Raw genomic sequence first — 72089 nt, forward strand, 5'->3', positions numbered from 1 at the left:
AATTAGTCTCGAGAGATTATTATCAAAAAAAAAAAAAAAGTGGGTCCTAATTTAACATCACATTAAAAAAAAAAAGTATTATTTTCTCATTAAGTATTATTTTCGCCTCAGAATTATTCTTTATATGAATACTAGTGTTTCGCGCGCATTACGCGAATGTGATAATGCACAATGCCCAATGATTATTTTTAAATAAGTACTCAAAAGTATATCAATGCAAGATTATATAGGGGATGTCCATGCATACGTAATTGAATGTCGATTAAATTAGTAATTCAAAGTATATAGATGCAAGATAATATATAAGAGATTGATTATAATTGTCACTAAAATAAATGTTTGAAACTTTGTAATAACGCTAGTCTAAAAACGATAGTATAAATAAATACTACTTTTTAATAGAAGGGGATTCATACTCAATGTAAATACCTAACCGACTCTGCAGACCCATCGAAGTACGATGTAGAGGTGGTATAGGTACGTACAAGTTGTAGAGGTGGTATAGGTACGTACAAGTTGTAGAGGGGAATAATCGTGATATGCATTTGACCGGAGTTGTGTTAGATTGCAGCATGAAACACTGCGTGTCCCCAACTAGGGGTGAGCAAACAAACCGAACCGACCAAAAAACCGACAGCCGAAAACTGAACCGACATAATATTTCGGTTTCGGGTATTAAGGTTAAAAAAATTGGTTATTTCGATTTTTCGGTCGGTTATAGTTTCATAATCTCAGTTTTTTTAAGAATATTATATTGAATCTTATAGTTGTTATAAATCCTAATATGTATATGATACACACAATATTTTTATAATCATATATATATATATACACACACACACACACACACACACACACACATATGTATGTATGTATGTATGTATGTATGTATGTATGTATGTACATGCATACATACATATATGTACACACACACACATATATACATACATACATATATATATATATGTATGTATGTATATATAACATATTGTACATATTTTCATATATCAGTACACTAATCCTAACCATTGGTATATTAATTTATGTAAGCTACACGGAGATTGCCCTGCATTTGTTAACCATATAATGTATATAGTTTATTTATATCTCACTATACTACTATTGTACTTGAGAACATTAATTTTAATTGATTATAAATACTTAGATATTTTTTTCCTTAATAATGTAGTCTTTTAGCATTAATCAAATAAATAAAATAAATTTAGCTATTTTACTTTTAAAAAAAATTAGTTATATTTAACCGACCGAAATCGTCGATTTCGGTTGTATCGGTTATGAATGTTGGTCAGTCGGTTTTCGATCGGTTATGAAGGTTCGATTAAAATTTCGGTTAACACCCAATTACTCTCAATAATGGGCATTAAGTGTGTAAAGGCGTGACTAGTGTACAAGCCCTACTCCCATAGTAACAAATACACTCCAAGTTCAAGTATATAATCAAAGATCAAACAATTATACACAATATCAATACAAAATTCAATTCACGCTACAAACCCTAGAACATCCAATCAATTATGCCCCCTTATGCAATACAAATCAAATAGGCATTAATAGCAAGAAATCAAACCAAATATAAGCCCTAAAACACTTTCACTCATAATATCACCATAAATACACAATATTAAGGAAGTAATTGAAGTCATAAGTGAAAAGTAATGAAATAGATAAAATAATAAAACTTATCTATTGAAAGCTTCGGAATCAATAATTACAATGTTCTTGGGCTTGGAATTGAAGAGGAACAAGAAACTACCCTCACTTAAGCGACAATTTATATCGTGGACTAGGATGCACAATGTATTGTGTATCCCGTACCAAAACGACCTCGTTTTGGTCATTTTAATTAACGATTTATTTTTTTTAGAAATTGTGTTTCTCGTTTCGGTCGGTCTATGTATTTGTGTTAATATTCTGTGTATTCTTTGAAGGCATTATGTGTATTCATGTTAGGGGTAGTTAAACATAGGTTGTGACGTGTTTTGTGTATTCGAATGTTAGGATGATGATTTCTGTGTAGTTGTGTCAATATTCTGTGTATTCCCTAAAGTCATTCTGTGTATTCTAGACAAGGATTCTGTATATTCATGTTAGTGGTACTTAAACACAAGGGTATTTGGTGTTTTCATTTTCTGTGTACTCTTTGAAGGCATTTTGTGTATTGTAGACTACAATTATGTGTATTCATGTTAGGGGTACTTAAATATAGGTTGTGACGTGTTTTGTGTATTCGAATGTTAGGAGGATGATTTCTGTGTAGTTGTGTCAATATTCTGTGTATTCCATGAAGTCATTCTGTGTATTCTAAACAAGGATTCTATGTATTCCCTGAAGTCATTCTGTGCATTCTAGACAAGGATTCTGTGTATTCCTTGAAGTCATTACGTCCAGTCACCCGTCCACTAACATAAACAATACGGCGTCGTTGTGGACCCTGGTCCACGATATATCGATTGAACTTAAGCTAAACTAATGCTAAAACTAAGTAGGAAATCACGAAAGAAAAATAAAATGGAATAAAATTATTAAAAGAAAAAAAAAAAAGTGGAGAGTTACGCCGTTCTTTTCAAAATTAGGTCAAATAGAGCTTAAATTATTAAGTCTAACTCAAGAAATGCCATATTTTTGAATACTAGAAGCGAAACAATTATGACCCCATATTATCTAAACAAATTTCTAACCCTCACCATTTTTATAGTTAAAAAGTTAAATTCAAGAATAACTTCATAACTGCCAAGAACCAGTCTTATTGCCTTTGAATTTTCCAAAGATTATAGGCCATGTTTGGTAAAATAGTTAATATATCAATCAATTTTGACTTACTTGATCACTATTAGTTGTTTGACTTGATTAAAAAATCAATATAAGTGTTTGGTTAATCAGTTTTTTGTAACTCCAAAATGCTAAAATTCAAAAAGCTGCCCAAAACAACTTTTTCAATTAACTTTTTGAGAAAATAAATTGTACAAAACAGTAGTTATGAACAGATACTGCATTGTAATAGAGTTAGTAGTATTCAAAAAAAAATTGTACAAAACAGTTATCAGCTAACAGCTATTTTACCAAACACATTTCTACAATTAGCTAATGTTATCAACTAGTTATACTCTCTAATCCAATCAGTTAACATCTATCAGCTAACAATCATTTACCAAACAGGATCTATATGACCACACAAAGTTGGAAAAAACATACATAAGAATTCATAGAACATTTAATTAAGACTGATGGATACTCCGGTTATGGTACCCGACCTGAGAAGACCGGTAATTGGAGCTCGCTAGCTGGCCGAGTAGTGTACGGATATGTAGCCCGAATTGTATAAATCTACGTGGCTCAGTCCGATCAGGCGGTCGGAAGGCGGTGTCCGATCAGTTGTGCACCGAAAGGCGGTTATCTTGCACAGAATTGCAAATTTGATGCGAGATTTGGGTTTGTTGCCTTAATTGGAATTTGTCAAACTCCTTGTTTAGACCCTAAATTGCTTTCCTAAATCATATTTGTAAAGAATTTACTTATTTAGGCTTATTATTCTTGTATAAATACCCCAATGGGGTCACATTGTAAGAATCATTTTTTTTTTCTCTCAAGAGAGAATACAAGAACCATTACTTTCTTAAAAGTTCAAATATTATTCTCTAAAGTTCTACAGTGGTGTTGGCCAACCGGAACGATTGTCTAGCCGCCGTAAAACCAACCAAGACTTTCAATAGGTTCAAATTTAATTGTTTAGTTGAAGTATTAGATGAGAAAACGGGTAGGAAAGACAATTTGAAAGCATATATAAGGATTGAGAATGAATCATAAATCCCGAGTTTGACCACTCCCCAAGAATAGTCAAATTCAATACCAAATGCGGTTTAAAATTATATTTTTGTTATGGTCCGTGTAAATGAAAGTCTACAGAGGTGAGTTGGATAGATTTGATACGACTTTTAAAACTTTGAAAAATAAGTAAATTAAACTTGTGTGTTTGGTTAAGAGAGTTAATCTCCCAACAACACCTGAGAAGTTTATGTTGAAATTTTAATTAAATAGTCAAAGAAAATTTTTATCAAAGTTTTGTGTTCACATCGAAAATAATTTATATAGCACACTAGTTAGTTTTGTTAGTAGTAAAAATGATTCAGTAGTATAAGAATATGTTTGAAGTTAATTGTGTAAAGTAAATAAGAGATCAAGCAATTTATAATGATTCGATTATGGTGTAAATCATGTTACTCTATCCGGATCATTTTTCACTTAGGGTGTGTTTGGAAGCCTAAAAAATAATTTTCAAAAGTTATTTTCCGGACTTTTAGTGTTTGGCTATCGCTGGAAAATCAGTCAACCGAAAATAATTTCCGTTGACTGAGGAAAATAAGCCTCAAATGGCGGAAAATGACTTTCGCCAAATTTTGGCGGAAGTCATTTTCCGCCTTCACCGCCCAAAGGTTTCTGGCAGAGACTATGGTATGGTTTCCGCCGGAAACCAGAGCACTGTGCTCTGGTTTAGAGACCATGGTATGGTTTCCGCATGGTTTCCGGCAGAAACCAAATCTGGTTTCCGCCGGAAACGCGGGGGTGTTTTTTTTAAAATGAAACCAAACACTGAAAAATGAACTCATTTTCTGGAAAATGATTCATTTTTCAGAAAACATTTTTTAGAAGTCATTTTCCTACTTTCCAAACACACCCATACTATAAAACTCACTAGTAATCTAGTCCACCATAAAAATTACAAGTGAAATCAAATTTGTACTTTAATTTTATCACAAACCAGCACCCAGTTTGACAAGATTCTCACAACATGCACTCCAATAGTTTGTTATTCTCCCAAAACATCATAGCGAGAGAATTTTACCTTCTATGGCAAGAAAATTAAGGGGTGTTTGGTTCGCACATGAGAATCGGAATCGGAATGGGCATCAAATACTTGGTAATGGTGATAGATTTTGGTGAAAGTATTTTGAATGTTTGGCAGTAGGGTGTAATGGAAATGATTACCAAATTTTGCATGTTTGGTAGTTGGGGAAGCCGCTAAGGAGGATTAATAGAATGAAAACCTTATTTTATTAGGAAATGAGTTTTTCAATTAAGGGATAAACATTAAGGGATAAACAAAACTCATAGTAGTGTTCTAAAAACATGTCAACCAAACAATAACAATGGCTTTGATACCCATTCCTGATAGATAAATCTGTCAACTAAACAGACCATAATACCAATACAAAATCAAACATCAATATAATCATTCCAATTTCACTCAACTACCAAACATGCAAAATACTTTTACCTAAACTCATTATTATTATTATGTATTTAATTCCGATTTTGATTTCAATTTCCTTGTACGAACCAAATGCACCCTAAATAAAAGAATATGGATATGGAGGTACAGGAACTTGAACAATTATATTCCTTCAAGCATTTGGTTGAGTTTTCTCATGGTTGGCCACAGAGAAGGGTCTTCCTAAATACACCAAATAGTTGGCATTACAAATGGACTCACAAAAAATACTTGGTGTACTCCCACTTTATACTCTCAATTTGTACTCTCTCACATGCTTTTAATGTAGACGCTTTCCTGTGGGCTCACATGATAAAAATAACTAATCTCTATTTGTCACCTCAGAGGGTAAAAGTAAGGGAGTAGAATTTTGGAGTATGTATAGTAGAACTCCCGACTCACCATCTCTATATCATTCAAGGCCTCTGCATCATTTTCAACTAATAATAAATCCAATCTCTTCTCTTGGAAGCAGTCAATGACCCAATCAGCAAGAATGACTTTATCTAATCCACATATTTCTATATCTCCCACCATTCTCATACCAATTATGATCTCCGTCAACAATATACCAAAGTTGTACACATCTACTTTCATCGTGATTTTATTGTTTCTGAACCATTCAAGAGCAACGTAACCTTTTGTCCCCCTAATATTAGTATGAGTTCGACTCTCGTTCACCCTCAAAAATTTTGCCAAGCCGAAATCTAAAATTTGATCATTTTAGTCCTCGTCAAGAATTATATTCTGAGATTTTATACAATCATTCAAACAAGAAGTTTTATTGCACTCATCTTCACCACAAGGATTAATGGGCTCAATGTCATTAAATGGCCAATTCGTATTATTTACCTCAACAATTTCGTAGAGCTCGGGGGGTTCATCACAAGTCTGAAGAAAATTTGTTCCGCAGCTCCCATACTCATCACTTGGATCTAGAAGTGAATAACCTTGAGGGCACTTACATGGTGGTCTCATTATCATCATCAAGTGAGCACACGTTATACCCACAAGTTCTACTGCCATACTTTCCATGAATTTCAGTACAAATGTCATCGGGTTGAGAACAAGTAGAGACCCATGTTGGGTTAACAGTAGAAATCTTTGGAGTACTATACAGACTGAGCACTCCATCAAAGTTGAGACTTAGTTTATGAGCATCTGTAACAGTGGAGTTTTTTTTTTTTTTTTTTGTAGTTTTTGAGGTGAGACTTAGGGGGGTGTATTCAATTTGTAGATTTTTAAAAACTTTTAAAATGATAGATTTTAATAAATTTTTATTGACTTTCATAAAGTCGTTTAAAACTTTTTAAAACTTTGTAAGACTCTATAAAAGTCGGTATAAAAAAATTGCATAAAATTTTATCAACTTTTTTATTTTAAAAAGTCTACAAAAGCCATTAAAATTCTAAACTGAATACATCCTTACAAACTTTCATAAGTAATTCATAACAATATTAAACACTAAAATTTATAGTTATAGAATTGTTCAAATAAAATATTTAAAAATATAATTACTTTTTCTTGAGAAATTAATATTTAAAAAAAATATAATTACTAGTTGCATAAAATAAAAAAATTAATAATATATATAAAAATTATATTTGATATACTGCTAGGTATCAAGCAAAGAGCTATTATTTGCAATAACAATATGTGACTGCTAACAACAATAAGGTGCTTCTCTTTGTAGCCTCAAATTGCTATTGCGTACAATAGTTCAAAAATATATTACGAATAAACATATGAATATTATGAAACATATAGTAAAAGTTGACGGTGATAGATAAAAAATATTTACTCTGTTCATGTATTTAGGAGAAAAAGTTTAGAAGTTATGGATAAAAAGTTCATAGAAAAAAATCAAAATATACAAGCAACAATGAAATAAAAATAATATTATTTTGAATTTTTAGAGGAAGATTGTAAAGTTTAGGAGAGAGAAAAAAAATTGGTAGAGTTTAGGTATGTAGAAAATATAGGATAATGAAGAAAAAATAATTTATTGAATTTAGGTATAAGGTTTATAAAGTTTAAAATTTTAAATAAGGAGAAAAAAATAGAGTTTAGAGAGAGAGAGAGAGAGAGAGAGAGAGAGAGAGAACCTTCAGTGTGTTGGTAGAAAGAAAATTTTGAAATCTTGGGGTTGGGGGTTGGATTTCAACTATTTATATTTGAGAATGGACAACGACCCAATTGCCCTTCCTACAAATTATATTTAACAAACAAATGCAATATTTAAAGAAAAAAGTACGAAAAAAATTGGACAGAATTTCCTTTATAAATATGACAATCTCCGTGTTCAATATATAATACAATTCAACACCCAACACCAAAACCCTCTAACATCAATTTAATAAACACAATAAAACACAATTACAATGATATGATTTTTATTCACACCTTAATAAAATTTTAAACCAACTTCTTCACAAACAACCAACAAAATAAGCCTCATAATACAAATCCAAAATCCTTTATTAATCCAAATTCTCAAACTATGCAGACCAACCACAACATTCAGTGTGCAAGAATTACAAAAACCATTAACAATGAACTTCAATCAACAAAAACTCAAAAGGAAGAGAGGAAAAGAATGAACTTACAAGTTGAGCTGCAACTTTAACGTGAGGTGTTGACCCTGTGGTATGGGTAGATTGCCCTCAATATAGTCATCGACTATAGTGGTTTTACTCAATTTAGTTCTAAATGATTTTTTGTAGTCAATTTAGTCATCGACTTTGATGAGTTTATACAATTTAGTCATTTAATTTGTTAATTTGTTAAAATTTTTATTAGTTGGTTGTTTGAAATAGGGTTCTAATAGTAATTAATTTATCATTCTTATCCCATTTGGAATGATTCCTTCTTCTTTCCCTTATTAAGTTCCACGCAGAAATGAAGATCTTCATCCCCAAATCAACTTTAACCCTAAATAAATAAATATAGTGCTATATATGGTTTTCTTACATATATTAATTGATATACACTTTGTAAAAATTGTTTGCTGCCTTTGTGTCCCTCTTAGACAAATGTGACCAATAGTGGGCTTCGGATTTGTTGTTAAGTGTGGAGTCTAATTATATTCTATAATATATATTAGGTAAAAACTTATTATATGAGAAATGTTTTCCATCTTTTATTAATAATAGGTAGCTTACCAAATGTAATTTGTAAAAATTTGTGTAAAACCGTTTCACGGGTATCAATTTGTGAGACAAGTCGGATCTTTTATTGTCACGTGATTTGTTCTCCACATCCGTGAGACGCGTTGATCTTTTATTGCCACATGATTTGTTCTCCACGCTCACACTCACCGCCTCCTCCGACCTTCACCACAGAGCTATTTAACAATGGAAGACGAAAAAACCTAGGCATCCAAATGCTACAAATTAAAGTAACCGTACATAACCTCCATCGTCTGCCTCCATTTTTGCCGCTGCCTCTGACTCTAATGATCATCGCAACTCGCAACGACTAGTCTTAGATGCATCTAATGAGAATTTCTGTCATTCAAATCCCTAATTCTCTATCTATAAATTCTTTCTTCAATGTAAAAACATCATCTCTACCCAAATCAAAATTCTTTTGGTGATCATATGTAAGTTTAAAATTTTAGGGAATAATACTTTAATCTAGTACAAAAGTATTATCAATTTTTAATAAAATCTAGGATTTCTAAGTTCCTATTTTATTATTATATTTTTTAAAAAATATTATTAATATGGAGTGTGAAAACCTGTGTTGTGATGGAAAGCTGATGAAGCTATTATTGTTGAGCATCTCACGTATCTTGCATTTGTATACAACGAAGGTAAACTTTTCAATTGAAAAGTACTAATTTATAATTGAAAAGTAATATGTATATGGATAAAAGTAACACTTTGGCTGTGTTTGGCAGAGCTTATTTAGGTGCTTATAACTTATTTTAAGCTACTAATAAGCTATAAGCTTTGTTTGGTAATGTTCTCAAAATAAGCTAGTAGCTTAAAATAAGAGCTTATTTTAAAACGCTACTTCAAGTAGCTTTTCAAAAATAAGCTAGTAGCTTCTTAAATTTTTTCTATCTTTATCCTTATTATTTTATATAAATGACATCATTTATCCCTCTCAATTAAAACTCTTTTGGCCTTTTTTCTTCAATATGTTTCATTGTAATTTTAATTTGATATTTGTGTTTGAACAATAATTTTTATATGAACTAATTTTATGAATTATAATTGTTTTTCTTTATATATTTTCAAATATATGTTCTTACTTTATATTTTATTAAATTATATTGATTTCATTATTTTATATTTTAATAGGTAAACAAACCTATTTAAATTTAAAACTATTTAACTTTTATGAAGATGTCTTTTTTAGTCTTTTTACATTTAACAACTTATCAAAAAACTAATTTTACCAAACACTTTTGAGCATAACAGCGAGCTTAACAGCTCTTCAGATTTCAGCTTCGAGCTTATAGCTTTTCAACTTTCAGCTACTTTTCAGCTTTCAGCTACCGTTTCAGCTAGATTTGCCAAACATAGCCTTTGATTTTTCTCAATATCCTGTGCAATACATGTTACTTCGAAAAAGTATTGCATTTCGAGGCTAAAGTATTATATTTTCAATGATAATAAAAAAAGTAACAATTTAGTTGAAAATAGCAATATTGTGTAATATTATGTTATTCTGTGTAACATACTTTCAATGAAAACAAGATACTTTTTAGTGTATTATTATAACATTCTTGCTTTTTTGACAAAACAAAAGTTATGAATTGAATATGGAGAATAAGGGTGACCTTTATCTGACCACGCACATTGAAAAAAATATTAAATGTAATACTTCAAAGTACAAATATAATACACAGTTTATAGGTCAGATCATTCTTTCTTTCCCTTATTTGCCCTTCAATATTGATATTAATGGACACAAATATCACATCTGTTTACCAGACACAATCTTTCAAAAAAAAAAAAAAACTCCAATAAATGTGTAACAAAAATGTTATATACATGTGTGCAGTCTATGATTTTACAGAAATGGCTGCTACTCCAACTCTTTGGCAACAATGGCGGGTCACTTCAAATCTTTGGCAACAATAGCAACTTAAGCTCCCTCCCAATCATTGATGCATGCACCATGGAAACTGGACAGAGACAAAGCAAAAATATATATTTAATACTTTAAGCAAAAATATATATTTAATACTTTAAGGCTCATATATAATACATGTAATATAATATTTCAAAACACAAATTTAAATCAATACTTTAAGAATTAAATATAATATTTTATATCATAAATGTAATAAATTAAAGTACAAATCTAATACACAGTTTACAGGTAAATATATTTAATATTTTAAGCATTAAATATAATGCTTTATAGTATAAAACTAATACTTCAAAGCAAAAATGTAATAATCAATACTTAAAACATTAAATATAATACTTTATAGCATGCATAAATTTAATACTTCATAGCACAAATATATAATCAAAACTTTAAGCTTTATATATAATATACTTTATAGCATAAATGTAATACTTCATAGCAGAAATCTAATGCACAACAGGTAGATATATTTAATACTTTAAGTATTAAATATATATAATACTTTATAGCATAAATGTAATACTTCAAAGCACAAATATAATAATTAATAATTTAAACATTAAATATAGTATTTTATAGCATAGATGTAATAATTCATAGTACAAATCTAATGCAGAGTTTATAGGTAGATATATTTAAAACTTTAAGCATTAAATATAATACTCCATACTTTATAGCATAAATGTAATACCTCAGCTCAAAGCACAATGCAAATATAATAATATCAATACTTTAAACATTAAATATAATACTTTATAGCATAAATGTAATACTTAATCGCACAAATATACAATCTTTAAGACTCATATATAATATTTTATAGCATAATTGTAATACTTCATAGCATAGGTTTTATTTCTATCCATATACATAATACTTTATAGCATAAATGTAATACTTCATAGCACAAATCTAATGCACAATTTACAAGTAGATATATTTAATACTTTAAGCATTAAATATAATACTTTATAGCATAAATTTAATACTTCAAAATAAAAATATATAATAATCAATACTTTAAACATTAAATATAATACTTTTGTAGGGATCAAAAACTTTTCCAAAGGGAGTGAGACTCTAGATGCTATACTTGGGTCTCAAAGACTTTGTTTTGACAATATTGGTTTGGGTTATAACCCCACAAAGAAAACAAAACAATTTTCAAGCTATTTTGTCAGGGGCTCTACATCCCAAGCATCTTCATCAAAGGCATCTATCAAATCTTGCCACTATTGTCAAAGGGAAGGACACATAGTTACAAAATGTTCCCTAAGAAGGTTAGTTGAAATGGAAAATCGACTTCCATCATGGAAGAGACCAAGGTGGGTGGTCAAAGGTTCTCTTGCTAACACATATGGACCCAAAAGAACTTGGGTACCAACTTCAAATGTTGAAATATGTTTGTAGGGTCAAATCGTGAGGGGCAAACATATTACTTGGTATGTGGATAGTGGGTGCTCAAGACATGCATGACTGGAGAAGCTTCATGGTTCTTGAAAACCAAGCCCAAAGATGAAGGTACGTGAAGTTACACTTAGAGACAAAACCAAAAAGAAGATAATTGGTAAAGGAAAAATAGGTATAAAAAATTCAATTGCTATTATAACTGTGCTCCTTGTTGATGGTTTGCATTACAATTTGCTTAGTATTAGTCAAATGTGTAATGAGGACCACAAGGTCATTTTTACTTCTAACTCTTGCACATTTTATGAAAACGATAGTGAAAAAGTTCTATTTGTTGCCCATAGAGAAGGAAATTAAATTCATACAAGTTTGATTTTGTTGGTCTTATATGCTTCAAAGTGAAATGTCTTTCTATGATATATGATGATTCATTTCTTTGGCATATACGATTAGGGCATGCTAGCTTTGATCTTATTTCAAAATTTTCACTAAAATATCTTATTTTTGGTTTGCCAAATCTTAAATTTGCTAAAATTCAATTATGTGATTCTTGTCAACATGGTAAACAATCATGCAGTCTTGGTGGTGCAAAGTATGGGTTTGTAATTGTTGATGATTATTCTAGGTATACTTGGGCTATCTTACTTGCGTTAAAAAATGATGTTTTTAATGCATTTGTTAAGTTGTGCAAGAAAATTCAAAATACGAAAGGCCATAGCATTACATCCATAAGAAGTGATCATGGGAAAAAAAAAAAATGAGAACAGACTTTGAAAAATATTGTGAAAAGCATGGGATTGATAACAACTTCTCGGCTCCTAGAACTCCTCAACAAAATGGTGCACTGGAGAAGAAAAATAGAACACTCCAAGAGATGGCATTTACTAATTACTATTTTCCCTTTACTATTGTTAGATTTGCTTATTGCCTATGCGTCTAACTGCTTTCTTCCCTTTACTAGTGTTCATGCTTATTGTGATAACAACTTACTGTTAAGTTTGATCTCTTTCTTAATTAGCTTTGCTATATTGTAGAGATTATATTTCTTTTGCCTTGTTGCCTTTGGAAGCATAATTTGGAAGCATTTTGGATGTATGGCTTACTGCCTTAGCCTCTTACTATTTATTGCATGAAGTCATAGCTTACTACCTTCATCCTCTAATGCTTCTGTTAGGAATAAGTGTAATAATATATTTTGATAATGCAGTGTAAAATAAGATTAGAAATTAAAACCCCTCAAAATTTTCTTTGTAAATTTACATAAGTCATAAACAATCAACATTACTCATCATTGTATGAGTTTAAAGATGACTTAAAATTGACATCATCAAGTAGCAAGAAATGCTATAGCAGCAAATTAAAGGTTACTCAACACAGGAAGACTTTTGGAGTAATGCAATCAATTACATCAAAAACAATCTAAGTTGAGTAGCAACATAAGTTTTTAGCAATAAGACCTGAGAGCAACATGCATTTTGTAATAAGAAGTTTACTCATAGCAAGAGTTGGAGGTGACAGTTCTTTACATTTTGAAAGCATTGTAACCTTCTTGGGTTCATGGTAATTCTCCACCCTTACTTTAACAACATAACTAGATTGAAAGCTTTTTAAATTTTTAAAACCATTTAAAAAAAAAATCTTTAAAACCCATTAACCTATCTTCCAATGGATACTAGTTCCCTCCCTTCTATTTCCGATCCCACCAAAATCACACACACGCGCGCACGAACACACACACACACACACACATATATATATATATACATATATATTCCACTTTCAAAAAAAAAAAAAATAACTATTCCACTTGTTAACTTGCACCCAAACTTTATCGAATCTCTCTCTAATTCCCTTAAAGATGATCTCTCTATTGGACCTCCTTATAATTGTTGACAATCAAATTTAAACTAAAATGAATTAAGTCAGCTCGATATGTAATAGTGGTATCGCATATGAAAATTAAATAAAGACATTAAAGTGTTTTACTTTTTTATCCAAGATTAAAAAATATTCACATGGCAAAAGGGTAAATGATTCGAAAGAGTATTGTATTGATACAACCAAGCTAGCTCATTAAACTATATATCCATAATCCATCCCTGGGTGACAAAGTCATATCCTATTATCAATATAATGGAACCCTAGCCTGCAGAGTATATAACGACCCAAAACCAGCCTTGTAATACAATAAAGACAATCTTGGGCAGAAAGGGAAAAGACGAAGATTAGTAAGTACACTACAACATCCACCCAAGGTAGTTGTGGTTCATCATCTTGCAGCCAATTCAATGTAGCATATTTCATTGGTGTAGAATGAATGAATGATGATATCAATCCTCATATTCATACATTACACCTAAACTACTTTTTCTCTCCAGAACTGTACAGACTGGTCAATTCCACATGAAACAAACGCTGCCTCAGTTGGAGAATGCTCAATCCAACGCGGAACGTCAATATGGTTGGAGGGCAATCTACCTACATTCTTTGTCGTCAGAGCATCCCACACAACAATCTGAGACAGACCAATATAATGTTAAGCAAGCTGTAAAATACCACCCACCCTTTGAGTTGGTGGGTGGATCGGATTAAAGAATTGAATTGAAGAATGAAAACTGACCTCATTGCTTGATTCATCTATGGATAGTACAAATTCTTCGGTATCATTGAAAACAGCCTGCATCAACCAATTACAGATAACACAATAATCACCGACATTTATTGAACCAAGCAAGTTTCCCCAACTCCAATTTCATGTTCTTCATCTGTATTTTTATTAATCGTAGAAATAAATATAACCTATATATAGATAGATAGATTATGAAAGAATTTTCTACCCTTTAATGCTCAAGATAAGTTCATGAAGGCAGAACACCCAACCCAACCCAGCATTCAAGGACAATCTATAAACTTAAGAACTGCAGCTCTATATCTATCTCTCAGTACGTTTGGAAAATTCTCACATTCAAGCCACCAAAAAGTTTTAATAGAATGCATGCAAAAGGGGAGAAGCTTATGTCTATTCCAATAAGGGATTCAATTCATACAAAAGCAGACATGGGTGGGTTCCGAGTCTCTATAAAATGTGTCATGTATGTTAAGCTGCTGGCTTTTACCTGGAACTGCAACTTCGTATGTACAGCTCCAAGATACTGTTTGACCAATTTTCCTGTCCCAACTTCCCAAAGCTTCACAGAAGAGTCTTTTCCACATGAGAGGATATACCTAAAAAACTTGCAACCTTAATCTGTGTTCTGCTTCTGCCCAATAACATATATAAAACGGTAACCTCTGTAGTGTACCAAACATATATAACACTATGCTATACTGTTGCAGTGCACTCAGGAATACATTACTCAATAAAAGAGGAACTATTACTAATGCAGGATGTAGTTAAGTTAGCAGGAACAGCTTATGACAAAGAAGCAAAAGCTGTTAAACTCTGCTCCACTTTAGATTAGGGAAAAGAAGTATTGTAGCAACTGTAGTAAGCAGGAAACTTTTCTCCTCTCTGCTGTCACATTATTACTTTATTTGTTATTGTATTTGTTCTTTAATTTTCAAGAGAATGTTACGTTCCTCCTTAAGTGTATTCAAGAACCACTAGCGCTTGAGATGAAATTTGTTTTTTATCTTTCACCTTTGATCCTTTGTAAAGTTTGCACTTGTGGCTTCCTCTGTTCCATGTGCACCATCTATGGATCGGACACAATTGGCAGTTACGCCATCCCACAACCGAATAGCACCATCTTTGGATGCTGTTACAAACATGCCACCGTTTCGTGAATATCTAACCTGATAAACAGAGAAACTGATCAAGTAATCAACTTTTATGATGTAAAGCCTATCAAAATGCAGACTCGATCTACCTGATTTATGGCTCCATTAACAATAATGTCTTGGAAATGTAATGGCACGTAACATTGAAAAGTATTGATGTCATATAAATGAGGGATGGAGTGATCAGTTCCTGTAAGTACCCTTGTCAGTTGCCAATTTAAGAAAAATCAGTAATTTAATGCAGCAATTTAGCAATTAAGAGTGAGTCTAAGACTCAGTATTCTGTACTTAACGTCTATGAGGGAGGGGAAACACTACAGATCTTTTAGCCACAGTAAATTAGTTTGGAACAATTTTAGTCCGACTCTAACACCACATCTGAAACATAATAAGAAAACAGTATATTTTTACTCTAATTTACTTTTTCTGCAGAAGGCATCTAAAGACCAGTTATTCAGCTTGATGATCTTTAAAGTTCCTAGCATCAGTAAAAGTCACAGTTCACTTTGAGTTTCTTCTATTTATTAAAACTTTAAGCACACACAACCCATTTTTCAATGCATCTTATAAAATTTCTTAGTCGTCTAGAGCAAAGAGTTAAAAAGAAAAAGTCAAGTACAACATACCATATTTCCTAAGGAAAATGTGGTTCTCTAAGAGTAATTTATGAGTTGAAAGCAAACACCAAGTGTAACACACCGTATTTTAACAGATCGAATCGAAGATTAAAGAATATGTGATTTTCTAAGAGTAATTGATGGCGATTTTGATTTCAAAGATAGACAGAGGTCAGCTTGAAAATTATGGGAGCAGCATCACTATTCACTAGCTCTAGAAAAACCTAAGAATTGTTCATAATTTAATGCCAAGAGAACTTTACTTGCCTGCCAGAAGATGATCTCCACAAGGGTGAATTGACACAGACATTACATTATGAGTATCCTGACAAAATATGAAATCTGAACCTTTATGAAAAGGACTGTAATACTACAAATAAAAATCTATTTCCTAAGAAGTTTCTTTAAAATTGAAGATTGAATTGGACAAGGAGCCAGCCGAAGAGACCTCAAAAACTCTAAATGCTCTCTCTGCTACTGGTTTTGAAAAATCAAAGAATCTGCAAGAAAGAAAGCACTTTACTGCATAAGCAATGGGAGATTCATTTTAATGATAGCAAGAAGTCTGATTATTTCACTTATAATTGAAGAAGTCTCCAGGTATCATTACAATTAAATTAATACTTCCTCTATTCCACCTTAATTGCCCCATGTAGTTTCATATTCTTATGTTTAAATTTTGAAATAAAAAATAGATATTAAGAAACTATAGTACATATTAAGTACTACTAGTATTTGTCTCATGAATTATAACTCAAGATTTTTAAGAAATATTCTTTAAAAAATTGGTTAATTCAGACACTTGAAGCTTGAAAAGTGAAACTGGACAGCCTTATTGGGACAGTGGGAATCAATAATTGGAAAATAAAACAGTCCAGAACTCTAGAAGGATATACTGAAAAACAAACTCATACTTGATGGTGTGATCTTTTGCCCCAGATATCACAACAGCATTTTTAGGATGAAAATCTAAATCATTAATTGACTGCAGATGTATCAAAAAAACGTAGGTAAGCAGGGGATTCCAGACTCCACAATCACTGGGAGATATGATTATTTAAACACAAGAAAATTATAATGGGAAAAGCAAATTATTTTATCCACCACAAATATTCACTTGTATAAAACCCAGTTCCGCGCATATCAAATTGTTATTAGAAAAGTTCAACCACTCAGAGTCTCAAAGCATTCAGCATACCACTCCTGCATCATGCAGCAGGGAAGAACACTCTTCATCACACCAATCACATGTCAATTTAATGATTGATTATAGCCAACCAAAATGTCAAACACTGAAACTAAATATAATTTTCTGATTCAAACTCAGAGAGCATAAATAAGGATAATTTGGGGAAATACAAAAAGAAAATCATAGGGAAACTAGCAATCATTACTCCATGACAGTGAACATCATCTAAATTGCAATAAAAATATGACTTGCGTATGATCATAGAATGTTCGTATAACTGGCCCCACTGAGCTGTCTCTTGAGTCTGACCGCAACATTTGTTTTACTTTTGAAACCTTCACAAGAAGATTGCAGCCGCAGCTCATAAGCACCAAATAAATAAATAAATAATAAAGGACAAAAACAAGATGATAAAAAGAACAAAAGGGAAGAATACTTCAAAGAGTTTGATTGACACTTCTGCACTTTCGGTAGAAAGAAACCTTCCATCAGAACTAAATCTTGCACATCTAGCAATACTCTGCAATAAATTATTTTGTTAGATATAATTGCATTAAGCAAGTTTTCAATTAATTAAGAAGTAAAAACAAAGGCGAATCCAATTTTACAAAGCAAAATTTGCTGAAGGTACAACCTTGTGCTCAGAAATATGTCGAGTTTCTTGTTTTGGAAAATTTTTTGATGAGCCTTTGGTGTCATGTGCAGTACTGTTTAGGAAGTTGAACACATTATCAGCTATCTTAATCATACTCAGATATTTAGCAATAATGCATACTACTTTTATAGATCAAATTATCATCACCAAAAAAAAAAAAAAAAAAANCCAAAAAAAAAAAAAAAAAAACAACAACAGCAACAAAAAGAGTTAATTGCATTTTTTATCCTAGATTTATACGTGTCAGTCCACTTTTAGTCCTTTTTTTCAAAACATCCCACTTTGGTCCTAGTATTATTGTGGCATGAACATGTTTGGTCCTCCGTCAACAAAATTGTTTAAATGGCATTAAATACCAGGGCATTGCAGTCTATTCAATTCTAAGTGTTAATTCTTTTTCCGTTTTTGGTCCTAGATTTATATATTTCATTCCACTTTTAGTTCTTTTTTTTTTTTTTTTCCAGAGCATCCCTATTAGTCCTAGCATTATTGTATCATAACCATTTTTTGTCCTCCGTCAACAAATGTGTTTAAATGGCATTATTAACCACTCAAAATCTTCCTTTTTTTCTTCTTGGTAATAGAACAATACAAAGGTTCTACATCTTCAAAAAACAATATACACTCATTATACATTCATTGATAGCATAAATAATCCATAATTCATTTATAGCATAATAGAGCAAAAATTGTTACCAATACATAAGTTTACTACAAAACCCCCCAAAAAAATGCAATTGAAATAACCACAAGTCTACTTCATGACAAACCTTAAACCTAGTGCATGAGTTTACTTCATAAAAATTCACAAGACCTCCAAAGCCCTCCTAACAATAGACTGGTTTAAAATGTTTTTGAAGTAGACTTGTGAATTATTGTGAAGTAATCTTGTGAATTTTTATGAAGTAGACTTATGCACTTTTGTTCAACCAAAAAAACAAAAATAAATTTAAAAAAATAAAATAAAATTCATGGCCAGTCCAAAAGATTGTAAGATACTACAGTTTGGTGGAAATTATTACCTAAAATCAACAGAAATTGCCAGAGGAGCTGGTATGGAGCCATATCCAGCAGCTAGAGTTGGATCAATAGCTGCAGCTGAAGAAACTCTTCTCAACAATTCATCCTTCTCAGCTGCAAGTCCCTGTTAACCACTTAGAACTTCAAGATGTCAATTTTATTATCTATTTTCCATACTCTGAAGTAGGATAAAAAAGCCATGAGATGTAACAATGGCAACCATTAATAAACAATATATATACCTTTGCAACCAATTCAAGTAACCTAATAGGGGGAGTTTCAACAGTCAATGGTATCATTGTAGCTGATGCAACGACTCTTGCAGCCTGAAAACAAGTATTTTAGATCTCAACCTTCAACCAACAGCTTTAGTTGAGAAAACATAGAAACAAGACTTAACTCTCTTCCCAGAATATGTTGGGAACAAATGTGTCCACTCCTAAGGCAAATCTAGATTTTATCCTAAAGTAAAAATAAATTTTACCATGTAGAAACGGAAAGTTTATAATTTACTTTAAACAGTTCTCTGGTGCTATGGTATTATATCTCTTTTAGCTTCCTAATTTATAACAGGAATTTGTTCCCTACTTTACATGTAGGAATAAATTTTAATAGAGAAATTAGTCACTTATTCCCATTTTTCAATTGTTAGGTAATTTTACCCTATAGGCAGCCTCCTTTGTCAATAAATTGTTGTATCCCTCTCCATTGAAGTAGTATGAATAAGAATATTTTCCAGCAGCAAGTTTACAGGTTAATTAAATGGTGACAATTTCTTAGGGTTGTTGTGGTATGTCCAAATGTACATCAAGGGGCACAGAAGATTTGGAACCTCATGGGTGATAAGAAGAAGCCAAATGAAGATGATCAGTCCTTCACAACTTGATACGTCAAGAACTCTATGGTAATGATTTGGCTTCTGAATTCAACAGTCGAAGACATCAGTTCTTATCATATATGGTATTCAATGGCAATGGAACTCTGGGGCAATGGGAACCTGATGAATTCAGACCTTGAAAAGCAATCCTAAGCATATGAACTAACTTGTAAACATTGACCAAGGTGAGAGTAGTCTCACAAACTACTTCAATTCTCTTATTAGAACTGTGCAAGACCTTAAATTTTTAACCAATTATGAGTGGAAGTCAGTAGATGAAAAGAATCACTACAAAAAGACGGTAGAAGTTGATCAAGTTTAAGTTTATTGTGATACTTAGAGGCTGTTTGGTGGCCAGGAAAGTTTTCCTAGCAATTTGAAAGGTGAGTAAGTTATCACCATGTTTGGTGGCACTTTGACTTGGAAAAGTTTGAGTCGACTAAGAATCTGATTCCTTGAAAGGTGGGAAAGTTATTTCAAAGTTGGAGTGGCTGGATTCTTTTTCCCAAAATGTGTAAAATTTATCTAATTACTTTTGTTGTTTGCATGTGGCAAGCGTATGTTGGAGATTTTTTTTTTAAAATCCTTGGGAAGTTTAGACAAACTAAATGCTTGAAATAATTTTCAGGAATTTAATTGTTATGTTTCCTAGTAACACCAAACATGTTAACTAATTTTCCCAGCAAAGTTGCCCCCAACAAACACATTCCCTAGGAATTTAATTGGTGGGAATTGAAAGCACCAAAAAGCCTCCTAATGTTGAGTTTAATGAGATGTGTGGACACATTATTGGCTTAAAGCCTTTTCTTGCAATTGAGAAGTGTTCTCTCAAGACATACTTGTAGGGTAAGGCTGTTCTGACTGCAGCCTATTTAATGAATAGAATGTCTTTTAGTGTTTTGAAGTATAACACTCCTGTAAACTGTCTGAAAATAATTGTTTTCTACATCCTATCTAAATCCGTAACATGTCCTCATAAGCATTTGGCTGCACATGTTTTTGTGTGTATACAGTATACCTATCAATTTTCTATGCAATTAGTAATATTCAAAAGCTTTAAGATGTGTTTTCATTCACTCTGCTCCAAATGAAAACGGGTTGAACTTAGAAGCTCCAACTTATTGTTCTTCAAACACTCAAAGTAATTCAACTCTTCTCCCTAGTCCTTATCTCATCTTCACAAACTGAAATATGGTTATACTGATTTTTCTGATTAAAATCTCCCTAAGCGGCTTCTAAAGAACTCCATTCATTTCAAAATGCCCTATTTCTAAATAGGTATCGAATCAGAAACCGTTGAACAACCATAGGGCTTTTACTTATAGGGTTTCTAACCTGTTTTTTTGAAGAACTATTCAGGAAGCATGTGTATTGTGTGATCCAAATTGGAGATTAGCAGTGTCAGAAGAGTTGAATGATCAAAGAAAAGTGTTGCACATAGGATGTGGCTGGCCTACTAGCAAACTAAAAACAGTTAGCTGCAAATATGTGTACGCAATAAGGTGCAGAATCAGGGTAAGGTAGTTCATTTGGATGGTGGTGACTATAATACAGGAGCATATGGTATATAAGGACTTAAATTTGTTTGGGAAAGAGGTTAGAATAATAGAAAAATCACTACAAATCACAACTAGATTACATAAGTCTCAAACTGTTTACATGATCACATTCTAAAATTCTTCAAATTATTTTATCTTCTCCACTAAAATAACAATATTTGCAAAAATTTCCACTGTATCACAAATACCAAGCATCACTAAAGATACAATATCAAATATACCAAACAACACTGAAGGTACAAAAGAAATTAAACTTTCTCAAGAACCACAAAGAAAGAACCTGATTGAGATTGTTGTCACGAAGATGAGCAACAATAAGAGCATTGACTTGACGATGCAACTTTGCATCCAACAGCATTTGATCCAAGCTACTGCCATTGCTAATGTTGCTACTATCCATTTTCTTTAGTTAATTCTTGGCTTTGCTCCAAGGAGCAAAACCCCCTGATCTTGATTTTCACAAATATGTGCTCTTGATTATATTGTGATGAAAAACTTTTCCCCTCTTTGGGAAAAACTGAGATAGAGAACAATCTGTAAAGGACAGAAATCCAGAGGAAAATAGAGAAAGAAAGAAAGAAGCAGAAGTTAGGATTTAGGGAGAAGAAAGAAATGTATATTTGAATTATTTTTCAACATATATAAAATCCAGTCCTTACAATCTACTTACCTAACTGATTCCCCAAAACTCCAATTTTATTCAGCCAAACAGAATATCGAAAACAACCGTTTGCCTCGGAATGACGTCGTCGTCTGAATCTATGATCAACGCCCTCCAACTGCTGTTTCATGCGACGTCGTTTCTGTTGAGCTCGTTCCTTTGGCAGTTCAGCCTTCTTCTTCATTCCTTCCTTTTGCTTTCTTAAGCTTCCTCCTCTCCTTCTTCTTCTTCTCATTTGGCTCACCTTCTAGGGCTGTTACATAAACTAAGACTGTACTCAAATCCCAGAAAATTGATTTATTTTATATCTACCATAGAAATCTGGATTTCCATGTGTTTGGACTTTGGATCATTGTCCTGAAGCAATGTAAGCTTGTACACTGAAACCGCCATTCTTTCTTGTGGACTACTGGACTGAGGACTCTAAAGCGCGCGTCTCGAAATTACGTAAAAACCTATGTACGTGGATCACTCTGAAACGATTAATTAAAAATTGCATAGTCAGATTCTATGAGAAAAAATTGAAAAAAGAGTATTATGGTCCATTTGGAAAGTAAGAAAAATAACTTCCGAAAAATATTTTTGAGAAAATGAGTTAATTTTTGAAAAATATTTTTCTTTTCAGTGTTTAGTTGCCTTATAGAAAGTTGTCTTGGTGTGTTTGGTTCATTTTTTGGAAAATTAGTAGAATTGTATAATTATAACGAAATAGTATGAACGGTTCTAGTTACGATTAAGAATCAAAAAAATAAAATAAAATTATTGTTGAACTGTGAATCGAAACTGAACCGTAATCATATATAGTGAAAATGATCAAACACTTATTTTGGTAAATCGGTTCGATTCGGTTTCAATTTTTATTTTTAACCGCCAATTCAAAATTTATTTATTTATTTTTGTAAATTCTATTTTTTATTTTTAAAATAGTCTAAATATTCAATAATTATTTTATTTTATTTTTCCAGTTCTGAATTGTAACTATAACCGTCCATACTATTTAGGTTTAATTGTTACAGTGTCCGATTAGGTTCGAATCGAACCTTGGTCTTCAATATAAGTAATAATTTGTTAGAGAAGAAAAATAAATGAAATAGTTATTTTTAAGGGCAAAAATATCAATTTAACATGACATGGGGAAAATCACCACTTTTAAAATAATTGAGGAAAAAAATCGTCATTTTAATAATTCAGAGAAAAAAATGCTATATGCACATAACTCAGGGCGGAAAGTGTCATTTTCTCTTGCATATATTTTACTTGTTAATGATTAATTACGTACTTTTAAAGTTCAATGACTCAATTGACAAAAGTTATAAATTTAGTGTCCTATTTGACACTTTTTAAATTTAAATTTAAAAAAAAATTATAAGAATGAACCAATGATATTACCCATGATTTATCTCACCAAAAAAAAAAAAAAAAAATTACCCATGATTTTTGTATGGTTTTCTATACTTGTTGAATGGTACATTACGCTACAAATCGGGACCGAATCCACCATAAATGGAATATACTAGACCCAAAGTATATGTACACGGTTGTTATACCGTGGACCATGGTCCGAAAATGGCATCGTTTGACTTGTTTCTTTTAGTAAAGAAACGGCAACCGTTACATTTTAACAAATTCCGTATTTTTTGTGTGTTCATAACAAAATGAAACTATAGTGTATCTAAAATGAAATTGTGTTCCATATTGTGTTTATATTATCAAACGAAACTGTATTTGAAGTGAAATGATATTTTAGTTTTGCTGAAATAAAACTACAGTATGTATGAAAAGAAACTGAATAACATGTCTCACATATTGGGTGTATATTGTCAAATGAAATTGTAGTTATATCGAAATGATACTATAGTTGTAATGAAACTACCGTGTATATAAAAAGAAACTAAATAACAGTTTCACATATTTGAGTGTATATTGTCTAATGAAATCGTAGTTAAATTAGAATTTACTCCGTATAATTTTGTGGTGTTGTAATAAGACTATAGTATGTATAAAATGAAATTCAATAACATTGATAGGGAATATTTCATGAGTTTGACCTCCCCAAAGTCAAAGCGTCAATGTTTGGGCCTATATAAAGGCACAAATCCTTCAAGCAAATAGTACATTATACAGTAAAATCTACATTCAGTAAACAAATAATGTACAACCCCTAAATATAATGTACATTTTTAATATACTAAAAGTATATTATTTTTATACTGAATGTACATTATTTGATAGTATGATCCATACAGCTATATGGACCATAGTCCACACAATAATGATTGCTTCAAGCAAGGGGAATTTTTTTCCTCTCCTCTTACTCTCTCTCTCTCTCCAACTCACTATAACCCTGGCCTTATATAGTGTCTAGGCCAATTTTGTAATGCATGATGGAACTCTTTCCTTTTATATACTTACATGCACACACGCTAATAATAATTTTAATTTTTTTTTCAATATTTAAAAGAATAAGAATACGATTGTTATAAAGTAGGAACTCATGCGCCTAAATGCCTAATGTTTCGAAGGAGGTATCAAGAAATTAAGAAGTAAGAATTATGAAATTACAAGACTATCCATTGGCTCAAAATTAGTGTTGTCCAAAATTATTGGTAAAAATATTATTCAAATTTTATGTTTACAACACGGCCATCATCAATATTCATCCTAGGTCCATAAGTGAAGAATTATTAAAATACATATCAATTATTCATCAGCGTTGTGTATATTCAAATTCTATGAGGATACAAATAATATAAAGACTAGTGAAAACAAAGAGAAAATTTCAGACAGAGAATGAATCATATTTCCAACATTCCAAATTTCCAATGATCAGCATATTACCAGAGGCTATAAAAGGATCAGTCTCCAAAAGGTTAGCAATGGGCCAAGCACGCACAAATCCTCTGATCAAATTTTAAAGTGCATGGTCGACTTGACCCATTCGTAATATATCCATCATCAGGATGCACTTCGAGTGCATGTTGTTATCTTTATCTGCAGTTTGGCTTCACATGTACTAATTCTCTACTTTCTTAAGCTGACAAATACTTGCGGGGGGACTCATGATAAAATAAAATAATATGCCTTATTATTATTATTAGTTATAATAGTAATAATAATATTGGTCAAAGAAGAAGTCCAACAAGAAAATAGGGAAGGCTAAGGGGAAATTATCGTTATATATATCCATATATTTATATATAAAAGCCTTGTCTTTTGAAATCTTTGGCGCTCAAGAATTAGATTTTTCTATTTTTTCTTTCATTGAATCATGTAAATAAGCTGAAACTTTCGATTGTGATGTTTTGTTTTCTGTAAAAAAACTCGAGGGTGTTCTAGAAATTCTGATCATCCACATCTTACATTCTCAAAATTGTCGGAACTTGGGCATCTGTGTCTTGAGTTTTGATTTTGGTGGTTTGATCCGAAACCCTAATTCAGTCTGAACAGAAATTGATCGAGTCGGTTAAGGTTTTGGAACATAGATTTGGAAAATAATTGAATTGATTTGTTAAGAATTGGGTGATTTGGAGTATACATAAGGGGGGAAGAATGCATATCAGCAGCCAGGAATGGAGGGGAGCCAGCCGGTGGATCTTTCCAAACACCCGTTTGGAATTGTGCCCACCCTCCAGTAAGTCTCTTCTCCCTTGTCATCAACGGATTTTACTGTTAAAGAATGAACAATGCGTGAACCATAACCAGAACCAAAATGAACAATCTTTCTCGGTGACTGGCCACCATTCGCCGGTCACTTTTTACCTAAAATTTTGCCGACGGGTTATTGGAATCCTAATTATCTGTGATAGCATGTCATTAATCGATTTTTTGGCTTCATTGCATCAAAATTAATTGTTAATGGGTGCAAGTGCACCTTTATAAAGTTTAGGGGCTAATTGATTTGCAGCTAAAGTTCGATTTGACCATGTTCCCTATAAAAAAAAAGAAGATCAAAATGTTAATTACATTTTAATGATTTTGTTGACGAAGGACAAAAAATATCATACCACAATAATACTAGTACCAAAGAAGATTTTCGTTCTAAAAGAAGAACGAAAAGTGGATTGCTACCTATAAATCTATTTAACTCTTTTTAAAATACATAATTTTGTTCCTAGATTTATCAACATCTTCTTGATATACTATAAGGAGAATACATGATGAAGCTTATGTATTGTTGCATTTATATATATTCATTTTTCAAGTGTGTTTTATTTGATTTTTGTTTTGTAATGCATGATGAGACTCTTTCCTTTTGGTTATATATATACATACATGCACACACGCCAATAAGAATTTCAATTTCTTTTTCAATATTTGAAAGAATAAGAATACAATTGTTATAAATTAAAGTAAGAACTCATGCGCCTAATGTTTTGAAGGAGGTATCCAGAAATTAAGAAGTGAGAATTGTGAAATTACAAGACTATCTGTTGGCACAAAATTAGTGTTGCCCAAAATCTATAGGGTGTAATTGTCCTAAAAATAGGATAATTTTTCCTTTACTAACTGCGCATGCACAAATAGCCTCTCATTTTGAGAGTTTGCACCTATATTTATTTTTTTTGAAATACAGAAGGGAGGGGGGAACCCAGGCTATGGTATAACACACAACACAGCCTACTCTGTCTCCAACATGAGACGTTCGCTCACAGCTCCTATTTGATCATTACTTACAAGTTTGTCACAGCCAAGGGGAGGGGAAACAAAGATAATGCATGGCTCCCTCCTGTTAGCAGCTAACCTAGCCAAAAAATCAGCTACGAAATTCTGTTCGCGGAACACATGAACAACCGGAGTGCACCTATATTTATTTGTGTCGTTGTACCTTGATAGATGACAAAATTATTAAGTCTGTCAATAAATCCAATATTATTACACTAGCAAAAACTTGAACTTTTAGATTAGAAGGGCCAAAATCATTCATTTCAAAAATGCAAGGAAGTCATAAAGTGAGACTTCAACTTCAACTTCAACTCTTAACTTGGAAGGAAGGGATTGGAGATATGTCAAAAATTCTAATCAGAGAGACAAATTGAGATCGCAATCTAGGAATGGAAGAGGCAAGTCGATGGAAAAAATGTTTGTGTTGAAATTGTAGAAAAATAGACCATTTGAGAATGAAATGCAAGGCATGAAAAAGAAAGATGAAAATAAAGGTGATAATGCAAATAATAATAACTAATACAAGATTTTTCTCAAATCTGCGAACCACTTCCACTAAAGTCACTAGATGAATTTTTATTGATCTTAGGAGTTGAGAGAGATTCAAAATTGAAAGTCCAAAGGGTAAACTAAATTGGTCATTATATAGGGATACCTTCAAGTTATATACCCTATTACATTTGGTAAGCTAGCTACTTAATTAATATTAAAACAAGACGAAAAACACTTATCATATAATAAGTTACCTAATATTATACTATAGAATATAATTAAACTCCACGCTTAACAACAAATGCGGAGGCGACCATTGATCACATTCGTCGTCTAAGAGGGACACAGAGGCAGCAAACAATATTTACAAAGTGCATATAAATTCATACATGTAAGAAAACCATATTATAACAACAACAACAACAATAACCTTTCATACCCTATTAATTAATGCATGCATGCATGCGATAGGAACAGAAAATTAATACCAACCCTCTACTATCTAGTCAGGCTAGGATGTGAGATCGATCCCTAAGAATGGAAAATTTTGCCTTTGCCAGAAAAACACTAATACCAATTAAACATATCTAACTAACAATACTAAGTAAAAGAGTATGGATATGGAGGTACAAGAACTTGAACAACACCTTCAAGCATTTGGTTGACTTTTCTCATTGTTGGCCTCAGAGAAGGGTCTTCCTGAATGCACCAAATAGCTGTCTTTACAAATCGACCCACCATCTCCATATCATTCAAGGCCTCTGCATCATTTTCAACTAATAAATCCAATCTCTTCTCTTGGAAGCAGTCAATGACCCAATCAGCCAGAATGACTTTATCTGATCCATCTATTTCTATATCACCCACGCTTCTCCGACCAGTTATGATCTCCATCAACAATATGCCAAAGCTGTACACATCTACTTTCACCGTGACTTTATTGTTTCTGAACCATTCAGGAGCAACGTAACCTTTTGTCCCCCTAATATTAGTGTGAGTTCGACTCTCATTCACCCTCAGAAGTTTTGCCAACCCAAAATCTGAGATTCGAGCATTGTAATCCTCGTCAAGGAGTATATTCTGAGGCTTTATGTCACAGTGGATGATTTGAGTGTTGCATTCTTCATGTAAGTAAGTGAGGCCATGAGCAATCCCGAAGGCAATTTTGGTCCTCTCACTCCAACTCGGTGTCAAATCGCTGAAAAGGAAACTTGCTACACTTCCATTTCTCATGTACTCATAAATCAATAGTTGATGTTGACCCTCATTGCAATATCCGAGCAGGCGGACTAAATGCTTGTGATGCGTTTGCCCAATAACATTTACCTCGACTTTGAACTCCTTCTCTGAGTCATGAGCTACTCGATCCAACTTCTTGACGGCCACAATGTTTTCAGAACCCAATGGGATTTCCCCTTTATAGACAATTGCGGAAGCACCTCTGCCTATTTCTTCCCTAAACCCATTTGTGGCTTTTGCAAGCTCATTATACGAGAAACAATGCAGATTTGATTGCACTGAAGGGTTAGGTTTCTTGATTTTCCTCTTGTAAATAAAAGAGAATCCCAAACAGGTTGTGGTAATGAATAGAAAATTGATGAACACAGAGCTACCCAAGAGCACGGAACCCACAACGATCAAGGTTCCATGATCCTTTTTCTTGTCTGGAAAACCATTATTTTGCTTCTCTAGAAAACCATTTTTCCTTAGTTTGAGGAAAGCTTTGGCGTCGATATTGGGACCGTGGATACCATTAGACAGCGGCAATCTCTTCTTCCAACAACCCGAGCCTCCATAAATGGCAACATCACATAAACAATCATTCAAACAAGAAGCTTTGCACTCATCGTCACCACAAGGATTAATGTGCGCAATGTCATTAAATGGCCAATTCGTATTATTTACCTCAATAATTTCGTAGAGATCTTCAGATGAACCTTTCTCATCACAAGTCTGAAGAAAATTTGTTCCACAGCTCCCATACTCATCACTTGGATCAATGAGTGAATAACCTTGAGGACACTTACAAGATGGTCTCTTGGTAGTAAGATCAAGTGAGCACACATTGTTATACCCACAAGCTCCACTGCCATAATCTCCATGAATTGCAGTACAGATGTTTTCGGGTTGAGACCAAGTAGAGACCCAGGTTGGGTTAACGGTAGAAATCTTTGGAGTACTATACAGACTGAGCACTCCATCAAAGTTGAGACTCACTCTTAGATAACTTTCAGAGTAGGTAGAAAGTGGTGGTGTAATCTCTACCGTTTGGTTGCTTCCTTTCAATATATATAGTGAACCCATTTCAGTAAATCTGAGTTTATAGTCAGAAATTGTTGGATCAGAAGTCGTGCTGTTATAGTAATTGACATCGAAATCCAAATTTGTGGAAACGCTTTTGGTTGAAAGAATCATATTCCCATCACCAAGCATCCGAAGATAGAATCTACCTTGAGAAAAATTGGTTTCAGAGCGTCGAGAGATGAGTATGCCTCCAATCTCCATCTCCTGGGTGGGCAACAAAGTATCAGTTGGATGGGAAAAGGTATCCCACACCACTCTAGAATCCCTTCCCACAAGGACAAGATTTCCAGTATCATTCAGAAACCCATGATCAATTACTTGACTTAAGCCATCACCGGGTGACCATAATTTGTTGCCTTGAGGATCACTGAGAATTAGCCCCGAACCAGAATCCACCCGCACAGTTGATCCTTGCGGAGCAGCAGAAGTATTAGCATGCCAAACTATGGTACGTTGGGGTATATTGGCATACCATATGCATAGCATGAACTGGTCTTCTGTGGCTTGAATTTTCTGGAACCCAAATGCAAAAACTCCAGATGGTGATGAGACCCATGGTTCGCTGGCGGTATTAAGGGTTTGGTTAACAGCAATAGTGGCGTTGTTTTGAGCAAAAGTGTGCAACGGGAACACAAAGAAGAGAAGATAAAGAAGAGGGTACCCCATTATTGCAAGATTGAGAAAATAATTAAGGTTTGATTTGGAAATACAACAGAGAACAAATTAAACACGAGCACCATTTGTAGCAACACAGTTCTTGACTTTTGTTGTAAATGCATGGGGCCACACCTTAGGCAAATTATACCGTGAACCACGATGCACATAACATTGTGCACCACGTACGTAAACGACGTCGTTTTGAGTACTGTAAACTAACCGTCCGTTTTTTTGGAAATCATGTTTCCCGTTTCGGTTGATCTCTGTATTTATGTTAATATTCTGTATATTCCAGGTAATCATTCTGTGTATTCTAGGCAACCGTTCTGTGTATTCATGTTAGTAACACTATGTTGTGATGTGTTTGTGCATTCGAATGTTTATTAGGAGGATGAGTTTTGTGTATTTTGTGTCAATATTCTGTGTCTTCATGTTATTAACACAGGTTATGATGTGTTTATGCATTCGAATGTTAGGAGGATGAGTTCTGTGTATTTTGTGTCAATATTCTGTGTATTCTGGGCAAACATTCCGTGTATTCTAGGCAAACGTTTTGTGTATTCTAGATAATGATTATGTGTATTATAGATAATGAATTCACTGGAGTCATTCGCGTCCGCGTCCCCGTTCACTAACATCGGTGTATTTTGTGTCAATATTTTGTGTATTCTGGTCAAACGTTCTGTGTATTATAGACAAACGTTCTATGTATTCTAGATAATGATTATGTGTATTATAGATAATGAATTCCCTGGAGTCATTCGCGTCCGCGTCCACTAACATCGAAACGACGTCGTTTACGTACGTGGTACACATTGCTATGTGCACCGTGGTGCAGGCTATAACGATTGCACACCTTAGCAACTAGCCACAATCTTAGGCAAAGGGCATTTGAAGTTTTGACTAATTCAAGAGAGGTGACTGTTTACAATGGCTGGTTCCCTTCCCACCTGCACCTGCCTACATGAATTTTCTTAGACGATGCGTTACAGGTGAAAATTTTATACATTGCACCAGTTTTGCGGTTTTTTCATTTTCGATCCCCTGAGCATATTTTTAATTCAACCATGGTGTTAATACCTTTGACAAAATGACAAGATATACTATTCTTTTCCTAGAGTTGAAAATGTCAATGTTGAATTGGAGAATAGACTCAATATTAACCTGCTTTAAAAAGTTACGAGAATGAGATATTTCAAAGCAGCTAGCTACAGGACTCCGTTGTTATTTGAAGATTTCAAATGTATGCATTTCACCCATACTAAATGAAATAATTAAAAAGCTTTATAAAGTCTAAACTAATATGGATAGTCTTGCAATTATGCAATCTCCACTTCCTAATTTCTTAATCTTTCAAACAAGAAGCACGAACATCTTTTCAAATTAGTTAAGACACATAATTAAAGTCAATAGTCAGGTTTGATTTGTAAAAGGTTATCAGGAGTGATTTAATTTATTTTATTTTGGTGTTATTGGCTATGAAATTCAAGTAGGTATTTTGTCTAAGTTTGAATTTTTTTTGGTAAAATTGTCAAATAGACCCTCAAACTTTAAACAAGTATAATTAAATCTCTGAACTTTTTGGAAGTGCAATTAAACAGTTTAGCATATTAAAATTGATCATATAAACTCAATTTACCAATAACCAACTGGTTACTAGTGTTCAGATGGTTGAGACTGACATTAGCAATCGTAAATTACTATTGACTGTCATAAACTATCGTTGTACCGCATCAGAAGAGAAAAAATTGACGATCAATGAATGGTCTTCAGTCGCCTCCTATGAAGAAGGAGACCACTGGTCACCCTCTCTGGCGGAAAAGGCAACTAGTTGGTCACCTTCTCTAGGAAACCATATGATTGCCTAGAGAGGGTAATCAACTGGTCACATTTTCCAGGCGATCATTCGATTGTCTGAGAAAGTGACCAACTAGTTGCCTTCTCCAGATGACCATTCGGAAGCAATCAATTGGTCGCTCTATCCGTCGGAGAGGGCGACAATCACCTGTCGTCGGTGCCAAGTTACTTGCCATTGTAGGTTAATTATCGATTTTGGAATTTTAATGCACAAAAATGACTTGTTCATGAGCTTAATTGCACTTTTAAAAAGTTCAGGGTCCTAATTGTATTTTAGTGTAAATTTAGAAAGCCTATTTGACCATTTTCTCTATTTTTTTTTTTTTGGTCAGTTGTGGGGGATCTATAAGCAGTTAAAGCACAATTCTGGTTATGTTAGACATGTCCATGTTCTATTTTAGAAAGTAGTCAATCACTACACATAATTAATTATAATTTATCATTCTATGGTTTATTTGTATTTTTTCTTTTTACACAGTTGATTTCATTTTTGGTCGTAGATTTATAGATTACCACTTTTAGTTCTTCTTTTTTTTTTTTTTTTTTCCAAAACATCTTTATTTGGTCCTAGTATTATTATGATATGATCATTTTTGGTCCTCCATCAATAAAACTGTTTAAATTTCATAAATTACAAGGGCATTTAGGTATTCAATTATGAAAATTTTTTAAAATAAAAATAAAAAATATAGCAGGTCAACCCACTTTGTAAAAAAAAATCAAAATGTCATTGTATTCATGAAATTTTAATAATTTTGTTGACAGAGGACAAAAATGGTCATGCCACAATAATATTGAGACCAAAGAGGATGTTCTAAAAAAAAGAAAGACTAAAAATATACTGTCACTTATAAATTTAGAACAAAAAATGAAATTAACACTTTTTAAAATCATTCTATGACATATTTTTGTTCCTAGATTTATCAACAGCTTCTTGATATATATGCTATAAGGAGAATACATGATGAAGCTTATTATTATGCATTTATATTCATTTTTCAAGTGTATTTTATAATTTTATTTGACTTTTGTTTTGTAATGCATGATGGAACTCTTTCCTTTTGGTTATATATATATATATATATACTTACATGCACACACGCTAATAATTTTTTTTTTCAATATTTAGAAGAATAAGAATACGATTGTTATAAAGTAGGAACTCATGCGCCTAATGTTTCGAAGGGAGGTATCAAGAAATTAAGAAGTGAGAATTGTGAAATTACAAGACTATCCGTTGGCTCAAAATTAGTGTTGTCCAAAATTATTGATAAAAATATTATTCAAATTCTATGAGGATACAAATAATATAAAGACTAGTGGAAACAAAGAGAAAATTTCAGACATGGAATGAATCATATTCCCAACATTACAAGAGGCTATAAAATGATCATTCTCCAAAACCCAAAAGGTTAGCAATGGGCCAAGCACGCACAAATCCTCTGATCTTGGTATTTCAGAAGAATGAGAAAAGTAGAAGGAGAATTTATACCATTCTAGTTCACTTAGGACTTTAGGAGTCAATCATTATTGTGTGGACCATGGTCCACACAGCTGTGTGGACCATACTATTAAATAATGTACATTTAGTATAAAAATAATGTACATTATATTCAGGGAATGTATATTATTTGTGTACTGAATGTACATTATTTTTATAGTATAAAAATAATGTACATTCAGTACAAAAATAATGTACATTTAGTACATTAAAAATATACATTTGATTATGGTCCACATAGCCACACAATAATTTGCCCTTAGGGAGTAGTACGAAAGGTAAGTTACATGAATATAGGAAGATGAAGTCCATGTAAAAGTATCGTCAATCTTTGTACTGTAAATAGTGTTCATAGTAAATAGTTAATTAGGCTTTTCACTAGGAAACGTCCAAACTGCATTAAAATCCTTTATGTAACAACTGCTTTTCTAATATCATTGAAGCAGGATAACCAACTTAGTTGGCGTGGTGATTTAGCACCCTGTTCCTTAAGCATGAGTTTGGGAGTTCAATACCACTTATGTGAGTCGATTCCCACTCATGTGAATGGATATCTATAAAAAGAGTCGCAGTTATAATCATTGAAATATGAAAAGTGCCTATGCGTGTGAATTAAAAAAAAAATTAATTTATAGGTGAGAAAGTGGTAGTGTAATTCCCATGGCAATTAGAGGGTTCATTTCAGTGGAAGTGTGGAACTTGAGGCTTAGTTCCCAAAATGATTCCTTTATATGAAAGGATGGAATTACTTTTATAAGCGCAACTTCCGGTGCTTCTAATTGGTAACAAGGAAATGGAGAAGTATTATTAGCAGTGTGTAGGCGTGTAGCTATCATCATCTCGTGAATTCCGAATGCACTCAAGGTATTTGATGTATAGCCTCAGAGACCTGGAAATCTGACATTATTCAACACTTTGCTGGAGTTCAATTTCAATGAGTTTTTCAGTGTATCTGTATGCTTCTATTATTAATTTTATTTTATACTTTTTGATATCGAACTGAAATTGATTGAAGAACTGATCATGGTTGATGAACAGTTTGATTGATATGTAGGCTGGCACACAGGTGACCCTGTCAGGATTGCATTTACCGTGTTAGAAACTTAGCAACTAGCCACAATCTTAGGCAAAGGGCATTTGAAGTTTTGACTAATTCAAGAGGACTGTTTACAATGGCTGGTTCCCACCTGCACCTGCACCTGCCTACATGAATTTTTACCTTGATGCGTTACAGGTGAAAATTTTATGCATTGCACTAGTTTTGGGGTTTTTCATTTTCCCCAAGCATATTTTTAATTCAACCATGGTGTTAATACCTTTGACAAGATATACTATTCTTTTCCTAGAGTTGAAAATGTTAATGTTGAATTGGAGAATAGACTCAATATTAACCTGCTTTAAAAAGTTACGAGAATGAGATATTTCAAAGCAGCTAGCGCCAGGACTCCATTGTTATTTGAATATTTCAAATGTATGCATTTCAGATTTAATGTGATGACAATGTAGTAGTTGGTGGGTCAATATCTTTGATAAAGGCATAATTGTCAAATTAAATTCTGGAAGCATAAAGAGAAAAAAATGGCGAGTTTAAAATCTAAAATTGCACCTTACTGCATTTCAAATGAAGTTTCCTCGTTTATTATCCTGGACCGCATGATCTATGGAATTTTTTTTTTTTTCAACTAATTGTGGTATTAAATATCTATATTCATGTGATAGCAATTATGAATTATGATCATATCAGACTATGGAAATTGACCAAGTCAATTATGTAAAGTCTCCTCTTTTTTTGTTTGCTTTTCTGATAGTGATGGATAGGAATTTGATTATTCAGTGGGAGTGGGAATTAAGGGTAAAAACATCAAAGTCTGCTTGCCGTGTGGTCCCAACTATTTGGAAACTCAATATGTGTGGTTCATTATCAATCTTAATATTTGCTTTCATATTGTCTTTTCTGCTCATTTTCTCATCTAATACTTCTACTAAACAATTAAATCAAGTGCTAGCGTACAAGAAGGAGCTTTCGGCAGTGAATCACCATGAACTATTCTTTCTATTAGTCTTAATTCAATGTTCATTTAACAATGTATTGTTATACATCACAATGAAAATTGTTGCTAGCATTTAAAAGAAGGGACACGTGCATTTACATAACTGGACAATGTCGATTTCTGAAGTCTTCTCAATTGACTTGTAACAAGAAGTGAGGAAAAGTATTACAGTATGTGCTCCATAAAAATGAATCTTATCTACTTTCCTTCTCTATCTCAAGTTTTGTTTTGTTTTCTGTATTGAAACTTACTTTCTCTTGCAATGGTGTATACTCCTTTTTACTTAATTCTCTTTGTGCTTCTTTTTCCATTCCACACTTTTGCTCAAAACAATAGTACTATAGATGCTGGCAGCACTCTTACCGCAACAGATAACACCAAACCATGGCTCTCACCTTCTGGTGAGTTTGCATTTGGATTCTCACAAATTCAAGGCACAAATCAGTTCTTGGTTTGCATATGGTATGCAAAAATAAATGAGCGTACCATAGTTTGGCATGCAAATACTACTTCTCTGGTTCCACAAGGATCAACACTGCGGCTGGATGCTGATTTAGGGCTGATTCTTCGTGATCCTCAGGGCAATAGATTATGGGTAACTGATGGCTTTGTTGATAAAGTTGCTTATGGTTTCTTGAATGATACAGGAAAATTTGTCCTCTCCAGAAATGATTCTGAAGTGCTGTGGGATACCTTTGCACACCCAACCGACACTTTATTGCCAACTCAAGAGATGGAGATTGGCACCATGCTCATCTCTCGACGCTCTGAAGCCAATTTTTCACTTGGTAGGTTCTATCTTCGGATGCCTGATAATGGGAATTTGGTGCTTTCATCAAAAATGGTTCCAACCAATTCAGACTATGATGCTGATTACTACAATAGTCAGACTTCTGATCCTTCAAATTCGACAAATTCTGGCTATAAAGTGATATTTAGTGAGAAGGGCTCAGTTTCTATACTAAAAAGAAACAACGCAACACAAGAGCTTACTCCACAGTCTGTATCATCAGTTACAGAAAATTATCTGAGACTGACTCTAAACTTTGATGGAGTGCTCACTCTGTATCGTTATCCCAAGGGTTCTGCTGGTAACCTATCTTGGATTCCTCTTTGGTCTCAGCCGGATAATATTTGTACCAAAATTACTGGCGATAAAGGCAGTGGGGCTTGTGGGTACAACAGTGTGTGCTCAATTGATTCCAACCAGAGACCATCCTGTAATTGCCCTCGGGGTTATTCACTGTTTGATCCAAGTGACCAGTACGGCAACTGCAAACCAAATTATGTTCAGACTTGTGAGGAACCTAGGAAGGGCTCATCTGAAGAGCTGTTTAGTTTAATTGAGATAACAGACACAGATTGGCCGCTGTCGGACTTTGAGCAGATTAATCCTTCCAACAAAGATGACTGCAGAACAGCTTGTTTGAATGATTGTTTGTGTGCTGTCGCAATTTTCAGAAGCAATAGCTGTTGGAAGAAGAAGTTGCCACTGTCGAATGGGCGCATAGACACGAGTCTAGACGCAACGGCTTTCCTAAAAGTTGGGAAAGGGGATGCTCCTCCTTTGACTCCTGATCCGTGGAGAGAATTTCCAGAGAGGAAGAAGGATCAAGGAAATTTGATCATTGCGGGTTCAACGCTCTTGGGAAGCTCTGTATTTGTAAATGTTCTACTCCTTACTGCACTTCTTTATGGATTCTTCTTCATTTACAAGAAGAAAATCAAGGCTTTTTCCCCTACTTACCCTTCTGTGCCATCAAATCTGCAATACTTTTCATATCAATGTCTTGCAGAAGCTACAAACCAGTTTAAGGAAGAAATAGGCAGAGGTGGTTTTGGAATTGTGTATAAAGGGGAAATGCCAGTGGGTTCCGGAAACATTGTTGCTGTGAAGAAGTTAGATCGAGTAGCTCATGATACAGACAAGGAGTTCAAGACGGAAGTAAATGTGATCGGCCAAACACATCACAAAAATTTGGTCCGGCTGCTCGGATACTGTGATGAGGGGCAACATCGGTTGCTAGTTTATGAGTACATGCAAAATGGCACTCTAGCGACCTTCCTTTTCAATGAGCTCAAGCCCAGTTGGAGCCAGAGGACCAAACTTGCCTTAGGGGTTGCTCATGGCCTCACCTATCTACATGAAGAATGCAGCACTCAGATCATTCACTGTGATATAAAGCCTCAGAATATACTTCTTGATGATTACAATGCTGCTCGGATCTCAGATTTTGGATTGGCAAAACTTTTGATGATGAACCAGAGCCGGACATATACTAATATTAGGGGAACAAAAGGCTATGTTGCTCCCGAGTGGTTCAGAAACAACCAAGTCACGGTGAAGGTCGATGTTTACAGCTTTGGAGTGTTGCTGATGGAAATCATAGCATGCCGGAGAAGCCTGGAGGACGAAGAAAAATGTGGAGCAGATAAAGCTGTTCTTGCTGATTGGTTCACAGACTGTTTTCATGAGAAGAGATTGGAGTTATTAGTTGAAGATGACGCAGAGGCATTGTCTGATATGGAGACGCTGAAACGATTTGTAATGACTGCGATCTGGTGCATTCAAGAAGATGCTTCTCTGAGGCCTACTATGAAGAGGGTCAGCCAAATGCTTGAAGGTGCAGTTGAAGTTCTTGTGCCTCCACTTCCTTATCCTTTACCCAGTATCACTACTTATGTTTCACTTGAATGACTCTTTTATTGCCTTCCTATATTCATAAACCCATGCCACTCTGATTAACTATTCTCTTCTTTAGGCATTTCACTTGCTGCTTAATTGAAATAATTTCCCATAGAATGCATAAAAATGTATTGATAGAATATAATTTCATAAAATCATTGTCAAATCCAAATGCTCACAGAATACTATTCTTTTCTATATATATATATATATATATATACTTGTTAAATCAGCGTGCCTATTTAAAGGGTCCTAGCGCTTCAAATTAGGGGGCTTTTGGCTCCCCTCTCTCCTTCTCTATAGAAGAGGCAACAAATTATACTCTCTCCTCTCTGTAGATAATTGAAGAACTATCAATAAAAGGGATGGATTGGGAGCTAATTGGGAATTTGCATTATACTTTATATACAATCTCTGTACATATTTTGTATTCCCGACTGCATCGTAGAATTAACACTATCAGTACAAAATTAAATATAACAAATATTTAAGATTTTGTGATTGAATAATACTAACTTAAATAATTACTCTGTATTTTTTTATTCTAAAATGACCACATAAATTTTTAGTTTTTAAAATTCTTTTTCATATATAAATTATGACTTTTATTATTAAACAATACATGAAGGAAAATGATAATAAAGAATGTTTGTCTGCATAGATAGCTCAACGAGTCACAAAAATGAAATTTGTCACAAAATACCAGTGATCGAGTTTAGCTAGTTGAATCATTGAAGTGCTTGGAATGAGCGAATCCACCTTTTATCACAAGATAATGAATATCTTTCTTGGGAAGGAAGAAAGATAATAAAAAATTCTTTTATTGATTAAGCTTAACATTTTGGCTCCTAAATTAATTGTTGCCATTATTTTCTTAAATTCAAAACAAAAATAATCCTTACTAAATCCAAAACTAAAACAATTCACCATTACCGTTTAAATCCTTTCCCATTCAAATTGGGATACAAAAACTTATATATATACCCCTACCCCGCGCTCCCTCCCTCACTCACTCACTTTCTTCAATCTTCAAACTCATCACGGCTTTCTCACTCGCACTCATCACTTGAAATTCCATATTGTTGGGCGATATGATGATTCCACCTAGGCTTCGTCGACTCCGCCAATGCCACTCCTTCGGGCTACACCAAGTTTACTTTCAAGGCAACAACCTCTTGGTCACCAAGAGAGGCGCCGAGGTGGATGAATGGGTCAACGAGATCCTTCACAATTACTGTCATGTCCTTCACAATCTCGTCGTTGGCCTTGACATTGAGTGGCACCCATGCTTTGAAGGGGAACACAACCCGGCCGCCACACTCCAGCTCTGTGTTGGGGAGAGGTGTTTGATTTTTCTGTGGATGAATGGGTCAACGAGATCCTTCACAATTACTGTCGTGTCCTTCACAATCTCGTCGTTGGCCTCGACATTGGGTAGCACCCATGCTTTGAAGGGGAACACAACCCGGCCGCCACGCTCCAGCTCTGCGTTGGGGAGAGGTGTTTGATTTTTCTACTTTTGCACAAGGATTACATTTCCCCTAAACAATTTGCATCTGCTAAAAGAGTATGGAACTCAATCAATTAGGTTCCTTTTCCTTTACCATTTCTTACAAGGATGTGTCATATGTGTGTTTTTTTATACTATGTCTTTATCACTCTGTTTTTAATTAACTTATCTGCAGCTTAGTTTCTACCAAGTCTTTTGTCACGGACTCGTTTTCTCCTAACGATGTCTCGTGCGGCCTTAGCTATATTTCCCCTCAATTAGCTAAGTCAGTCTCGCTCAACCCTCAAACGAGGTGCTACCCTCAAACGAGGTGCTAAGTAAACGATGGGATGGCTACGGAAATAAATTAGGCAAGAAGCTAAAGGAAATACTTGAGTTTTGTAGGGAACTAGTATTACTTCCACTCTTTTATTCCACACTTATGCAACTCTTGGATTCTTTTGTTGGATTGTTTGTTGGATGGTTTACAAATGAGCCCTACTAGGGGTATTTATACCTATTCCACCTCCTCAATGGATGGTGGAGATCTACTTGATCCTACGGCTAATATTTATTCTCTAGAATCCTCCATAACTCTCTTTACACACTAGAGGATTCTATAATATTCTAGAATGTTCTATGTTTCCCTACTAACTTTAGTGTTATGTATATGATTCTAGATCATTCTAACAACTAAGGAAATCTATGTACAACTCCTAGAAAAGTCCGGAAGGATGTAGCAAACCTCGGCAAAGTGTCCAACGCGTCTCGAAAATGTGTAGGAAAGTGCCCTTCGCGTTACACTTTGCCACTAAGTTTTACTAAGAAATGCAGAAAATTGACTGTTGTAGAAAATGGATCTTAAGACTAATTCTCAGTTTGTAAAAAAAAAAAACTTGGTTGTCTTCAATTTTGTTATCGAGTTGTCAAGCCGGATTCCATTGATAGTGATACTGTATACTTTTTAAATGTTGGACAGGGAGACAACAACCTATTTGGAACAATGAAATTTAAGTGAAATTGAATGATAAGCCTCTGGCTCACCAGATTACATTGAAGAAAGAAGGTGAATTTGAATTATTACCTTGTTTTTTTAACTCCTATGTTAACTGCTGGCTTCATTTTGGTACCTTTTTTTTAATAGCTTGGAATTGTAATAGTATGCGCTGAGTATTGGAACAGGAAGGAAGTTACTTCAAGTCGTCCATATGCAGTATCGAGTGCAGATGCATTTGTTGGGTGATTGATTGCTTAACAACTTTTATTAATTTTATAGTTGATTTTGCACTTCTTGAATGAGTTTATGGAATTGAGTTGTGGTGCAGGAGGCTTTGAGGTCAGCTGTGCAATTGGTAGAATGATGATGATTTATTACTTTAATGTAATTACAATGATTGTTGCAATATAATTGCAATGTGTGGCATTAGAAGGTAAAGGTCCAAACCCTGGTTGCCTCAGATGTAGGGGAAAAAATTGCAATGTGTTTGATACAAGCTTTCGTAACTAGTGTGAAGAAGTTGTAGAGGATAATATTGGTAGAGCACAAATGTGGTTTGTTATTGAGGTTTGGTATATATATAATCATTTTCTTAATTGCAAGGTATTTGGTGCTAATTTTGGTAGTAAACGTGAAAATATTGCACAGGGTAAAATGGTAAAATGAATTTGATGGTAGCTGCACATTCTCTGCTTTTGTTTTCCATATATTGTCATCTTTCCTTGAGTGAGGAAAGGCTAGGATGTCTCATTTGAAACCCATTTCTAGAAATTTCAAGTTCAACTTCATCAGAATGTGAAGACAAGCGCAGCCCTTCTAGCAGAAACTGACCATTTGGTTTCTTTCTTAAATCTTCTATTCCTTCATGTCTTGTTTATTTTACTCAATATTTAGTTGGTGGCCTTTGTTCCCTGGCTTTAAACTATGTTTTTCACTTATCTGCAGCCTAGTTTCTACCAAGTCGTTGACATTAATGTTTGTGTGGAGTTGGGAACCAATTAATGTATGTGAGTGTTTTTATAGGTCCTGGGAACCAATTGGCAAGACACGAGGACTTAACGAGCAAATGAAGCGAGGAAGAAAAGCTCGGGACAGCACAGGACACCTCTCTACGCATGGAGCCGGCATGGATCTTTTCCAGTGCTGATCCAAACTGGGCCTCCACGCGTGGAACCCGCGTGGACGGGAGGTGCGGAGCAATTAATGATAGGGGCAATTTTGGGAAGGTTATTTAATGGTTTAGTTAGGAAATTTTGAAGGAATTCCTAAATTTTCATATTACAATTTACTTTGGAGAGCATTGTAGAGAGAGAAAGGAGATCCTAGAAGGCTTTCATCAATTGATTCAAGTTTGAAGGAACAATTCTACATTGAAGTTTGTAATTAGATTCTCCTAGGTAATCTTCATTTCCAATCTAATTTCTAATTCAATTTTGATTGCAATTTACATTCCTTATATGCAATTAGGTTTTGTGATTTGAATTCATAAGATGAGTAGCTAATTTCTATAGAGGGATTGAATTGTGCAAAGTTGTGATGCCTAGTATTGATCTTTAATTCTCAATTGTGGAAATTGATTGCTATAATTGGATTCCTTATTCTTGTTTCTTGATTGTAGTGTTGATTAAATTCTAAGATTTTTTGGCCAATCTCTTGGAAGATTAAGGCCTTAATCTAAGCATGTTAGTGATTAGTGTTGAGGCTAGCTCCTTACAATCTTGAATTCCTATGTAGATCTAAGTGTAGATTAGTAGGAAGGTGTTGAAGCCTAAGTGTTCGATGAAATGCCTCTAATGCTTTTGGTTGCCTAATAAACATTCCTAAGCTAGAGAGACCTAGTACATTATTTATGGAAAGGATTTGAGATCAAACCGCCTTGAATAACCAATTTAGGTGAATTAATGTTCTCTTGCTTTAGTCACACGATGAGGCATCACAACCAAGCACGATTCGTTCCCTTGTTTCTTTCATTTGATTGTTTCATTACTTGTTCACTTTAATTGATAGATTTCTCTACAACAATTGATTTTCATTTGTGCACAATGACATCCTCTTGTGATCACTATGCATTCGTTACATAAAAGCTAAGTAATGTTCCGACTTGCTTCCTTCGAGATCGACACTTGGGGAGTTTATCTCTTCATTTTAACTTTCATATTCCATCTTTTTACCACCACTAAAACATACACCTTTCACGGATGATTTGGTGTTTTTTCCGTTTTTGCGGTAAAAGAAAATCAAAGATTGTTTGGGGTTACCCTCAGAGTTTTATCAGTATCTAGGGAGGTCAAATTTGTAAGTATTGACAAGTCTTTAATCAATAGAATGTGTTGCATTTTCCCCATTCGCCATTATCACAAAGAATGTTTGAATGAATGAATGTTGTAGTAGCAAATTGCAAAGAAGATTGTTTGAACTCAAATAATAAAGGCTATGAAATGAATTGCTAGTGAGCCATGATGCATCATAGTGTGTCTATGGTTTAGGAGAATTGCATTGTAAAGTAGGTTCTTCTATGGAGGTTTTGCAAGTACCGTTCTCCTTTCGGTCTACTAGGATCTCCCTAGGTTTGGAGTGCTTTTAGGCAACCAACGAGCTAAGGGGTATTTTCACAAACACATAGCGTACACCACCTCTCCTACTCACACCTTTAGGTCAAGAAATAGGAAATCAATGTTGATTGGAGCTACATCAACACTAGCAATATCTTGCCTAGTCTTGATGCCTTAGGACTTTCAATTAGATGGCCACCATCAAAGAAACTATACAATTCACCAACAATTGACAAGAATAATTTCCCCAAACGAATGCAATTCAATCTCCAAGTTAGAATTGAAGAACTACACTAGCATCATATTCAAATCCTATGAGAGAAATTACCTACCCATGCTTGTAATTGAAACAAAGATCAACCTAATTACACAAAGCAATTGAAATCAAATTGAAAAGCAAATCAAACTAGCGATTAGAAATTACCTAGGAAATTGCAATAAAATCCAAAACAATTATCTTCAAAGTTGAGCTTCCTCTTACAAGATTGATCTAGAGTAAGGTGTTCTACAAATTTTCTCTCTAAAAATTTGACAAAATGAACTCTACTAATTGACGGTGGGAAGTGAAGGATAAAGTTTATTCTGTTGCTTGCCTCTGGGAAGAACAAGAGAAAGGGAGGGATATGAGAAAATGGATGGAACAATGCTTATTTATACATAGGGCTCAAAACCCTAGGCAAGTCTGAGGGTGAAATGGCTAGAGGGGTAAAATGGAAATTTTAGTCTAAAACCTTAGGTTATAATTTTGGATAAAATGTTAGGTCAAGGTTATACAATAATAAGGTTTGATTGATATAAAAATATGCTAGGTTGGTTTTGGCTTGAAAACACTAATATAAGGTTCACAGGTTCATCTCAGATAGATTTTAAGGTGAAAACTGAAAATTAATACTTATACTATTCAGGTAGGGTATTTAAATATAAGGTATTGTAAACTATAATTTCATAGTTACGTTATAAAAACTTATGGTAGGTAATTATTAAATAAAAGAGCTTTTATTAAAAATATGTTTTTGGGGTATCACACTAGGAGGGAGATTGTTGTCTTCAAGGGAGCAACAAAATCTAAGTACAAAAGTACAATTTATTTTATTTGATAAAAAAAAGTACAATTTATTTGTTGGTCCATAAGAAATGTTATAAATGCTACTCTTGTAAATCTTGAAGAATGAACCATGAATTGAAGGTTGGCGATTGTATTCTTTTTCTCACAAGATTTTTTAGTAAGGTTTTTAATGAGGCAACCAGTGCAACATATGATTTCACAAATAACATGTACTCTTTTCCTTAGCTAGTTTTTTTTTTTTCACGTGATTTTCCTAGTGAAGTTTTTAACGAGACATGAATATATTTAAATAATTACTCATATATCTTGTACTCTTTTCTTGTCTAAATTTTTCTCACCAGGTTTTCCTAGCGAGTTTTTTAAAGAATCAAAGTTATGATCAAATAATGTCCAATGAAGAATGTTATAAATATTATGAATATTATAATTCAGTCTTGTACCATTTGTAACATCTATGTTATTATTTACCATTATTGCATTCTTTAAATACATTGTATATATATGGTCATGTTTTGGAAGGAAGATATAAAGATTTACGCTCCTAGATTTTTTCTATTCTTTAATTTTCTTTCACCCTTTCTCTACAATTCCCCTTTTCTTTATACATCGTGTTAGAGCTAATGGGTAATCTAATTTTAACAATAATCATTTAATTTATAATTCATATTTACGAATTATAATTTTACAATACATATTATTTGGTAATTAATTTTTAATTCAAATTCAATAAATAAATCTTATAAAATCTGACACGTGAATTAAAAGATGCTATTTAATAAACAAATTTCAAAATAAATGATCCAGTGAGTAAAGGTATGATACATTGATACTCATATAATTTGTGAAATATTCCGGTGTTTGATTCGCAGAAATAAAATTACTAGGATCTCAATTCCAATGTTTGGACTTTGGTATACATGAAAATTAATAAGGAATAAGTAGTATGAAGTCCAAAATACTTATTATTATTATTATTATTGACAAATTAATTCACAAATTGTTAGAGTTGTTGTATATAAAGAATGCAAATTTTGTAGAGTTCCTCGTATAAAGAATTCAAAGGAACATACACGAAAGTTGCTTATATAAACAATGCATATAAAGAATGCAAATTTTGAATGTTGTTGCATATAAAAATTTAAATGAACATACACAAAGTAAGTCGAAGAATAATATACGTTATAATTTAGAAGGGAATGTTAGACATCAATTTTATGTTAAAAAAAAGAGGGGTAATTTTGTCTTAAAATTATATTTTTGTCTTCCTAAAATTCATAGAATTAAAATCCTAGGGGGCATGAGATTTTAATTTCATAGAAATGAGGGAATTGCAATTTCAACCAATCAAACGAAGAAATTTAATTGCATTTGGAATTAGGTGAAAATTAAGTAAGAATGGAATTGTAATTCCCTCCAACCAAACGTTCTGAAGTCACAAATCGGATTCCTGGTCAACCGTCACACTTAGCTGTGATTGGGAGTTTAACAAATTAATTCAGGGGTGAATGAGGCTCATAGTGGAACTTGCATTGATCAGGGAATCAGGGGTAAGAAAGTGGTTCTGTAATTTGCATGACAGTTGGATAATTTCACTGGAACTTGAGGCTTCCCAAAATGATGAAAGGATTGATCGAATTATCTTTTTAGCAGCAACTTCCGGTGATTCTAATTGGGAACAAAGAAAATGGAGAAATATTACTAGCAGTGTGTAGTTCTCATCATCCTGTTAATTCCGAATGCCCTCAAGGTGTTTGATGTACTGCCTCAGAGACCTGGAAATCAGGCATTATTCAACACTGCTAGGGTTCAATTTCAATGAGTTTTTCAGTTTATCTGCTTGCTTCTTTCATTAATTTTATTTTATACTTTTTGACAGCTAACTAAAATTGATTGAAGAAGTGATCATAATTCATGAGCAGTTTGATTGAAATGCAGGCTAGCATACAAGTCACGTGTCATGATTGCATTGACCATGTTGGAAACCTAACAGCAAGCCACAATCTTAGCCAAAGGGCATATGAAGCTAGCTTCTACCTGTCTGGATTAATTTTTACTTTGATGTGTTACAGGTACATATTTTATACACTACACTAGTTTGCCATTTTTATTTCCCCCAGCATATTTTTGCTTCACCATGGTGTTAATACCTTTGATAAGATATACTATTCTTTTCCTAGAGTTGAAAATGTCAATGCTGAATAAGAAAATTGACACAATGCTAGCATGCCTCTTTAAAAGTTCTAAAGTTCTCTGGTCTCTCTGATAGTCTTTCAATATTTTTGATAAGGGCATAATTGTCAAATTAAACTGTGGAAACATAGAGAGAAAAAATGGACGGTCTAAAATATAATTTATGTTTGGTACTCTAGAATTGCACCTTCACTTCCTGCATTTCCTCCGGTCTATTATCTTGGACAACATGACTTTTGTTTTCAACTAATATTTGCTTTCTTAGCTTGTTGTCTTTTCTGCTCATTTTCCCATCTAATACTTCTACTAAACAATTAAACATGAACTATTGTTTATATTAGTCTTTATTCAATGTAGGGATTTAACTAAAATCAAAATAACATGAACTATTCATTTCAACAAACATTTGGACTAATATTTTGTAGGGATTTAACTTGCTTTAAAAAGTTATGAGAATGGGATATTTCATAGCAGCTAGCTCAAGGACTTAATTGTTATTTGAAGATTTCAAATGTATGCATTTCAAATTTAATGTTATGACAATGTAATACTTGGTGGGTCAATATCTGTTTTTTTCCTTCTCCAACTAAATGTGGCATTGATATCTATATTCATGTGATAGAAATTATGATCATATCAGACTGGAAATTGACCAAGTCAATTATGTAAATTCTCCTCTTTTATTGTTTAGTTTTCTAATAGTGCATGGTGGATAGGAATTTGATTCAGTGGGAATTAAGGGTAAAAACATCGAAGTCTGCTTGCCATGTGGTCCCAACTATTTGGAAACTCAATATGTGTGGTTCATTATCAATCTTAATATTTGCTTTCATATTGTCTTTTCTGCTCATTTTCTCATCTAATACTTCTACTAAACAATTAAACATGAACTATTGTTTCTATTAGTCTTAATTCAATGTATTCTTATACATCAAAATGAAAATTGTTGCTAGTATTTAAAAGAAAAAAAAAAAGAAAAAAGAAAAAAAGAGACGCGTGCATTTACATAACTGGACAATGTTGATTTCTGAATTCTTCTCAATTGACTTGTAATAGGAAGTGAGGAAAAGTATTATAGCTTGTTTAGTTTGCTGAATATTAGAGGGCTAAAATAGCAGTTAGCAGCAGTTAGTTTGTTAGAGTCAGTTAGGGATATTATTTCTGTTAGCTATCAAAGGCTTTATATTTCTCTGATTCAATAACTACTGTAATCAGTTGAAGAAAGGTGAATATTGAATACACAGTTTTCTTTTCACTCCTAGGCTATACTTTTGTGATACTGAAAAATATTTGAAGGAAAATTGAATTGAAATTCTAAATTCTATGAAAAATAAATTTTAGGAAAATGAATTTCATTATTTGGTTTGTAGAAAAGAAATTAGTGAGAATGTGGATTTCATTGTTTAGTTGGATTTAAAAAAGTAAGGAATAATGAATATAAAGATCAATATGTCCCTAAAAAAAATAAATGAATAAATAGGTGCCATGTAATTAAGAAACTTTGATAACGGTAAAATGGTCCAGTCATGTTACATTTTTTCCCAGCCTTGTGAAAAGCAAAATTCACATCTTTACAAAAAATTCATTTTCCCTCCAACCTAACAACATAAAACAACATTTTCTCCACTTTTAAGAAAACATTTTTGTATCCAACCAAATACCCCTTACAGTATGTGCTCCATATAAATGAATCTTATTTAGCTACTTTCCTTTTCCATCTCAAGTTTTATTGCGTGCAAAGAACCTTACTTTCTATTGCAATGGTGTACACTCCTTTTTACTTTCTTCTCTTTGTGTTTCATTTTCCATTTCACACTTTTGCTCAAAACAATATAGCTGTTGGCAGCACTCTTACTGCTACAGATAGCACTAAACCATGGCTCTCACCTTCTGGTGATTTCACATTTGGATTCTCGCAAATTGAAGGCAAAAATCAGTTCTTGCTTTGCATATGGTACGCCAACATAAATGAGCGTACCATAGTTTGGCATGCAAATACTACTTCTCCAGTGCCACAAGGGTCAACACTGCGGCTGGATGCTGATTTTGGGCTGATTCTTCGTGATCCTCAGGGCAATAGATTATGGGTAACTGATGGCTTTGTTGATAAAGTTGCTTATGGTTTCTTGAATGATACAGGAAAATTTGTCCTCTCCAGAAATGATTCTGAAGTGCTGTGGGATACCTTTGCACACCCAACCGACACTTTATTGCCAACTCAAGAGATGGAGATTGGCACCATGCTCATCTCTCAACGCTCTGAAGCCAATTTTTCACTTGGTAGGTTCTATCTTCGGATGCCTGATAATGGGAATTTGGTGCTTTCATCAAAAATGGTTCCAACCAATTCAGACTATGATGCTGATTACTACAATAGTCAGACTTCTGATCCTTCAAATTCGACAAATTCTGGCTATAAAGTGATATTTAGTGAGAAGGGCTCAGTTTCTATACTAAAAAGAAACAACGCAACACAAGAGCTTACTCCACAGTCTGTATCATCAGTTACAGAAAATTATCTGAGACTGACTCTAAACTTTGATGGAGTGCTCACTCTGTATCGTTATCCCAAGGGTTCTGCTGGTAACCTATCTTGGATTCCTCTTTGGTCTCAGCCGGATAATATTTGTACCAAAATTACTGGCGATAAAGGCAGTGGGGCTTGTGGGTACAACAGTGTGTGCTCAATTGATTCCAACCAGAGACCATCCTGTAATTGCCCTCGGGGTTATTCACTGTTTGATCCAAGTGACCAGTACGGCAACTGCAAACCAAATTATGTTCAGACTTGTGAGGAACCTAGGAAGGGCTCATCTGAAGAGCTGTTTAGTTTAATTGAGATAACAGACACAGATTGGCCGCTGTCGGACTTTGAGCAGATTAATCCTTCCAACAAAGATGACTGCAGAACAGCTTGTTTGAATGATTGTTTGTGTGCTGTCGCAATTTTCAGAAGCAATAGCTGTTGGAAGAAGAAGTTTCCACTGTCGAATGGGCGCATAGACACGAGTCTAGACGCAACGGCTTTCCTAAAAGTTGGGAAAGGGGATGCTCCTCCTTTGACTCCTGATCCGTGGAGAGAATTTCCAGAGAGGAAGAAGGATCAAGGAAATTTGATCATTGCGGGTTCAACGCTCTTGGGAAGCTCTGTATTTGTAAATGTTCTACTCCTTACTGCACTTCTTTATGGATTCTTCTTCATTTACAAGAAGAAAATCAAGGCATTTTCCCCTAATAACCTTTCAAATCTGCAATACTTTTCATATCAATGTCTTGCAGAAGCTACTAATCAGTTTGAGCAAGAAATAGGCAGAGGTGCTTTTGGAATTGTGTATAAAGGGGAAATGCCAGTGGGCTGGGGAAACATTGTTGCTGTGAAGAAGTTATTAGATCGAGTAGCTCATGATACAGACAAGGAGTTCAAGACGGAAGTAAATGTGATCGGCCAAACACATCACAAAAATTTGGTCCGGCTGCTTGGGTACTGTGATGAGGGGCAACATCGGTTGCTGGTTTATGAGTACATGAAAAATGGCACTCTAGCGACCTTCCTTTTTAATGACCTCAAGCCCTGTTGGAGGCAGAGGACCAAAATTGCCTTGGGGATCGCTCATGGCCTCACCTACTTACATGAAGAATGCAGCACTCAGATCATTCACTGCGATATAAAGCCTCAGAATATACTTCTTGATGATTACTACACTGCCCGGATTTCAGATTTCGGATTGGCAAAACTTTTGATGATGAACCAGAGCCGGACAAACACTTATATTAGGGGAACAATAGGCTATTTCGCTCCCGAGTGGTTCAGAAACAACCAAGTCACGGTGAAGGTCGATGTTTATAGCTTCGGAAAGCTGCTGATGGAAATCATAGCATGCCGGAGAAGCTTGCAGGGCGAAGAAATATGTGCAGCAAATATAGTCGCTCTCGCTGATTGGTTCATACATTGCTTTCAAGAGAAGAGAATGGTGTTATTAGTTGAGGATGATGCAGAGGCCTTGAATGATATGGAGAAGCTGGAACGATTTGTAATGACTGCAATCTGGTGCATTCAAGAAGAGCCTTCTTCAAGACCGACAATGAGGAAGGTCAGCCGAATGCTTGAAGGTACAGTTGAAGTTCATGTTCCTCCAGTTCCGTATCCTTTAACCAGTATCACTAGTCATGCTTCACTTGAATGACTCTTTTATTGCCTTCCTATACTTATAAAGCCATGCCCCTCTGATTGTGTATTACCTTCTTTTGGCATTTCACTTGCTACTAAATTGTAATAATTTCGCATGGGCTTTATGCATTGATAGAATATAATTCTGTATTTTAAACCTTTGATATTTGATTCCCGCTAAGGCACTTTTATAAATTCATTGTCAAATCCAAATGGTAACACAACACTACTTTTCTTTTTTTTTTTTTGTTTTTTTTTTTTTTTTTTTATATATAATTTTTTTCTGATATATGTATTACACAAATGAAACTAGCAAAAATGATCCCAAAAACCTATGGGATGTGGTTGAGTGGAAGGAGCCAATTCATCCTTAACCAAACGTTAAGGATTCGATCCTGGACTTTGGGTATGGAGCATCCTTAAATCTTTAGGCCATCTGTTCCACCTAACAGAGGTATATGTATATTGTAAAATCGACTTATATTATGTCCAACAAGCTTAAAACCTAAATTTTTGTTGAATAAGTGGATGGTTGTCCCACCAAAAAAAAAAAAGAAATGTCCCATAATAAACTTTGTGAAAGAGTTAATTTAGTCAATTAATAATAAACATGACTGGCAAAGAATAGAAACTCCACTGGAATTTGGAAGTCTGAAACTCTTATAGGCTACAGCAAGTTGGAGAATAGTCAGAATACTTAAACATTTGAAATCTTTAAATAAAAATGCGGTATGATGATGATGATGATGCTGAGATGAAGATAGAAGTAGAGAACTCGGAGAGTGAGAGTCTGAGAGATTGAGAGAATGAGGGAAATGTAGAATGGAGAAGACAGAGAGAACTATGACGTGACTGCGCAAATGTGAAGAAATGAGAAACCCTAGCTGATGGATTATATATATACAGATCTCAAACGACGCTATTTTATATGTGTGTGTGTGTGTATATATATATATATATATACACACACTCACACACACATAAATCTTCAAGTTTTGGACGGGTTCAGATATGAAATATCCTAATCCTATCTGAATTAATTAAACATACTTTAAATAGCGGAGCGATTTGGATTTTTAATTTCGGATTTTGGGTGGTACGAGTTAATCGGGTAGGACAGGTTTTACACAACCATAGATTTAAATTGGTTATAAATTTATTAAATTTTATTTAATATAGCGTCAATCAATATTTTGATTTTAACATGTTACAAATTTATTTGAACATATATAATTAATTAATTTTTGTACCTCAAAAAAATTTGGTTAAAATACAAGATAAACTTATCCAATTCGATTTCCCCAACCCTCATTCTTAATTAGTCATACTACTACTGAAAGGAGTCATATTAGGGAAATTATTGAGGAAGCAACACGTGACTAGAGAAGGAGTGGAGGATTGCTATCTGAGTGATTTATCGCGAACAAAACAAGGTCGCAGATGCTCTTGCAGCAATGGGAGTCGGTCAACAAGTAGATTGAGAAATCTTTGGAACCAGCTCCTGAGTCGAAGAGACTTATCTTAATGACTTGGCACGTGACACTTGTGCTCGCAGAGTGAGGTTGAGTAATTAGTTCATCTTACCTTTCCCGGGTAACACTACTTGTCCCGATGATAAAAAAAATCATATAATAAAAAAAAAATACCTCTTTCGTTGGAAATGCCATTGATATACTGACACTCTATCAAAAAATCACTTAAGTCTATATTTCTAGACCTTTTACGAGTTTATTGAAATTTAGAAATTCCCATACTATAAAATATAAATAATTGCCAAGACCTTGTGGTCTAGTGGCACCCGGTTACACTCACATAAGAGAGTGGGTTCAAGTATCAGTGGAGACGATAGTGTATTTTTTTATTCATTAATCATTTTTAATATATCCATCATTATTGTGTTTGGGAAAATAGATATTAATTTTCATGCAAGACGCATACTTTTGCTAGTATAATTAATTATAGTTTTAACATTTTAAAATCACAGTTATTATTAAAGTCAAATATTATTATTATTTTGATCAAAGCAAGAAATCGTTAAAATGGATGCAAATATGCATTAATTGAAACATATATAATAATTTGAATATCAACCTCTCCCTTTAAACATTATCTCCCCTCCATCTTATAGGATGGTCAAGGTTAGAACAACTAGGCACCTATCTATTCTAAAGTTTATGAGGGTGGTTGGATAGGGTTTGGACCTTTAGGAACCAATTCAATATCTTCACCAGGGTGATGAGGGTGATTCAATAGAGTCTGGACCCTTAGGAACCAATCTCTTCACTGTCCCATATCTCATATGAAAATCATCTGTTGAAATTGATGAGGGTGGTTGGATAGGGTTTGGACCCTTAGGAACTAATCTCTTCACTACCCCATATCTCATATGAAAATCATCTATTGAAATTGATGAGGATGATTTGATAGGGTCTGGACCCTTAAGAACCAATCTCTTCAACACCCCATATCTCATATCAAATCATCTGGTTAAATTGATGAGGGTGATTTTATAGGGTCTGGACCTTTAGGAACCAATCTCTTCAACACCCCATATCTCATATCAAAATCATCTGTTGAAATTGATGAGGGTGGTTTGATAGGGTCTGAACCCTTAGGAACCAATCTCTTCAACACCTCATATCTCATATCAAAATCATCTGTTAAAATTGATGAGGGTGATTTGATAGGGTCTGGACCCATAGGAACCAATCTCTTCATCAACACCCCATATGTCATATCAAAATCATTATGATGTCGATTTTGATTTGTAGGTGATGATGAAATAAGTACAAATAGGAGAGAGAATGCAAACAAATGAAGTTGATATTTTGACTTCATTCTTGAAAACCAAGATGAAGATTTTTTTATGGAGAGTTTTTGAAAATATAACCCAAAAAAAATAGCACTTGTAGTTATATGCAACGGAATGCTCTCCTATATATATATATATATATATATATATATATATATATATATATATATATAGGGTTGCATTCTAATGTAAACACTCTTAAAATACAAACATGTGGATTAATGATAGCCTCAAGATTACACGAGATGGACGGTTGGAGATTAATATACCCATGGAATTATTCGCACTGATTAATGCAAGTAAAGGGTAATTAAGACAAATCATTAGGTAATAAACAATCTAATTATATTTGGTATGTAATTCCAGCAACAAATTAGGTAGTTAACTTTGGTAGGATTAGTCTACCCCCTTCACTACAGCAACCACGGAAGTGCAGAGAATCCAAGATCATGAAGTGAGGAAAAACTATGGATGCGAATGCTGCGACAATGGATGCGAACGACTCAAGTTGGTAGTTCCAAATTCAATATCGCCAACAAAGACAAATTAGTGCAGAACATGATGGTTAAGAATTGTATAACAAATCATGTTTGGGTCCGGTGAGGAGAATTTTATGATTATGAACTATGTGAAAATTTCTAAATAGAACGACCACAGTACGGGGTTCAAAACTCGTACACACTAACGTAATTATTTCACACCGCCATGCACACGAGAAAGCCCGAAGGCACACGCATAATAATGTGCCGCCCCGTGGTTCTGTAGGAATCGTGGTGGGAACCCCATCCGCACACACATACAAACTGCATGCGCACACACCGACCCTCAGAATAATTGGACCCGGAAAACCAATAACACACACTTACGTATCCATGTGCACACACTATTGCGCAGAAAATCTGGGGAAGAAAAACCCCTTCCGCACACACATGGATCCCCGTCTGCACACAACAACGTGCACATCTGTATTGGCTAAACACCTACTGCACACATCCATGAATACGTGTGCACACAACACGCATGCCCCATGCATACGGTACACCACTATCGTGCACACAAATATTGGTTTATTTAGAAAATTTGTTTACAAACATATTTATTCAAATTTATTTTTTTAGGCTAACATTATAAAATTAACCCTAGTGTTATTTCGAGTGGTTTGATACTTTAAATTTAAGATACATTTGGATATATTTAATTTAAATTGAATAAATATAATTTCTACTTCTAATCTAATGATATACACAGTATAAAAGATTTTTACATTTGAAATGTGAACCAAATTACTTCACAAACACACAGGATTAACTTAACATTTACTTCAACATGAGTATTGATGCACAACCGTATGAAGATCAGCGGTATACCCATACTGCACACATGCACGGTTACGTGTGCACACAACACGCAAGCCCCATGCACATGGTACAAAACTATCGTGCACACAGCCTAACCGGCACATAAAAAACTCACGCACACCAAGGCACATAAACACACCAAACCCCGACTACACAAACCTTTCATACCACCCATGCATACTGTAAACCCAAAGCGTGCACACATGAGAATGGCGAGAATTTAAAATGTTATTAATAAGTATTGTATAAATACGAAAAGGAGCAACATCAGCCATAGGAAAAGAAAAAAACCCAAAAAAAATAAAACAAAACAACGTTGAAAATAATAAATGTATATCATTAATAAGTACTGTGGCTACCAAAAAAAATTGATCACCCAATAGTTAAATGAACCTAGCAAAAAAGACCCGAATATCCAAAAGACCACGAAATAGAAAAACAATTCAAAAACAACACATGCACTCCATGCCAAAAAAAAAAAAAAATACAAATATCAGAATTAATAGTGTGCAGAGGCCACCACTAACCCAACAAAAAGTCTAACCCCAACTTCTAGACATAACAAAGTAGAAACATGAAGCCAATCAAGAAGCTAGGGGGCCACCGATCGAATGATATGCCCGACGCAAGTTCCTCGCTCTATGCAGATTGTACTCCGACACCACAAGCTCCTTCATGTACTGCAACCTCAGCTTGTGTAGGGTACTATAGTCTCCCTTAATAAGACCGCAATCCCAGTCAGAAACCCCTCGACCAACAAACGACTCTATGTGGCGCATCGATACACCATACAATCAGTCTTATTATTCGAATCACGTCAAGGCATCTGCATACGCTTAGGGACCAACCCAGCACACAAAATCGACCTCCCGTTATGAACCTTGTTATAGAATTCGGAAAGCATATCCTGCTGCAAAACAAGAAACGAAAAAGGTATTAAAAAGTAAAAAAAATAAAAATAAATAAAATCAATAGACCACATAAGTAGAACGAAAAAGTTCATTGAATACCATATCTTCCAACGATTCTCCATACTTCTGCTTCTTCACTGTTGGAGCCGAAGCGTTGTCTATAATCTCCAAAATGATAACGTCGAAAATCAAAACAAATAAGGAAATATTGCTCACGATGAAGAATGGGAAAGAAAATCTGCCAAAACAGAATTACGAGACATGCCAAAAATTAGAGGAAATCCAAGAATAAATACCTAACAGAACAGAACTACAATTAAGAACATGGGAACAATGAAAAAGTAATGCGATGTGTGCACGACACCCTCACTTAAGCACGCATATGTGAGCACTAGTGCACACGATAAGAGACATAACCGCACACACCAGCGATAGACACCTAACCCCACAAAAATCACTGCACGACCCCTAACAGGCAAACATATGCACATAAAAATGTAGCCCAGCTCAATCCACATGCACAGACCCAAACACCACCAAGCACACGGGTCAACTACAACCACCACCAATCAAAACACACCACCACCACAAAAAAAATAATCCACACCAGCGAAAATAATGTAGCAAACCCCCACATGCACACACTCACACACCACATTGCACACGGGTAAAATATCACCAACACACAAAAACCCACCATAACCAAAATATCCACCACAACAACTACAATAATATAGCAAATATGACGAACCAACAACAAGTAAACACCTAACTTTGAACAACACTGGGACCGAAATTGACAGCATTGACAACAAAACTCATAAAAAATACAAACATTATACTGAAAAGCAACAAAAAAAAAAAAAAAAAAAAGCAAACCCCCAACAAAAAATTCGGAAAAAACAGAACCCTAAAACCCATACCCAGAGAACCACAACGAGAATTCAACGAAACCCACAGAACACCAAAAGCGTCTACCCCAAAAAAGTACAAGCAAAAACTAAGCAACATACACGGCACAGAACATCAAGGATAAAAAAAAAAATAACACCGTGACAAAAAGGGAGAACAATCATACCTGGAACGACTCCTAGCGCCGGTGGTCCCCGCCGCTTGCTCTAGTCTGGACCCCAACAACAACCATCGCTCTGACTCGGACGCCCCCCAAATCGTTGACACAAAACCTCGGCGACTCCACAACACCAACACACACCGTGCGTAGAAGCAAGAGGAGAGAACTGCGGAATAACGAAAGGTTTACACGGGCTAGTGGAGAAAAACTCGGATCCAAATTGAAACCCACAAGCGAAATTACAAAACTACCCCAACAAAAAATAAAAACACCCCGCCCAACTAGAACAAACAAAAAAAAAAGAAAAAAAAAAAGAAAAAAAAAACAACATCCAGCCGTCCAAACCGCAAATCTAACGACGACAAATGATCCACACTGTTTTTATTTTAAGGCCTGTTTGTACATGAATGTAATTCTATATATATATATATATATATATATATATTAAAACAGAAATGCTAGTTTTCTTCTTAGAAATTCTAACCTTCTTTATCATTCCTTATTTATGGCTAAAATTGACAAAATATTCAAAATATGATTTCATTCTTTATTATACACGGATTCCTTATTTATTAATGAAATATAAATAAACGACCAGCGGTGCACGAGAAAAATGATAGCATTCAAATTACTTTAATTATATTTTAATTATATATCAGACATCTATTTACTATTTATATTTTAATTATTTTAATTATATTAAAAATGATGCTGAAATAAACGGTCAAATTAATGTAATATTGTATTCAAATTACTATATGATGTATATTCTAGTATTAAAAAATTATTGCTATATTATGTTAATGTACGTAATTACAATCCTCTCATGATAATATTCAAAAAATAAAAATAAAAATTTCAACAATCAAATTACTATATGATGTATATTATAGTATTAAAAAAATATTATTTTATTATGTTAATGTACGTAATTAAATTCCTCTCATGATAATATTCAAAAATAAATAAAAATTCCAACAATCAAATTACTATATGATGTATATTATAGTATTAAAAAAAATATTACTATATTATGTTAATGTATGTAATTAAATTCCTCTCATGATAATATTCAAAAATAAAATTCCAACAATCAAATTACTATATGATGTATATTATAGTATTCTAAAAAAATATTACTATATTATGTTAATGTACGTAATTAAATTCCTCTCATGATAATATTCAAAAAAAAATTGCAACAATCAAAGTACTATATAATGTATATTATAATATTAAAAAAATATTACTATATTATGTTATAGTACGTAATTAAATTCCTCTCATGATAATATTTAAAAAAATTCCAACAATCAAATTACTATATGATACATATTATAGTATTAAAAAAGATACTATATTATGTTAATGTACGTAATTAAATTCCTCTCATGATAATATTTTTTTAAAAAAATTCCAACAATCAAATTACTATATGATGTATATTATAGTATTCAAAAAAAATATTACTATATTATGTTAATGTACGTAATTAAACTCCTCTTATTAGAATATTCAAAAAATAAAAATTTCAACAATCAAATTACTATATGATGTATATTATAGTATTAGAAAAAACATTACTATATTATGTTGATATACGTAATTAAATTTCTCTCATGATAATATTCAAAAAAATAAAAATTCTAACAATCAAATTAATGTTAATGTACGTAATTAAATTACAATCATGATCATTTAAAAATAATTCATCAATCAAATTACTATATATATATATATATATATATATATATATATATATATATAGAAGTGTCATTTTCCCGCCCATCCGAAAAAAATACTTTTGTTATGAAATTTAAAATTACAATATTTTTTACCTAATTATATAATAACAAAAATACTATATATGTTAATTTAATTTATAGTAATGATTACCTAAAATATTTATTATACCATGAATCATGATCTACTTTTAAGGTACAGTAAACTAATACTTAGTATATTCTTTTTCAACTTAAGTTTAGTTTTTTTTTTTATATACAAATAAAATTAATATATATATAATATATCATTAAAAATTTCTAATTAAATACTTTTAAATAATACCTATATTGATATTTTTATTTTAATGTATTAAATTATCATACAATTATATTAGATCACTATATTATATTCATTTTTAATAAAATATTGGTTCATTTTCAAAATATTGTACATTGATTTTCTTACAATACTGATGAAATCTTTTAAATCCGCCTTTAGCGGATTTGATACTGATTTTTTCCAAATCCACTCCAATCTCACCCCTATTTGAAAGGTAGTTTAAAATTTTCTAAAATCAGAGAAATCTTTTTTAGACATTTTATAAAGTTTTCATAAATTTATGGACAAAAATATTTATCCAATGGAAAAAAATCTAATTTTCTAAAATTTCCATATAAGTAAATGTTACGCAAGAGCTTACGTCATTCAGTAGTCATTTGTCTCCTATATAACATTGAAACTTCAGTGTTTAACATATCAGTGAGTACACACAATCTTTAAAATGGAGACAAATTTGCTTTAATTTTTTTAAAAGTTGTCTTGTAAGTTCTAAGATTGAACTTTTTCTTGTTCTTCATTTGCCCCATTCTCGTTTTCTTTGATTTTTGTTTTGATCTTTGGGTGAGACGTATCAAGAATGTCTTTCTAGACTCTTGATTTGTTCTCTAGTTTTTTTTTTTTTTAAGGTTTGGTTATATATAAGATTTTCAGTGTTTTGTAGCTTACTTTTCGTTGTTCTCTATGCATTGCCCTAATAATTTTAGCCATGCAACTAATCATAAATCTGCTTGTTGATTCATTTTTGAGATTTCGTCGTAGAGATCTATTTCTTTACAGTTCAACTCTTGCACTTAAACACATAGGTATAGTGGTTTTTTTTTTCTTTTGTTTCATTTTTATTTTGAAATGCATTGAATGGTCTTATATATATATGTTTCACCTCTTTCATGTATATTGTATATTGAGCATGGTTGAACAAATCACTAGGCGCTCCACGGGTGCTCGGGGAGCGCCTAGAACGCCTAGGCGGGGATTAACGGCGCCTAGGCGCCCGTGTATTTTTTTATTTTATTTTTTAAAAAATTGTTTAAGTATTTTTAATTTTTAAAGACTAATAATTATAAATTATACGGAGTTTTATACTTTAATAGTTAATACTAAAATATTAAATATTAATCTAACAAATATATAAAGTTCGTACAATTTAGGGTTATTTCGCTCAATGTTGTTTTGAGTGAAATAACCCATTAAAAAAAGAACAATAGTTAATCGGCTTACTAGACGGCCTAGTCGATGCCTAGGAGGTCTAGTCGCCGCTTAGGAGGCTAAGGCGGTCAGCGCCTAAGCGGTGCTTAGGCGGCCTAGGCTGTCGCCTAGCCGGGTTAGCCGCCTAGACCACCATTTGAGGTGATACGCTAGGCGGTAGACCGGCGCCTAGCGCCTAGGCGGGTATTAATCAGCGCCTATGTGGGATTTTTACAACACTGATATTGAGTATATAGGTCTCAGATTTTTTTTCCCAGCAATTATATGTTTGAGATTGCTTTGTTCATCCGTTGAAATGAGTGTTTTCTAAGATCAATATGAATTTATTATAATATTTTTGTTGATCTATTACTATGTTTCTCTCGATGACCCACAGATTTTTTTTGCTTTTGTGGTTGTTTTGATTTTTTTTGCTTTTATTTATTTATTTAATTTTTTAAAATCTGATTATATGTAAGATTTTTTAAAGCTAAATATTTTTTGGAGATTGCAGACATTGTAGAATTAGAACTTATTTTTCACATCTTTCATATCTAATATATGTTGAATGTATATGTGTAAGAATTCATTGTTCAATAGATGAAATGATTTTTTAAAACAAAATGATTTATTTTGTTATATATAATCATTCTGTTTATCTATTACTTTGTTTTTCATGGTGAGGGACTCCAAAAATACCTTTCTAGATTTGGATTCCTTGTTTGGCTGTTTCAAATCTTTTTTTTTTTTTTTTTTCGATTTGATAATGTATATGATTTTCCAATGAGATTTTTTTCAACTTGGTTTTTATTGTGCTCAATCTATGTGTTGCTTTGATATATTCATCAGTTATATATATTACTCCATGCCAAAGACCTTGTGGCCTGGTCTAATGGCACCCGATTGCACCCCACATGAGAGAGGGTGGGTTGAGTCTCAGTGAAGGCGATATTGGCTCTTTGTACTTTATTTGGTTGAGAAAGTAGGTATGAACATAGACTACTGTGTAACAGAGTCAATAGTACTCAAAAAAAATATGAGAGGGCTGCTTCTTTCCTATTCTGCACTAAGGGGCTTTGCTGGCTTATAGCAAGATTTTTTGTACCTCTACGTGTCAATTGTTTGATGGTTCAGTAACCAATGTTGAAGCCATTAGGCTTCTCTTAAATGTTGTGGTAGATGGTACTCCTAATCAGTTTACAAGTCAAGAAAATCCAGTAAAGAGACTCCTAATTAGGTTGTTCACCCCATACATGGTCAAGCTTTTTACTTGACTGTTGAGCATAAAAAGTGGCTTAAGGAAGAATATGGTTAGTTTCTGGTGCAACCACTGTTACCCAGCTCTACTTTTAAATTTTACTGAGTATTTGAATAGTATGCTATGCTGAACTCTATCTTGTCAGGGATTGAACCATGGACGTTTATTCAAAAATTAGAAGATGCTGTTTTCATACCAGCGGGCTGCCCTCATCAAGTTAGAAATTTAAAGGTATATTAGCTTAACCGTTGTCTTTGCGTAATTGTGTGGGACATACAATAACACTGGTTTGGTTTCAACAACAAAAATTTGACATTAAAGACAACGATTTTTAACCGTTGTTTATGTGCATTTTTAACCGGCTCAACAATTTATGGAGAGGTAAATCACTACAAGAAAAATGCACATAAACGGTTAAAAACCGTTGTCTTTGAGGTCAAATTTCTGTTATTTAAAGCAGGCCAGTGTTGTTGTAAGTCCAACGCAAAGACAACGGTTAAGCTAATATACCTTTAAATTTCTAACTTGATGAGGGCAGCCCGCTGGTATGAAAGCAGCATCTCCTAATTTTTGAATGAATGTCCATGATTCAATCCTTGTAAGATAGAGTTCAGCATAGCATACTATTCAAATACTCACTAACATTTAAAAGTAGAGCTGGATGGGTAGCAGTGGTTACACCAGAAACTAACCGTATTCTATTCTTCCTTAGCCTCTTTTTATGCTCAACAGTCAAGTAAAAAAGCTTAATCAGGTATGGGGTGAACAACCTAATTAGGAGTCTCTTGGCTGGATTTCCTTGACTGCTAATCTGATTAGGAGTACCACCTACCACAGCATTTAAGAGAAGCCTAATATATAGCTTCAACATTGGTTAGAAATAATTTTAGCTCTTTTAGAAAAGATACCATCTCTAGCGGAATATAACCCGCCAAGCTGTCTGAACCATTAAACAATAGACACGTAGAGGTATAAAAATCCTTGCTATAAGCCAGCAAAGCCAAAGCACCACTAACAATATTTGTTGTGATGTCCATATATCCTTGTTCCTAACTGCAGAACAGGAAAGAAATATCTCTCTACAACAAAATGACCAAACTGAAACAACTAGCTAGTTGATAGGCATGGAGATATTTCAAATCTCGCTCCGCCCTTTTTCGCAGGACGGGGCAGGTTAACCCGGCGGGTTAAGCCCGTTTTGACGGCTCTAGTCGCAACCAGCTACCCACCTCATAAATAGAAACAATAAACAATATAATACTCCGTACTTATTAGTTATAGGTTTAGTCAATTAATCAAAATTTAAAAATATAATAATAATTTTAGATAAATAATTTCAAACAGTTAAGAAAGGAAATAGAAATTCTTAAAATAAATTTGCTACCTCTGATGGTGTTAAGAGCGTTATTGCGTTAATTTTTCAGGATAAAATGAATTACAACACTATATTTGATCATTCAAATATAATGCTTTTAGCGAACTTAGAGCATCCATAATAGTGAAATTATTTTTGGTTTTTGAGGAGTTTTTGTAAGTGTAATTAGGAAAGATAAAATAGAAAAGGAAAGGCAAAAAATATATATATATATATTTTTAAAAGAAAAAAAATAACTAAGGCTTGTCGCAGGGCACTTCATGTGCCTGACGCGGAAGTGGAACAGTTTGCTTTGAAATATGTGAATGACATTTATTGTACTAATAACTCTTTTTTTTAGGGCTTCTTTTTTTCTTCTCTCAACTAACTTCTTTCACCTCCAAGTAGATATTTGCTGTTTTAAAAACTCTCAAATATCTACTGATAAAGAATGCTCTTAAATAGAGAGTACTTCAAAAATTTATCAAAGTACGTGTTAGCACAAATTTTTACAAGGAATCCACCCACTTGCCGTCACCACATCACCGTGTGTCACTCTCCAAACCCCTTTACTAATGCTGAAAAATTGGCTTAAAATAGCATTTAAATTGATCATTAGTCGTATAATTTTCAGTGGAGTATACTTCCATTTGAATATGGTTAAAGTATACTCTAGTTCTCCTAATGAGATGTTTAATTTAATATATTACATACCTAAAATGAATAATTGATGAATGAGCATTGATTCTCAAAATGTACTTATTTAGGTCGCTTTGAAAGTTTTAATGTGTAACTTTAAAAGTTATATTTTGGTCTTAAAATTTGTTGATATAAAATATAGAGTAAAAATTGATAGCCACTTATGCCATTGTGACAATTTTGAAGGTTAAGGGGGAGGGTGGTAGTGCAGGATGTGGGAAACTAACATTAGTTGTTTGCAAGTTAATTCAAAGGGATTATTGCCAATATTATTTGTCAACAAAAAAAAAAAAGCATAAAACAAGTTCAAGCAATTGATATAAAAAGGAATATAATTTTACCATTTGACATCCAACAATTTCCTTCTAAGAATATTATAGCAACCACACAATTTCGGCAAATTATGCTGTGGACCCAGGTCCACCCAAGGTGGACCTAGTCCAAAACTACGTCATTTTTGTCTTTTAAAAAAAAAAAATTAGTAAACATATTGCTGAATGTAGAGTTGTCCAAAAATGTGTGAATGTAGAGGTTTTAAAATGTGAATGTAGAGTATAGAAATCGTGAATGTAGATTTATGATTGTGTGAATGTAGAGTTGCCCAGAAATGTGTGAATGTGGAGGTTTCAAATTGTGAATGTGTAGTTTAGAAATCGTGAATGTAAAGTTATGCATGTGTGAATCTGTAATAGAGTTAAGAAGTTCTAGCAACTTGTAGCCCTGTAATGTGTGAATGTGGAGTTCTCAAGTTGTGAATGTGGAGTATAGGACCTGTGAATATAGAGTTTTGAATGTGTAAATGCATAACAGTGGTAATATAGTTACTAAACATATAATCCTGTAATGTGTGAATGTGGAGTTTACAAATTGTGAATGTAGAGTATAGTATATGTGAATGTAGACCCACAGGTCCACCTTGCAAGGTGGACCTGGGTCCACGACATAACAACCCCACAATTTCATACCCGGATCAATACAACATTGTATCTAAGGGTAAATTTTTGTTGGCGAAGAATCAAGCATTTATTAACCAAGAAGAGACTGAAAACAGTTTCACAGAAAAGATACATCACAATATAATTAGAAGAGTCATACTAATGAAGAAACAAAACTAACTTGTGAACCCTAGACACGGTTCTCATATCTAATAAGTTAATGAACCATCATGATTTATCACCTCTATAAATCCTGATAGGCTGAAATGTGGGGGCTGGGGCTAGGGATTTCGGGCAAGAAACAGAACTAACAGCGCTGGTAAAAGGATTTGGATTTGGAGGAACAGGAACTTGAACAACACCTTCCAGCATTTGACTAACCTTTCTCATGGTTGGCCTCAGAGAAGAGTCTTCTTGAATGCACCAAATAGAGATCATTACAAACTTTTCCAGGTTCTCCCTATCATTCAAAGCTTCCTCATCATTTTCAACTAATAAATCCAATCTCTTCTCTAGAAAGCAATCTGTGACCCAATCAGTAAGAATGGCTTTATTATCTCCTCCACATCTTTCTACATCCTCCACATTTCTCATGCATGTTATGATTTCCATAAGCAACACACCAAAACTGTATACATCTACTTTTACAGTAACCTTATAGTTCCCAGGGGCGGAGCCACCTTATGGGGTAGGGGGGCCCTGGCCCCCCCAACCCCCACCCCACCTCACCCTACCCCTACCCACCTTAAAATATTTTAATAAATATGTATGTATATATTGATATAGTAGGGATAAAATACACTTTTGGCCCCCCTCTAATTTTTTTAAAAAACAATTTATTATGTTTATATTAAATGAACTCAAAATATATATATTAAAGTTTAAATTCATTAAATAGAAAGAAGTAAACCAAGCAAATAATTAAAGTCACCATTTTCTTTTTATCTTATTTCTTTTATCAAGATTTTAATAATGGAGGAGGGCATCAAATATCCATTTTATTTTTAAAAATCTCCAAATTTGAGATATATGCTTTAGTTTTATTAGTTATGTTGATTAATTAATTAATGATTTATTGTGTGTTTTAATTATTTATTTACACTCTGAAGATGTACATTTGCTTGTTTAAATAATTAGTTTTGAAATTGTCAAAAATTAATATTGATTGTTTAATTCCTGATATTGATTTTTGTCTTTTATCTCCCAAAATTTGAAATATTGTTAATCAGTAAAATGAATATCAATTAATTATGAAAATATTTGGTGACAAAATAATTGACAAAACTTTTTATTTGATAAAAATTGACAATTTATATTTAAATAAATGTTGTTGTTCTTATTGTTGTTGTTGTTGTTATTATTATTATAATATTTTGTGTTATGTGAAAAAATTCTAAAGTAATGATCGGCACTCGTGTCAATCGTACTCATATAATTATATATTTCATACTTTATTACATAGAATATAATTAAAAATCATTATCAATAGTAATTACAATAATGTATGGTATAAATAATAATATAGTATGGTTAATTATAATGTCGTAAATTTTTCTCTACTACACTGGCCCCCCAAGTCGAGTTTTCTGGCTCCGCCTCTGATTGTTCCTGAACCATTCGGGAGCAACATAACCTTTTGTCCCCCGAATGTTAGTTTGGGTTCGACTTTCATTCATCTTCAGAAGTTTTGCTAGCCCGAAATCTGAGATCCGAGCATTGTAGTAATCATCCAGAAGGATATTCTGAGGCTTGATATCGCAATGAATGATTTGGGTGCTACATTCTTCGTGTAGGTAAGTGAGGCCGCGAGCTATGCCTAGGGCGATTTTGGTTCTCTGGCTCCAACTAGGTGTCAGATCGCCGAAAAGGAAGCTTGCTAGAGTGCCATTGCTCATGTACTCATAAACCAGGATTTGATGTTGTTCCTCATCGCAGTACCCGAGTAGGCGAACCAAATGTTTGTGGTGCGTTTGGGCAATCACAGTTACCTCGGACATGAACTCCTTTCCTGAATCATGAGCTACTCGATCTAGCTTCTTCACTGCAACAATGTTTCTGGAACCCTGCACTGATGACATTATTATTTCCCCTTTATATACAATTGCAGAAGCGCCTCTGCCTAGTTCTTCCTTGAACCCATTTGTAGCTTCTACAAGCTCCTTATAGGAGAAGTGATGCAGGTTTGATTGCACTTAGAGACGAGCATGCCGCCAATGCCCATCTCCTGGGTGGGCAACAAAGTATCAGTTGGATGGGCAAAGGTCTCCCACACCACTTTAGAATCCCTTCCCACAAGGACAAGATTCCCCGTATCATTCAGAAACCCATGATTAACTTGACTAAATTCACTTAACCCATCAGGCGTCCATAGTTTGTTGCCTTGAGGGTCACGGAGAATCAGCTTCAAGCCCCACAGTTGATCCTTCTGGGGCTGCAGAAGTATTAGCATGCCAAACAATGGTACGTTCGTCTAGTTTGGCATACCATATGCATAGCAAGAACTCATCTGTGCCTTGAAGCTGCTGGAATCCAAATGCAAAATCGCCAGAAGGTGATGAGACCCATGGTTTGGTGGTGGCAGTAGTTGCTTTAAGGGTGGTGCCAACACCTATAGTAGCATTATTGTTTTGAGCACAAGTGTGGAATAGAAGGAGGAGAAGCGTAGAGAAGAGAAGATGAAGAAGATTAAGGGGGTACCCCATTGCAAAAGTGAGCAAATAAGGAAAGCAAAAAGCTAGCTAGCTAGGACAATACTAGAGAAGCTAGCTAGGAAATCAGCATCATTTATATTGTGCATGTAATAATAACGTTTCCTGACTTCTTGTTATGGAGAAACGTCCCATAATAAACTATTGACTTTGTCAAATTGAATAAATTTGCATTATTAATTAATAATAGAGACTTCAACGGGCTTCCACCGCCGGCCTCCGGAGCTCTAATGGAGCTTTGAGCCAACGGTTTTGGTCACCTTCTACGTTTGCTCTCGCTCTTCTTCCGCCCCGACCACCGTCGCAGCTCCGTCCGCCTCTGACCACCGCCACTGATCTTCTTCTTCCGTTTTCTTTCCCTTTGAATAAAATAATAGTAGGTAGATATTGGGGTTTGTATTGTTAGTCTTGAACTCCCAACCCTACTTTGACTTTACCCACTTTTTATTTTCTCTATTATTGTGTTTTCCTCTCGTTTTCACGAGCATTTTTTCTCTCGGGTACTTTCACAAGCTTTTCATTTTCATTAGCATAAATCATTTAGTTTGGTTTCGGCAAGTGTTGATCTTATCCTAGGCGAGCAAAAAAGAATGATGACGAAGACTCAGATCTTTGATGAAGCTTTAAGCTCCCTGAAGGAACATAGCTTCTTAGTTATGAAACAGTCTGCGATTCAAGTTTTCTATAGTATAGTTAGAAAAGTTGTTTCTATGTCTGACTGTAAGGAATGATTTACCATTTCATTGATCGTTGATGTAAACGTTTTATGTTATGAATTAATGAAATAACTAGGTTTACCTTAAAAAATAGAGACTTCACTGGAATTTCGAAGTCTGAAACTCTGACAACAAATTGCAGAATAGTCAAAAAAAAAAAAAAAAAGTCAGAGTACTTAGAGGTTTTGAAATCTTCAAATACAAAAACGCGGTGGGACAATTTCAGTGTATTTATATTGTGATTTCCACCTGCATTTCAAATGACAAAATCTCCTACGTAACAATCTCATTAATGCTCTTTGATGAGGTGAGTTAGATTTTTCATAAGGATTAGAATTTACTCATAAAAAACTTTTCGACCATTAATTTTACATGTTCATTTAAATATATTATTATTTTTTTAAAAGTATTGCATTAAGAAAAATTATACTCTCTCATAAGAAGAATTACATTATTTTACCATAAGTAACAATCAATCAATTTATTTTTAATTACTATTACACTTTTTTCTTATAAATAACTAGTTTAACCTTAAATATTAAATTTTAATGTAAAAGTATTACTGTTTCCCTCAAAACTATAATACTTCTTCTTATAAGGTATCTTAATGGAAGGGAAAAAGATAGAGAAAAATGGAAAAAGAAAGATATAAGGAATGGAGGTGAAGGAATAAACAACCTCCGAAGACTATTCCCTCGAAGGTTGTCATGCAAGGCACACGTGACATGCACGCGCCAATTGCATGCCTTCATGCTAGCCACGTGTCAGCTCGTAAATTTTTATTTTTATTTTTATTTTTTGTTTGGGTGGGGGACAATCCTCCACTCTATTGAAAAATTAATAATAATAATAATAATAATAATAATAATAAACAACTAAAGAAATCAAGTCAACGGCTTGATTTCTTTTTTATTTTTTATTTTTAAATTTGACCATAAGAATTTTGAGTTAAATTTATTTTTAAAATTTTTAATTGTATTAATTCTTGGTATATTTATTGCTTAATATTTTGTATTTGCTTCTAATTTTAATTTATTTTGTATGTGAATTTTAATGTGGTTTTAATTGTTTGATTAATTTACGAAATTATATTTTATAATTTAAAATTTATTTTACTTTTTGTTTAAGTTTATTTTGATTTAAAATAAAAATTTGAAATTATAATAATAGCAAAGTGAATAAAATAACAGATGATACATAGGAGTATATGGCCTACAAAGAAAAGAGAGAATGATTTGAGAGAAAATAAGGTCGGGGAGAAATTATATGTATAGTCATGAAGGAGTTGGACCCACAAAATGGGGGTATCAAAAGAGAAGAGATGGGGTTTTGATCGAAATATGACATTTTTTTTAAGTAGTGGACAAAAATATGATATTTTTTCAATCTTGGACAACCCTATGAAAAACTCTATTGGAGTTTGCATTTATGGTTAAAAAAAAAATGCAAGTCCCGTTGGAGTTTGTTATTTTTGAGAATTTTCTTTTCATGTTAAATACATAAAACGAAAGTCCACTTGCATGTGCCAATATATATACACTAAACACAAGTGGGACTTGCATTTTTGTCGTGTATTTTTGTGCAACATAAACGTTTGTTAAATAAAAAAAAAACTAATTGTACCGAAAAACGGGAGAAGTTGGCGTTTGGTCGAGAAAATCATTGGAGGTGAAAGCGTTGTCCAATAAGAACGATTATTTATACATTTTATTAAAAAAAAACATTTTGACGTTGATAGTTGCAAAAATAGTGCAGTGGTTAAGGATTATGGGTGAAAAGTTGATATTCAGCAAGGGGTTGACACTATGGCATGTACTTGTGTAATTACCAAACTTCTAGAAATCAAAGCCTTGAACACATAAGAATCCAATCACACTCATGGACATGGATGGGCAAATCAACACACTTAATATACGAACTAACACAATAAGAAAAGATAGGACTCAAGTTAGGAAATATCACCATGCTACAATAGCCTATGGGAGTAGGGAGAACAAATAACCAAGGGATCAAGAAAGAATGCACAGAAAAATCCAAGCTTAAAAGTCAAGAGAGAAAGAAATTAATTTAGTCGAGGCTTCTCCTTAAAGTGCACTATTGTAAGGATTAATATGTATATTATTGTCAAAATTTAACATTTGACCTTATTCGAAGTTATTTTAAAATAATTTTATGATGATATAATTACATAAAAAATATGTACTAATTGATCTAAAATTGTTGTACAAGCAAAACTCAAGATAGACACATTATCATGTGTATTAGAGTTTAACAAAGCATTTTCCTAACATTAGCAGTGGAAATATGGAATTCAAGTTACAAATACTTGTAATGTGAAATTATTTATTTGTTTTTTTATGGGACTCTTCAATGAAGTTATCAACTTTATCTCAAGTAATAAATATTTATTCCGTAATAATTAAATGATTAGTTTAGTAATTGCGTTTACCTTCACAACCAAATCGGATGCAAATGATAAATACTTCACCAAATTAAATAACTATATAATAGTTCAAGAAAAGAGCAAAATCAGAGTGGCGCAGCGGAAGCGTGGTGGGCCCATAACCCATAGGTCCCAGGATCAAAACCTGGCTCTGATAGAGTTGCTTTTGTCTTTTTTAAAATATATCTTCCTCTATTAGATGTAGCTCAAATGCTAGAGTTAGGGGATGTAGCTTAAATGGTAGAGCGCTCGCTTTGCATGTGAGAGGTACGGGGTTCGATCCCCTGCATCTCTACTAGTGTATATTTAGTACACAAATAATGTACTTTTAATAAATCACTTTGAAGCTCAACTCCCTCGCTACCTCTAATTGATTACAATATCCAAAAGAAAAGGGATTTTCGCTGGTTAACAATGTAATATTGTCTACATTTAGTCATTATGAAATTTATGCACCAGTAATCAAATGCTTTTTCTGGAAAAGAAAATTCCATCTTAATGCCCTATTTGGTAAATGGTTGTTAGTTGATATCTGTTACCTGATTGTGTTAGAGGGAATGACTTGTTGATAACATTACCTGATTGTGTTAGAGGGAATGACTTGTTGATAACATTAGTTGATTGTAGAAAGGTATTTGGTAAATTAGCCGTTAGATGATAGCTGTTTGGTATACTTTCTTTTTTCAAAAAACTAATTGAAAAAATTGCTTTGAGGATCTTTTTGAATTTTATCATTTTGGATGGAGTTACAAAAAGTTTATTAACCAAACACTTATATTGATTTTTTTAACCAAGTGAAACAGCTAATTGTGGTTAAATAAGCTAAAATTGGATGATAAGCTAACTATTTTACCAAACAGGGCCTAAATCTTGAACAAGTTTTTAAAATTAAGAATGAATCAATGATAAAAAGTGAAGCATAGATTCAAAGGGAAAATTGTGCATAAGATTTAAAATTTTCAAACAACCTAGAGTGAAATGCAAAAATAAAAGCTGAAAAAGTACCAGTTCACTTTAGGAAAGAATAGGGATATACAATCCTTGCCTTACCCCATATTTGTTAAGTCTATTAAAGCGTTGGACTCTTTCCCTCGGAGTACAACAGTATTAATGAAAATTCTAAAATTGATAACGAAACAAAGCTTATTTATATGGTTATTTATTGGCTTGAACTAAATTTTCACACCAAGATGGTGTTTTGGTGTCTTGGTTTGATAAAGATCTAGAATGATGTGGCTATTATTCACTTTTTGAACTCATATTTTAAGTTAAAAAAAAAGTCTGCAACTTTTTGTCTATGCGTGCAAGAGAAAAGAGCCTAAATAAACTACAAATTATAGAAATATGGGCTATACGAACCCTACAATATTTGCATCTAGTAAACTTTTAAAACCCTTTTGAGGGTTGTGAAAAATGTGTAGATTGAGACGTTACAATCATGTATTATAAATAGATTGTTTGCACACCTATTTTGTGGATGTGACCGAGAGTTTTCAATTATGTTGATACATATAGTGAAAATGTCATTGTATGACGCCTTACATACAAATGTTTGAAATAATGAAATATTATATAGAATGCAACAATACTTTTGAGATAATTGCTCCATAAATGACTAAAATTCAAGTGCATTAATTTCATCCCGTGCAAATGCAAGTAAACGAAAAAGAAAGAGAGAAAGAAATTAATTTAGGCAAGGCTTCTCCTTAAAGTGCACTATTGTAAGGATTAATATGTATATTAT

General features: G+C 33.5%; 6 protein-coding genes, 1 long non-coding RNA gene and 2 other non-coding genes across 14 annotated transcripts; 4 read left to right on the forward strand and 5 right to left on the reverse strand.

The window, feature by feature from the left end:
• Positions 1–13764: 13764 nt before the first annotated feature.
• Positions 13765–22524, reverse strand: LOC116004393 (cleavage stimulation factor subunit 50-like). Of its 2 annotated transcripts, XM_031244431.1 has the most exons (15): positions 22168–22524; positions 21778–22031; positions 19304–19387; positions 19064–19185; positions 18021–18093; positions 17823–17906; positions 17635–17721; positions 17112–17182; positions 16646–16697; positions 16465–16522; positions 15670–15770; positions 15441–15595; positions 14917–15025; positions 14421–14477; positions 13765–14315 (listed from the first exon to the last, which is right to left on the reverse strand). In XM_031244431.1, exons 2-15 carry the CDS (start codon positions 21895–21897, stop codon positions 14157–14159), a joined length of 1332 nt encoding a protein of 443 aa, XP_031100291.1. In that variant the 5' UTR covers positions 21898–22031; positions 22168–22524; the 3' UTR covers positions 13765–14156. The 2 variants fall into 2 exon arrangements, 1 of the variants encoding a protein (XP_031100291.1); XR_004094791.1 differs by lacking the exon at positions 13765–14315 and having other exon boundaries at positions 14917–15060.
• A 5388-nt stretch (positions 22525–27912) lies between these two features.
• LOC116003981 (G-type lectin S-receptor-like serine/threonine-protein kinase RLK1) lies at positions 27913–30282 on the reverse strand. The gene has a single exon (XM_031243924.1). The coding sequence runs from the start codon at positions 30280–30282 to the stop codon at positions 27913–27915; it is 2370 nt and encodes a 789-aa protein (XP_031099784.1).
• A 3961-nt stretch (positions 30283–34243) lies between these two features.
• Positions 34244–38534, forward strand: LOC116004385 (G-type lectin S-receptor-like serine/threonine-protein kinase RLK1). 5 transcript variants are annotated; one of them, XM_031244418.1, is made up of 3 exons: positions 34244–34585; positions 34670–34865; positions 36330–38534. In XM_031244418.1, the coding sequence occupies exon 3, from the start codon at positions 36416–36418 to the stop codon at positions 38378–38380; it is 1965 nt and encodes a 654-aa protein (XP_031100278.1). In that variant the 5' UTR covers positions 34244–34585; positions 34670–34865; positions 36330–36415; the 3' UTR covers positions 38381–38534. The 5 variants fall into 5 exon arrangements, with proteins under 5 accessions (XP_031100278.1, XP_031100276.1, XP_031100279.1 ...); XM_031244416.1 differs by having other exon boundaries at positions 34686–34865; XM_031244419.1 differs by having other exon boundaries at positions 34244–34495.
• Positions 38535–48289: 9755 nt separating this feature from the next.
• On the forward strand, positions 48290–51043 carry LOC116004386 (G-type lectin S-receptor-like serine/threonine-protein kinase RLK1). The gene has a single exon (XM_031244421.1). It carries the CDS (start codon positions 48423–48425, stop codon positions 50844–50846), a length of 2424 nt encoding a protein of 807 aa, XP_031100281.1. The 5' UTR covers positions 48290–48422; the 3' UTR covers positions 50847–51043.
• A 4273-nt stretch (positions 51044–55316) lies between these two features.
• On the reverse strand, positions 55317–57180 carry LOC116004407. The gene is made up of 3 exons (XR_004094792.1): positions 56990–57180; positions 56011–56149; positions 55317–55910 (listed from the first exon to the last, which is right to left on the reverse strand). It is a non-coding gene; the product is annotated as an uncharacterized LOC116004407 (long non-coding RNA).
• A 7526-nt stretch (positions 57181–64706) lies between these two features.
• On the reverse strand, positions 64707–65072 carry LOC116003982 (G-type lectin S-receptor-like serine/threonine-protein kinase RLK1). Its single transcript, XM_031243925.1, has one exon. The coding sequence runs from the start codon at positions 65070–65072 to the stop codon at positions 64707–64709; it is 366 nt and encodes a 121-aa protein (XP_031099785.1).
• Positions 65073–66003: 931 nt separating this feature from the next.
• LOC116004405 (G-type lectin S-receptor-like serine/threonine-protein kinase RLK1) lies at positions 66004–67174 on the reverse strand. Its single transcript, XM_031244444.1, has one exon. It carries the CDS (start codon positions 66554–66556, stop codon positions 66038–66040), a length of 519 nt encoding a protein of 172 aa, XP_031100304.1. The 5' UTR covers positions 66557–67174; the 3' UTR covers positions 66004–66037.
• Positions 67175–70430: 3256 nt separating this feature from the next.
• TRNAM-CAU lies at positions 70431–70502 on the forward strand. The gene has a single exon. It is a non-coding gene; the product is annotated as a tRNA-Met (tRNA).
• Positions 70503–70567: 65 nt separating this feature from the next.
• TRNAA-UGC lies at positions 70568–70640 on the forward strand. The gene has a single exon. It is a non-coding gene; the product is annotated as a tRNA-Ala (tRNA).
• Positions 70641–72089: the final 1449 nt, after the last annotated feature.

This window comes from Ipomoea triloba, chromosome 14 (assembly GCF_003576645.1).
Source record: "Ipomoea triloba cultivar NCNSP0323 chromosome 14, ASM357664v1".
Classification (NCBI taxonomy): domain Eukaryota; kingdom Viridiplantae; phylum Streptophyta; class Magnoliopsida; order Solanales; family Convolvulaceae; genus Ipomoea; species Ipomoea triloba.

Excerpts from the sequence above, each read along its gene's own strand:
- LOC116004393 (XM_031244431.1), bottom strand. The coding sequence starts at position 21,897 with ATGGATAGTAGCAACATTAGCAATGGCAGTAGCTTGGATCAAATGCTG. Across the intron at positions 19,388-21,777 it reads GTGACAACAATCTCAATCAG|GCTGCAAGAGTCGTTGCATC; the intron begins GTTCTTTCTTTG and ends ACTTGTTTTCAG. Across the intron at positions 15,596-15,669 it reads TTAATGGAGCCATAAATCAG|GTTAGATATTCACGAAACGG; the intron begins GTAGATCGAGTC and ends TCTGTTTATCAG.
- LOC116003981 (XM_031243924.1), bottom strand. The coding sequence starts at position 30,282 with ATGGGGTACCCTCTTCTTTATCTTCTCTTCTTTGTGTTCCCGTTGCAC.
- LOC116004385 (XM_031244415.1), top strand. The coding sequence starts at position 35,945 with ATGGTGTATACTCCTTTTTACTTAATTCTCTTTGTGCTTCTTTTTCCA.
- LOC116004386 (XM_031244421.1), top strand. The coding sequence starts at position 48,423 with ATGGTGTACACTCCTTTTTACTTTCTTCTCTTTGTGTTTCATTTTCCA.
- LOC116003982 (XM_031243925.1), bottom strand. The coding sequence starts at position 65,072 with ATGAGAAATGTGGAGGATGTAGAAAGATGTGGAGGAGATAATAAAGCC.
- LOC116004405 (XM_031244444.1), bottom strand. The coding sequence starts at position 66,556 with ATGTCATCAGTGCAGGGTTCCAGAAACATTGTTGCAGTGAAGAAGCTA.